The sequence below is a fragment of the Hibiscus syriacus genome, unplaced genomic scaffold (assembly GCF_006381635.1).
Source record: "Hibiscus syriacus cultivar Baekdansim isolate YM2019G1 unplaced genomic scaffold, ASM638163v2 tig00110114_pilon, whole genome shotgun sequence".
Lineage (NCBI taxonomy): Eukaryota > Viridiplantae > Streptophyta > Magnoliopsida > Malvales > Malvaceae > Hibiscus > Hibiscus syriacus.
This window is the reverse complement of record NW_024062594.1, coordinates 1,480,126-1,551,958: the sequence shown is the minus strand read 5'-3', so window position 1 is coordinate 1,551,958 and position 71,833 is coordinate 1,480,126. Positions and strand designations below refer to the sequence as shown.

General features: G+C 33.1%; 6 protein-coding genes and 1 pseudogene across 7 annotated transcripts; 3 read left to right on the top strand and 4 right to left on the bottom strand.

Annotated features, from left to right (window-relative positions):
* Positions 1-7,921: 7,921 nt before the first annotated feature.
* Positions 7,922-8,605, top strand: LOC120215073. The gene is made up of 2 exons (XM_039212856.1): positions 7,922-8,214; positions 8,299-8,605. The coding sequence occupies exons 1-2, from the start codon at positions 7,947-7,949 to the stop codon at positions 8,541-8,543; spliced, it is 513 nt and encodes a 170-aa protein (XP_039068787.1). The 5' UTR covers positions 7,922-7,946; the 3' UTR covers positions 8,544-8,605.
* A 5,337-nt stretch (positions 8,606-13,942) lies between these two features.
* LOC120215061 (cyclin-D1-1-like) lies at positions 13,943-16,547 on the bottom strand. The gene is made up of 6 exons (XM_039212849.1): positions 16,086-16,547; positions 15,779-15,865; positions 15,520-15,618; positions 15,193-15,394; positions 14,962-15,092; positions 13,943-14,866 (listed from the first exon to the last, which is right to left on the bottom strand). The coding sequence occupies exons 1-6, from the start codon at positions 16,335-16,337 to the stop codon at positions 14,663-14,665; spliced, it is 975 nt and encodes a 324-aa protein (XP_039068780.1). The 5' UTR covers positions 16,338-16,547; the 3' UTR covers positions 13,943-14,662.
* Positions 16,548-42,162: 25,615 nt separating this feature from the next.
* Positions 42,163-46,293, top strand: LOC120215252. Of its 2 annotated transcripts, XM_039212981.1 has the most exons (10): positions 42,163-42,556; positions 42,798-42,956; positions 43,324-43,395; positions 43,482-43,580; positions 43,802-43,894; positions 43,967-44,110; positions 44,784-44,891; positions 45,854-45,905; positions 45,992-46,051; positions 46,132-46,293. In XM_039212981.1, the coding sequence occupies exons 1-9, from the start codon at positions 42,281-42,283 to the stop codon at positions 46,018-46,020; spliced, it is 1,032 nt and encodes a 343-aa protein (XP_039068912.1). In that variant the 5' UTR covers positions 42,163-42,280; the 3' UTR covers positions 46,021-46,051; positions 46,132-46,293. The 2 variants fall into 2 exon arrangements, with proteins under 2 accessions (XP_039068912.1, XP_039068911.1); XM_039212980.1 differs by lacking the exon at positions 46,132-46,293 and having other exon boundaries at positions 45,992-46,121.
* A 1,506-nt stretch (positions 46,294-47,799) lies between these two features.
* Positions 47,800-49,473, bottom strand: LOC120215067 (protein PLASTID REDOX INSENSITIVE 2, chloroplastic-like). Its single transcript, XM_039212852.1, has 3 exons — positions 49,215-49,473; positions 48,992-49,090; positions 47,800-48,129 (listed from the first exon to the last, which is right to left on the bottom strand). Exons 1-3 carry the CDS (start codon positions 49,455-49,457, stop codon positions 47,941-47,943), a joined length of 531 nt encoding a protein of 176 aa, XP_039068783.1. The 5' UTR covers positions 49,458-49,473; the 3' UTR covers positions 47,800-47,940.
* A 370-nt stretch (positions 49,474-49,843) lies between these two features.
* On the top strand, positions 49,844-54,956 carry LOC120215075 (annotated as a pseudogene).
* A 3,894-nt stretch (positions 54,957-58,850) lies between these two features.
* On the bottom strand, positions 58,851-62,917 carry LOC120215121 (mediator of RNA polymerase II transcription subunit 12-like). Its single transcript, XM_039212886.1, has 4 exons — positions 62,887-62,917; positions 60,207-60,363; positions 59,245-59,488; positions 58,851-58,952 (listed from the first exon to the last, which is right to left on the bottom strand). The coding sequence occupies exons 1-4, from the start codon at positions 62,915-62,917 to the stop codon at positions 58,866-58,868; spliced, it is 519 nt and encodes a 172-aa protein (XP_039068817.1). The 3' UTR covers positions 58,851-58,865.
* A 457-nt stretch (positions 62,918-63,374) lies between these two features.
* On the bottom strand, positions 63,375-68,746 carry LOC120215251 (chaperone protein dnaJ 16-like). The gene is made up of 12 exons (XM_039212979.1): positions 68,421-68,746; positions 67,505-67,628; positions 66,983-67,065; positions 66,771-66,882; positions 66,583-66,687; positions 65,603-65,653; positions 64,789-64,878; positions 64,582-64,690; positions 64,328-64,476; positions 64,197-64,250; positions 63,870-64,092; positions 63,375-63,774 (listed from the first exon to the last, which is right to left on the bottom strand). Exons 1-11 carry the CDS (start codon positions 68,558-68,560, stop codon positions 63,874-63,876), a joined length of 1,236 nt encoding a protein of 411 aa, XP_039068910.1. The 5' UTR covers positions 68,561-68,746; the 3' UTR covers positions 63,375-63,774; positions 63,870-63,873.
* Between the last annotated feature and the right edge of the window lie 3,087 nt (positions 68,747-71,833).

The following is a 71,833-nucleotide window of genomic DNA, read 5'->3' as shown; positions in this document are numbered from 1 at the left end:
AAAAAATCCAATTTTTATTTATCATTTTTTTTCTATTTATTTTTTATTTTATTTTTAAGCTTATTTTATTTTTTTATTTATTATTTTCCTCTTTTTTTTCTTCTTTTGTATTTATTTTGATTTGTTTATTTTTATTTGTTTATTATTGAATTATCTTTTTAACATTTTTTATCTTTTTTCAGAGAAATTTTAATCAATCAAAGGTAAGTAATTTGAATCGAATATTTTAAATCTTAATTTAAATTTCAATTTTCGTAATTAAAGACAACCGGTGAATTAATTGGTACCGAAAGGGCGGTTCAAGGGTGCTAATCCTTCCTTGACCGTAACCGACTCCCAAACTCGATACGTTTCTGGTACAACGCAGATCAGGTAAGATGGTGCCCGGCCCGCCTAAATTCGTTTTAAAATGGTCGGTGGCGACTCCAATTCATTTAACCCAAGTCGAAGCCCAATTCTGGACCCAATCGAAAGACGGTTACGACACCGTATGAAGAAGAAGAGGTGAGAACGATGCGATTACTGTGGGGAAGCTGATCTGGGGTGGGTGAAGGGAAAGGGTGAAAGTAGAATCGAAAGAGAGCAATGGGGAAGAGAGCATAAATAACATAAGGCAAGAACTTGGTGGTGAAAGAACGAGAGTGAGTTTGGCCTTTGAGTGGACTCGTTACACCCATTTGAGAAAGTCAAAAATTGCTGTGTTTTCTGGTAATCTCAAGTTAGAACGTTATCCACCTGTTGATATGTATTTCTTTCTTGGTTTGTTTTGGTTTTGGTTTTGGCTGCCGAAGAACAGTGGAAAACTGGAAATTAAATTTGAGTTCTTGAAGGTAGCGGCAGAACAGAGAGACAGAGAAAGATGAAAGCTTTTTATGACTTTGTGGACTTGGGGCGGTGTTTGGACATAGGAAGAAACTCACAGGATTAATCTATATTATTTGAGTTGTCCAACAAAACAATTGCGTAGGTAAACTGTTTTTTAGTTTAACACGGTACTCGATAGGTTAAAATTTTATTCTAATATGTTATTTTAAAAAAATGTTTTAATCTGTATATTATATTTAAAACTTTATTTTATTTCTTTTACTATAAAAAACGTTTTAATTTATGAATATCAAATTATATTAAAATTATTATTAATTGCTTTAAACATTTCCAAGATCTCTTTTAATTTTGAATTATAATAAATTAATTTCTTCCAAAGCATTCTATACAAATTTCTATATATTTATAAAATTAAAATATAAAATTAATTTATATTTATATTTATATTTTAAATTTAAATTTAGTTGTTTTTAATTATAATATTATTAAATTATAAATTAAATATATGAAATATATTTAAAAATTTTAATTAAATATATATATATATTGAATTTTCTTAAATTTTTTATTTAGAGTGACAGTAAATATTTAATTGAAAAAAGATGATAAAAAGTAATAAAAAATAAAACTTTATTAAAATTTTCAAGATTATGAAAATATTATAAAATTATATAAAAAAATTATTTTTATTTTATTTAAAGTTTTATCTTTTTCTTTTTACAACATTTAGTATTTTATCATGGACATGACACAAAAAGTTAAAAATGTCATAAATCATCGGTACTAACTCATTTTCATACATAAAATAAATTACTTTTCTTAAAATGATTTGATTTGTTCATTTATAAAATTAACATACATTTAAAAGATATTTAAACTGAAATAAGTTATATCAATTAATTATAAATTATAAATTTAAATGTTTAATTTTATAATAAAAGGATTAAGTGAATGGTTAAATATAATATAAAGACTAAAATAATCTTTTAATTATAATATAGAACCTAAAAATTCAACATGTGTGTCACTGTGTCAACTTAAGTCCTTTTAAGATTCCAATCCTAAATAGTTTGATTATTCTAAAATACAGTCCTAACACTTTCCCTGTCTGTCTGTGTAAATTATGTATTTAGTCACATAAACTATTACATTGATTTTTTTTAGTTATTCAATTATTTTTTCAAAATTATCACTTATATTTTGGTTTCATTTTAGTCATCCACCATTAAAAAATTAACAATGATATTAACGTGTCATAAGATAATGTCACGTCATCACTGTTTTTTTTAAAAAATATAAAGCCATTAGTTCTTTTAAATTTTTAACCGTTACTAGCCAAAATGAAATCAAAATAGCAGTCCCTAAACCATAAATTTTATTATAAATTAGTTTATAAACTTTAAAATATCAGTCCTCAAACTATTAATATCATTCTATTTTGATCCTTTTATCAATGTGTCATTAACCTTATTTGTTAGAAAACATAATCTATTTTTGAAGGTCATAGGAATTGAACTTGTGATATTTTAAAAGAATTCTCAAGATCTTGAAAAAATATTACTTTTTCATAATGTCACGAATTTAATTCTCAAGACCTTCAAAAATAGATTAATTCTTTTTAATCAGTAGAATTAATGACACGTTAATGAAATGATTAAAACTGAATGATACGATGGTTTTACTGGATTGATGTAAAATATTTTAAAATTTATAAACTAATTTAAAATAAAAGTTATAATTTGAGAATTGATTCATACATAAGAATCAATTTAAAATAAGTGTCGTAGTTTAAGAATATCTTATACAACCATCTCTTTCACTAATATAAATGTCGTAATCACCATAAATTATTACATTTTATATATTATTAAACTATACAATCAATAAATCAGAATATATGATTTTCTTTTTTCAATTTAAAATTTTAATATCTTAAACAAGTTAAAAGAAAAAAGAGGAAGAAGGTGACAGATACAGAAGGGTGGTGTGTTCTTTGCCTCGTGATGAGAGTGAGAACTGCATCGTATCTTGTGTAAATGTAACTACTACCACTACTTGTCATGAATTTGGTTTTATATTCCATAAAATGATTAATTGATTATGGGATATAAAATCAATGAATTAAACAATATCCGATATGTTTTTTTTTATATTATCATGTCCATGCTGAACTGCTCTGATGAACTAACTACAAAGATCGATGAAGGGCTGACCATTTTCTTTCCCGAATCAAACATATGAAGCTGGACTAATTAATGTTGCTTATATACATGTAACAACTTTAGTTCAATAAATATTTATACACACAGACACGCATATTAAAAATTTCATTAATAATCTATTGATTTAGTAGAATGGAATATTATTTTTTTAAATAATATCAAAATTTTTAATTTTGATGTTTATAAATAAAATAAATTATATTTATTAGAACTAAATAGCTAGAGTTAGTTAAGAGCAGTTAGTGTTGTTAGCAGTCAGTTAAGGAAGTTACAGAGCTTCTAGAATTGTGCCAGTTAACTATTATAAAACCATTTACACGATCACTGGAATTAATAAGAAAAGCATTCAATGTTTGTTGAACATTAAAGCTTAATCTAGCTTTCCAACATGGTATCTTTCGCCAAAGTCCTGGGAATTTTGGTTTCACGCTTCTAAACTTTCTTCCCTAGCTCCTTGCGCATGGTACGCCCAGTGAGCATCGCTTCACCGACCTCCAGGCTCTTTAACAGCAACGCCATGCGTGAGTTCGATAGCGACAGTGACGAGAGTGAGTTCAGCGATGATCGCCGCCGCGTACGCTCACTTTCTCGGCGTAGTGATGGTTTCTTCTCAGATGTGTTTGATCCTTTCTCCCCAACGAGGAACCTGAGCCAAGTCCTGAACATGATGAATCAATTCATGGAGAATCCATTTGTGGCTGCATCGCGTGGCATGGGAGGGGTTTACGCCGAAGCTGGAAAATTGACATGCCTGGGCTCGGGAAAGAAGATGTCAAAGTGTCCTTGGAATAGAACACTCTGGTCATCGAAGGAGAGGCCAAAGAATCTAACGAGGGGGGAATCTAAAATCCTCAGACGTTTCAACGTCAATGGCCATAAGACGCCTAAGGAAAATGTTTCAATGATGTTGCTGGTGTTTGGTTTGTTTCACATTGTTGTTATAGAATAAGGTTTTTTTTTAGAATTTTTTTTGGTACATGTTCATTCACATCAAAAGTTTTTTTAAGAATTTTTTAGAATAGGCAAATGTCAAGAACCTTGTAAAAGAGGGTGAAGAAGAAAGAAATGAAGGTGAATAAGAAGAACGAAAGGAAGCATCAGCACTTTCGATTCAAAGTGAACGGAATGAAGCATCGGCAATTTCGATTCAAGAAGAACGAAAGGAAGCATCGGCACTTTCGATTCAAATGAACGGAAGGAAGCATCCGCACTTTCGATTCAATTGTTCATCTTTTCAATTGTTCAAGGCTAAGATGTGTATGTTACCTTGTTGAAGGAGGAAGAGAAAGTAGAGGGAATATTAGAACTAAATAGCTAGAGTTAGTTAAGAGCAGTTAGTGTTGTTAGCAGTCAGTTGAGGAAGTTACAGAGCTTCTAGAATTGTGCCAAGCTTCTGTTAGCTATTATAAAACCATTTACACGATCACTAGAATTAATAAGAAAAGCATTCAATGTTTGTTGAACATTAAAGCTTAATCTAGCTTTCCAACAATATTTATCTTTTATATCGAACTTATAGATTATTTAATTTGAATTGATTAAATAATATCGTGATTATAAAGCAAAATGTATGGATAGATGGTGGAGTGTGCAGGGCGACAGCTTTGAGTGGCCATTGTTGTTTCGTGTCATCTGTTTTCACCGACATCCATCAGTTTCTTGCTCAAAATTTTGGTAAATAAAAATTGGGTATTGAATAAAGATTTGTGGAACAGACAAGGGAGCAGAATCAAGGTTATATAATAAACAATTGGGGTCTCAATGTGTGGGATTGCAATCTATTTGTGGATCTAAATCTGGGGAAATCATAATGCCTGCTTCGGTAAGGACAAACAATTTCTGAATCCACTCTCTTTCATCTATATTTAACAGTTTACATTCGTTGTCTACTTGTATTCTTTTTTATGGAATGAACAACTCCGTTTATAAAAGAACCCATCAAAAGATGGGGGATCAAATCTCAAATGGTAACTAATACCGATCAGATGTCGCTAAACAGCGAATGTGTTGTATGTCAAAATTATTTTGTGATGATTTGAAAATATTATACTTTTTTAAAAAATAGTAAAAAAATAAATCATCAGCAATCATTTTAAATTATGATAAGCGTCTAACATCATGATTAAATTGAATTCAGGTGTGATGTTAGTATTTGTAGGTTTAAGGGCTGAGTGAGGTTGTTACTTGTCATGATGCTGGCAAAGAGATGAGGCTCGATCGTATCGGCATGGGCTGAGGCTCGATGGTGAAATGGCCAAGAGGTCACCCCTCCTCTCCCGTATGTTTTCCTTTTTTCTTTTTAATGTTTAAAGGTTTTTTTCCTGTAATAGACCAAATTTATTATTTTCGATCCTGCCGTATTTTCGCATCAATTTAACCTTTAAATCTTAAATCTTAATCTCTAACTTTAAACCCTCAATTTGGGATTTTAAGTGAGGGATAGGATAAAATGATTCAATTGAGCAACTTCAAGAGTTAAATTGATACGAAAATACAATAGGGACGAAAATGATAAATTGAATTTATTATATGTACAAAATTGACCCTTTTACCTTTTTTTAACCGTAATTAAACCTTCTGTTATATTTTTTTTTTGTGTGCGCGCACGCAAATGATAAGGCATAAGAAAATGATGTTTTGTGATGGTGGGATCGAGGGAGTAGTGTAGATTTGTAAGGAGTTTGAAGCTGTTAAGAGTTTCATAAATTTCGGGTATTTGTTCAAGAATCAAGAAATTTGATTAGTTAGATTTGAGTTTAAACATAAATATGAATTTGGGCTAACTTAAATTATTTAGTGGGCCTAAAGATCTAGTACTAAAACTGCTCTACAAGTTATTGTATAAGTAGGGATGTACGCATAATTTAATATTAAGGGATAAATTTATAAAATTTTAAAAAAATAAATTTTAAATTTTAAAATAGAATATCAATTAAAAATTTTGAAATTTTGAAATTTTGAAAGGACGACTACTCTTACTATTCCCCTAAGTCCATCTCTGTATATATTATTCGCTGTCCAAAATCCTATAATTATATTGAGTTTTACAATTTTGGATCAATTTTGTCTAATAAAAAGTGATTCTACTAACCACTAAGAGACAATATTGGGTTTTGGCGTAATATTGCAAGGTAAGTTAAGGCCTGAAGATTAGTTTATAGCTCCACTTGAACTGCTCTGCAAGTTTTCGTATATTAGACTTTCGTTTCTGATAATTATATTGAGTTATTATCATTTTTTAATTAATTTTGTTTAAAAAAAGTCACGTAAACTATTAGAATGATCATTTTCTTTTTTATATTTATGTATTTTTGTTTATCAATTTTAAAAAATATATTTCAAACATTTATATTATAGATTTATTAAATTTTAATCACTTACGTTATCAATTATTACATTTTTCTCACTGAGCTGATAACTCATGTTAATTTAATTATGTGATATATTAGTAAATGGTTAATTTTTATTTTAATATCTAAACTTTGGATATAATATTAATTTGACCATTAAATTAGACCAAATTTCCCCGTCGTCTACTGTCACCCACCATCATCACCATTTATCACTAGCTACCGTTGGACAAATATGATGTTTATTTTATCAAAAACTAACTCATACTCAATAAATGTAATCTAAAGTAATTCGACTTCCTTTAAAATTAAATCAAAATAATAAATTTATCATTAATATTCCTTAAAAGAGAAACATCAAAAAGCTTAATTTATATCATAATCGAATTTATAAATTTTTTGTTTATAATATTTTTATGTTTGGTTTATAATAATAATACTTTTTTAATATTTATAAATATATTAATAATATAAGACTATGTATCCTTCAAATATTCTTATTTAATATTTTATTTAAATTTAAGGGTCAAATTAATATTTTATTTAAAGGTTAAAATTATATTATTTATAAAGTTAAGGGGTGAATTAATTTTATAAAAATTTAGGGATTAAATTAAAAATAAATTTATTTTACAACATGTCATATCATCATATAAACATAAATTAATAATCTAATGACTAAAATATAATTATCAATAACATACGTAACCAAAATCTAATAATTCAATAATATAAATGAACTAAATATATATTTTTTAAATTAATAAGTAAAAGTAAACCAATATGAAAGAAGAGAGTTTACCCTAAAAAGTCATTCCACTACTTACCACAAAATCCAACAAATTTAGAGTCAATATAGTTTTGTCTCTATCTGAACCCTAAAGTTCAACCGTTGACCCGCCTGAACCAAAGGACCTAAGCCTACTAGTACAAGTTCCCAGAGTTGCATCAAATCTCCACGTGGAGGTCGTGCCGCTTTCCTAGGGCCTAGTGGCTGTGTCCATTCGTCATGCCTTAGAAGTTGTCAATGATATGATATTATAAACATTGATTTAGTAGTAACAATCATAATCTAATTATTACACTTAAATCTTTATTTATTATATTAGGGTAAAATAAGTGTTGGATCACTCAATTATTAATTTGGTTCTGATTTGATTTTATTTTTGTCACTCACATTTAAAAAATTAACGGTGATGAGTTAATGATTATTAAAAAATAAAAAATATTAATGGTAGATGATCAAAATGAAACTAAAATATAATGTTGGTGATAATATAAAAAATTAATCGAGTGATCAAAACGAAATCAAAGTGATAGTTGAATGAGTAAATAAACAATTTACCCTTAGTATTATTATCAATAATAATGTGGCGTTTTTGAACAAGGAACGGCCTGTGTCAGCAACTCTCTTATTTGTGTATATCAGTAGGGTGCTAGTGGAGATGTACAGAAACAGTGCTGTTTCACCTTCTTCTCTTCCCCTTTATATATTTCAATCTTTGTCAGTTTCTCTTTCGTTTTGCATCTGAAGCACACAGAGTGAGAGATGGGGAATTGTCAGGCCATTGATGCTGCTGCGTTGTTGATACAACATCCGTGTGGGAAGATCGAGAGATTGTATTGGTCTGTTCCCGTGAGTGAAGTGATGAGGATGAATCCGGGTCATTATGTTTCGCTCATCATTCCATTGCCTGTTGCGTCTGATCGGAACCAGGATCGAGATGACGAGGCCGTACGTTTCACTCGTGCCAAGCTTCTTCGTCCTAGTGACACTCTCGCCCTCGGCCATGCTTATCGCCTCGTCGCTTCTCAAGGTCTTTGTTCCTCCACCCAGACTCCCATCTTTCCTTGTTTTGATTGTGAAACTAATGGTCTGTATGTTTCGGACGAGGTTGCAGAGGTCATGGAGGTTTTAAAGGCGAAGAAATATGCGAAAACGAAACCGCAACAGCACCTGGAAACAAGTGAATACATGCGGCATGAACAAGAACAAGGTAACCAAAGTTCAGAGACCTTGCAGTCTCAGGCGATGATGACAAAGCATGAAAGACGACGCCCGAAGATAGCACCTGCGAACTCTGCTGCAATGAGCTCAAAATCATGGCGGCCTTCATTACACAGCATCTCTGAGTCTGCAACCTAATACTGTTTGTAAAGATTGGATTGTGTTTTGGGAGTGCTGATCGCCTACAACTTCATTATGAACTCCCCAAAAGAAACATCTGTGTATATCTTCCCGTTATATTATATATATCATGATATTCTGATAATAACAACTCATTATGAGCGCAGTTGGTAAAAAGAAATGTTATTTTAGTAAAGTAACTACGTAGGTTTAAAGAAATCCCAATGCTCATCATTGAACAATACATTCACACAAATAAGAGTGACAAATATTTCCTTTTTGGGTCAATTCTTCAAAATTTTCAAGCAAAAACCACTAACTTGCACCAATAGCCCTATTTTGTTCAACACAACATAAAGTTTTAACCCATTTGTATTTGTAATACAACCTTTACCATAGTTGACACCCAACCCCAAACACTTGGCCCGTTTGTGATGCTTACTATCCCAACAAAAACCCTCTTTGAATTTCAAGCCCAAATCTAAAACATGCAATCATTTTTTTAGTAAATTATCCATTTATCTTACTTGTATCATTCCGCTCTCTTATATTCTTTTTTAAATAAAATTAAATACTTAAATTTTAAATCAAATAATCTAATTTTTTTAAATAACAAAAACTAAACCCTTAAGTTAACGAGGTAGACAAAAATTATAATGTGGGTGTAAGTTAATTGGTGATTTCAATGTAGTATTTGTTTAGAGTCTTTCTTAGTTATCGATAACGCACTCTATGAACGTAACTGCTCGAACATAAAACCTCTAAGTATAACGATACTCACTTTTTACTATTGGGGTCGCTTACTGTATTCAACGGTAAGTTATATCTTAAACATGAGCATTTTTTAAAATAATATGAGGTGACTATAATGTTATATATGTTCATAATCTTTCTTAACTATTTACAATGTATTCACACGTTCTACAGACGCATCTACTGAATCTATGACCTAAAAAAAACATTCTATTTAACCACTAAGACCGTTCAATGATTCTTAAATGTAAGTAAATTATAACATTATATATTGAAATCATGGAATGGGGAAGCTGATTAAAAGAAGTCAATTTAAAAACCAATGGAAGGCAGGAAGCCTTTAAATAAATTTCAGAAGGTGAGGGACCTTATAAATTAAAGCAATGTCATAATTAGTTTGTTCAAAATAACATATTCAAAGCCGTCATTCTTTTTCACCAAAAATATATAATAAATTAAGTTCAAAAGAAAAGTTTTGTATACGGCCCAACCTCATCAACTGTTTGTGCGCCACTGTCATCACGTTTCCATTTATTCAATCCTTATACATGCAAAATGACAAATTTTAAAGCATTTGTTATTATTAACCATATGCTTTTCCCTTTTCCTCAGAGCCACAGGAGAAACAAATAAAATGTGGAAAATGCTCTCTACAGACAAAAAGTTGTATATTTTTTTCAATTTTTATTGAACAACATTTTATAAAAGTTTATTATATGATAAATAATTTAATCTTCAAGATTTTTAAGTGGTTCTTACTAATTTGATAACAAATTATTTTTTCTTTCATTTTCTAAGTTAATTTATTGATTAGTTTATCAAAAAAATTAAGATTATGGTTTTGTATAAAGTAAGATTTTATTAATACTTTGTTATTAATTTGAATGGTTTTAAGTATTGATCTTGTATTCGATTCATATATATATATATGGATTAGGATCTATTTTCATAAAGTATAAAGTTTTTAGTTTAATATCGTTTTACGATCATTATATAGGTAGAAATAGACAACTAAATTATCTCCTTTTTTGTGAATATCTTTTAATTTGTTTAAATTAATCACTAATATTTGATCTATTGATCGATTAATCCAGATCAGATTTTGCAAATGTCCATTATAGGGGCTATCCTCCTAATCCAATTGCCCCATTTGTAAAGATCAAGGTTTAAACCCCTAAACTTGTTTAAGAAATCTAGTGTCTCGTCTAACTAGACTAACCGACTATTGATTCTTTTCATTTATTATTATTAAAAGTTGATCTTCTATTTTTTTTTCAATGAATAACTTTTATTTTTTATTTTCATTCATCTAATAATTCAATAAAAAAATAGATCATGTCCCATATATATATATATATATATATATCGATCAAAACTTGCAAATATCTTATTACCCATGCCCCTTCCTTTCCCTTGTCGTGGAGCCGGAAAATATTGTCTGAGGTGGGTTTTTGAGTTGGAATGGACTATAATAGATATTTTCACACGCTTTTACGATATTCTCATGTGCACCTCTCATTTTATATCAGCTGAGACTAGTCGGGACCAAAAGACTCGTGCATGCATGCATACATACATGCAGTATGTTTTCTAAGCCATCCACGTTTTCCTCTTACCAGAAAAGAAACAAATGATTAAAGAAAAGATTCAGTTTTGAAATATTACCCATGCATGCATTTTCCGATATCAGTCTAATCCGAACGTTTAATATTTGTACTTTGGAGAAAAAAAGCTTTCCAATTACCGTCGTTAGTTTTTTATTAATTTACCATTGAGGAAACAACAATCTTTCGGCTAAACAGCTGTTTGCTTTCTTACAGTGAGGTTTCACGTTGCTTTCTTAATATCACGTCGTCGTGGATCCACTCTTGGAAATGGGGGTGCAGGCACTATGACTAAAGTTAAATAAAGAGCAGTAAACAACGCTCCCTCGAGAGTATCCAAAGGCACCAAAATTCTTGACTTGGAAACCCCAACACATGCATAGATAGATAGAGAAAGATTAGTTGGGAGGATCTTTTCCTGAAATTTTTAAATTTTCATATAATTTAATTTTTTGTATTTCGTATTAATAATCTATTTTATATATTCACTCTTTACATAATATCCTACGCCTGTCTCTCTAAAATCATGGTCTAACCTATTTCTATGCAACTTTTGAACTCTTTACAGAGAACCCCACGACCTTGTTATTTTCTTAAAAAGGGATCTTTAAAAAACCCAACTTTAGGGGTCCTCCAAGTTTTTCATTGCCATGTTCTAAAGAAGAAAACAGCTCAACAAAAGAGGTAGATTGTGAACCCTACACACAGCTTCACTTTTCATACATAGGGGAGGTGAAAAGAATTTTTGGCTTTGGGCTTATACTTTGGATTCCTCACTTTAAACTTCATTTTCAGAGCATAAAAGAAAAGAATGCGTTGGCATGTTTTTCTCCTCTCTTTGTGCAAAGAAATGCATCAGTTGGCAACTTAGGCCACATATTTCTTCCCTGTAGATTATATCAATGTCAAAGATAGATATTCAAAAATTAATATTTACATTGACCGTACATATCAACCCAAATGCTATTTTAAATTGCAAAAGCTAAAGTAATTTGAATATTAAGAGAAGAGCAGTATTGTTGTCAAAGTCCACTCTAATTTTCGATGTATGAATTCTTAGAGAGATCATACTAGCTTTAATGAGTGTTCATCCATTATATCGATTATATGTATCAGGATAAATTTATTTTTAAGACAATAATTTATCACGACACGATTATTTATTTTATTATTTCAATCAATACTAACATCTCGTTTTACGATAACATTACCAACCATACTTCCTATCGGTATAAGCCCCACTTAAACAGAATCCTTTATTAGATATCCTCTTGTAACAGAAGAAGATGGCATTAAAGGGTGGAATCATGGTGACAAATGAAAACCCAAAGTCCATGTCATAAGGCATGATTTAGTATTGACGATAATGGCGGGAACCTGTTGCTCACAAAATCCAAATCCTCTTTCGTTAAAACCGCCCCCAAAACACCAAAATGTCTCGTCCTTATCAATGCCCCCACTTCGATAGTTACGTTTATACGCTCCTCCCCATCATCATCATGCATGCGTCGTTAACCCCCCACAAACTTAAATAAAACTGTTTAGGGTAAAAATACGGCCATTGCTATTTAGTATTTACACCCACTTCTAATTTTTTTTCTATATTTTTCTCATCTACGCTAATAAATAATAATTACGTCATTGCATTTCAACAGTTTGGCCTATTCTCTGTTTTATTTGTAGATTAATCCAAAATCTTCTTGTATAATAATATATTATGTTGTGGCAAAAACTTCATTGGATGGGCTGTTGGGGATTAATTATAGTTATCGAATTAATGTTGCATTTGGTTATAATAATGTGACCTTAGTGGGGAAGATGATGTCTTTTTAGGGTTGATAATACTCCCCAAATCTTCATGGCTCCCACCTTGCTGCTGTACTAATGAGAAAGCACCAATTCACACAGAATTTATAAAACGATTCTTGATAATAATATCATCCACGTGGATTCTGACACGTTTGATCATCCAAGTCACACTGTTGAAAAACAAGTAAATTTATGTAGGAAAAGCGCCCATTAATGTCGTGTATTTGCTTTCTAGTTCCAGAACAATTAAACAAAGACTCGGTCGTCAATTATTGTCAAAATAATCAACTTGAAATTGTTATATGAGAGTGGTCCTTGCATCCCTTAATCTATGGGGAAGAATATGCATGTCAGAAGCTGCATTAAGAACAAGTCCAAGAGAGTTAGATAAAATAGTACTGTTGAATAATTGTCACCTTGTGTCACCCTGGTCCATAGCCATATACATATGTCTACAGTAAGATGCCACGTGTTTTGAGTGGATTGGAGTGGGATGATAAGGTTGTAAAGCTACTTGCATGACGAATGGTCGAGTTGGCCTGAAATATGCATGTTTAAGTTTTTACTTTCCACTTTTTAAAAGGGACATTGTTGTAATCTTCACCCACATGCAAAAAATAAAATAGCCCTATGTCGGGGATCTAGGGAAAACTTTTCTCTTTCATATATGCAATGTTGCCATAAAACCTATTTGTATATGTATGTTGATGGTATAATTTGAGTTATGATGGTAGAAAGTAGTTTATAAATCTTCTTATTTGAATAGAGAATTTAGATTAGAAATCACTTGTGATTTTTAACACGTCATTTTATTTGAAACTATTGACTACAATTTTCATCTAAAAAAAAAAAAGTCATTTCACGTTGTCATAACCTAAATTGTAGCATCAATAATTGTTTACAGGAACGGAATCACGTTATGTTTAAAAAGAGATAAAAGACGACGTGACGATGCGGGAGCCGATAGGTGGAAAATTGGTAATTAAGGCCGGGAGCTGGGGGTCATGTTCGTGAATTGGGTCGACTTTATTGCCTGCGGGACCGAGTTCTATTCCTCTCACTCACTCACTCACTCACGAAATCGATGTCTCCACTAAGTTCTACTCACTCATTTAATTTTTCTTTAGAATTTATATACAATAACAGTATAAAACAACCCATGAGAAAGCTACAAATTATGTGGTGTCAATTAAGAACGGTACATAAGGAAAACAAAAGAAGGAAAAGATTGAATTGAAATGAAAGAAAATAGTATTATAATATGATTTTTATTTATTCACGGGTCGAATACAACAAGCTTAAAAAAGGCCCCAAAGACCTTCGTATATGAAACAGATTTTCCTCACCTCGGAAGGAATTTCAAAAAAAATAATAAAAAAATGCACACGTGTCACAATCACACGCACGTGGAGAAATTCCGATATGTGTTTAGGCCAACAATGTCAAGGCCATCTAGAAAAGAACAGAACACGAATGAAAAAGGAGGCATTTCCCGCCAAAAAAGCACACATACACACGTGCGTGTCACACATGCCAAACGTGAACACACAATCCACTCCAAATAAAAAAAAAAAGGCCAAATTTATTTGTTCCTTCTTCATATTTGTATCGGGGAAGGAGGAGCTTCAACGTTCAATGCCTAAATCCGCCTACCCAACTCACCAAAATTTTCTCTGCTTTCGGCTCTCCTCTGCCAAAGGTACCCGGCCATCTCCTTCAATTCCTGGCTTTCACACCCTCGCACTATGCAATATTTATGTAACAGATCCCTTTTCCTTGGGAATCTGCAAAGCCATCCCCGCCAACGAAAATATTTTATACATCTACATGCACTCTTGCAGGTCAATTTACTCTTCATAACCCTGACCCTTCACCAAAATTATTTATATATCTATTAAGGGTTCTAGACAACTTGGCCCACCACCATATTTCTTTTCTTTTGTTTATTATTCCACTTACTTGGAGTTTCTCTCATTGTCCAGTGTCCACCCAGAAGTAGTTATTTAATTTTCTCCTTTTGTAAGAAGTTAAGGAAGAAGACGAGGAAGATGAGTCACTGGGCCTCATTCTGCCTCGGACTGTTACTCGATGCTGTGGCAACACCTTTGGTTGTTTCCTCCTCGCATTGTCTTCAACAAGTTCTTGCATTAACCTGTAGCAGCTCCATATTTTCTCCTGCGAAAATCGGATTTTTTTTGTTGCAAATTCACATACATATTTCTAGTTTAACTGGGATTCGTTACTTATTTTTACACATTGGTTGAACTTACCTTGCTTAGTCCACCACACCATGACTCGGCATGTTCAGGATTGAAAAGAGATAAGTTTGGGATTTCATTTGCTGCACACAGTATCGCTGCTGCAGCGATGCTTGACGGCCGATACTTTAGAAAGCTCGCCTCTGTTCATAAACATCAAAACAAGTACGCATTTCAGCTCATACATGCACACAATTATATCAACCGACAGAAAGAGAATAGAATTGATGATGATGATAGTACCTTTGATATTGGATAAAATAATATCCGATGCCCTTGAAATCAAAAAGCCCAGAAAAGTTGCGGTTGGATCGAGCTTGCACGCAAAGAAATCAATGAAACTGAATGGGGTTACTGATCGCAGCCTCCAATCCAGAACCGTCAGCACAAGCAGTTCCATTCTTTGAATTGTTTTTGGTTCAAAAATGTATTTCGCTCCCTCTACCTGCATTTATATCATATATGCAAACATCATTTCGTTAAAAATAGCACTATTTCTAATCAATCCATAGAAGGAAATTACTGAAAATCACATAAAGATTGTGTATAGAAAAAGCAATATTAATTTACCTGGAGATCTATAAGAGATGGAACAAGAGGTTCCTCCATCTTCGCCGCTAACGACAAGCACGCAATAGCTAGAAGTTGCAGTGGCCACCCACTATTTTCCTGGATGGTAAAACAAATTTCATTGTTGTTGAAACTTCAAAAAGAGAAAAAAATTGCATCAAACAGTGGAAATTTAATCACTCAAATCCCGTAATCCACCTAATAAATCCTTCACTAATGTGTTTGAGTGAACTTAACAGAGACGGGAAAGAAATCTCACCGGCAAGCGGCGGGAATATAAGAATCGATCCAGATAGTTAACGGAAAGATAGGCCGTCAAAGGCTGCAAATTGTAGTATGCTTGTACCTGCAAACGAACAAACAAAAAGATATTATTAGCATTACTTGGGGAAAAAAGGAGAATGAAAAAGTAAATAAAATCGGAAAAGTTGAAAGTAACAGTCGTCCATCAAAAGGTTTGTATGTGCATTTTAGCAGAACCGTGAAATTTTCGAACTAAAGTGCACCCGTGGTATTGTTGTAATATCGAAGAACAGAGATTGTTTGGTACTCGGTGAACAGTTCACCTTTAGAATCCATGCAACAGATTCCTCTCGAGCCGATGCGTCGAGAGATTGGCACTGAAACCGAGCCAAGTAATCAAATCCGGGGATGAAGTTCGTTTCGCCTTCAATAAAGTCATCGATGGATGATTCCTCGATCGACGTCGCCGGATACTCCAATTCCGATGAACACGCCGGCAACTCGCCGGATAAAACCTCGTCGGAATCCTCAGCACAGAGTAAGCCCGTGAAGCGATGGGAACATGAAAACGACATGTTGAGAGTGGATTTGATGACAGAAACGATGACGGCAATCGTGGCCGCTGATTCCTTCTCATTATCTCTCCATACCCACCGGTGGATTGAGTAATATATCGATGTTGAAACAAAGCGACGGCGATGTTCTTCTAAAACGGGTGGATGAGTGAGGGATACAGAGGAGGAGAGAAAGAGAAATGGTTTGGGGTTTTAAGTGTTTTTCTGGTAGTTTTGGGGTTGGAGAGTTGAGATATAAAAGTGATGGATTTATCGTTTGGAGTTTTGTTTCTATTAAGTGTTGGGCATTATTAGGCTAAAAGGGGAAACAGTTATTTAAGTAACTAGTTTTTTTATTAATAATTCCTATCTAAGAAAGGAGATAAGAAATTTTACTCCGAGTGTTGACAATAATTAATTATTAGATTCTTGACAAATAAGCACGTGGTTCATTTTTTTATTGATCAATGTTGGCATTAATTTTTTTATTAATTATTAAGTTAATTGTTGGACGTCGGTATTTTTTTATTGTCTTTTTTTAATTTTATTTTTAATAAGTCTGCATGTATGACATTTTATTTTGTCTTTATGACATTTCTTATACCTTTGGACACGTTTTTCGGTTGTTTGATCGTTGTTTTCATTTATTTTTTTTAAGGGTTTGTTATATCGTTACGACTGTTCATGATGACACTTATCATATATTTTGATCTTCCTGCTTTGGATCTCATATTGGATTTGGACACCCGCTATGCGTTCGTAGATAGTTTTTCATGTCGCTTGAGTTTGATTCACGGTTTGTCGGTGGTCTTTTAGTAGTTTGATCCTCTTTTGTGGTTTTGACGATGCGATCAGAACTGTTTGTATTTATCTTTGTTCGAGTTTTCTTGGTTAGTTATATTAAGTTGCTAATTTTTTGTTTCAATGATTATAAGAAATTATCTTAGTTAAGTGTTTAATTTATAATTATAATTGTAAATATTTATTGTAATTTAGGATATTCCTATTTTAATAAAATCAGTGATTTATTTAAAAAAATGAAATAAGAAAATTATAATAATAAAATTAAAAGAATTTGTTAATTATTGAGTGTTGTTTATTTTTCCAATAAAATCAAAAACAAAATGCTTGTTAAATCGTGTCATTATTTTTTTAGAAATATTTTAATATTTTATAAAACCAGACTCAAACCGGAAGATGGTAGGTCATATGTTACTTTTTAAAATGAGACCCTTAAAATATAATAAGATTAATTTGTCAAATTTGTAATTATGAGGGATCTATGAGTATTTTACTAAAATTAATCATAGAAAACAATTAAAGATGCTGACAAAATTTTCGTTTGCAACTTTATCAGTCACTTTCCCAATAATCAAATAGAAAGTTTGTTTTACATTTGAACGAAAATATCGTTAGGGCATAAAGGTTGTACATGTTAGGGGTTGAACATCCAAAATTTTATAAGGAGACGAATTTATAAAATTTCAAGAGACGTAGATAAATTTTTAAATACAAAATTATAAAATATATGATGATTTTAAAATTTTATGAGACACTGTTTTCACCACCCTCTTTGATTCATATCTATATACATAGACAAACCTGGATTTTTCAAATTTAAAAACTATAATGTGTCACACAATAAATATGCAAATGGACATGCCTGTATAAAACACCAACTCCCCGTTAAAATATTTATGCATATTTGTAATAGATTGGCGAGTATGCAGTGTAGACCAAGAATGTCTATTTAATTCAAATTTAATCAATTTAGATTTTATTTAATTTTGTAGGTTTGATTTTGAAAAATAGATTGGGTTTAAGCTAAATTTTTTTAAAGGATAGTATCACATTGTATCAAATGAAATCAAATTTTTATCTTAAGAATTAAATTAAATTTAAAACGAAATGAAACTTCTCTAAATTTGAATCGATATAAATAATACATAGATAAGATATAACACTCGAATCAAATTCAAATATACTAAAAACTTTGATTTGTTGTCATTATTACTGAACCCAGTTATGATATAGTAGATATATATTTAGTGGCTCTATGCACAAATGTGCAGATCATGAAAAAACCACCTACTCCCCCTCACCCCCACTATTCAAGTTTCTAGGGCTCTCATTATATTTTTCTCTAATCAGAGGAAGAGGAAGAAGAAACCTTTGGATAAATGGTTGATTGAAAAAAAAAGGGATTTAATAATAAATGTATGATGACGTATTTCACTTTAATAGATTAAATGAAATTTTAAATACCAAAATTAACATTCCACATTGAAAGATGTCTTTCGAGGCATCATCCCTAAAATTTGAGGAAGATTGTCAATTAATATTATAAACTTTAACTTTAAATACGTGGGGTGCTATTTTTTAAAAGGTAAATATTGATGAGGGACGGATTCATGTTATAAGTGGGAGGGACAATAGCCCCCAAATTTTATTGTTTTAATTACTTCTTAAGTTACTAGTAGTTTTTGAAATTATTGTCATTAAGTTTTTATCTCTCTTAGAAATTTTTGGTATGATTATTTTTTAGGACATGTCAGTTTTAAAATTAACAGAATTAAGCCTTTATGCAAAATTTCTCTAGTTTAATTGCATTTTAAGACCTTTGGATTTTAAAATTAATAAAATTAAACTCATAATATCTTAATTTTTTGTTTGATTACTTTTTAGGATCTTATTTATTTGAAATTAAACAACTTTTCCCCTTATAATTCAATACTACTCTGTCTTGTAATCGATGATTGTAGAAATTAAATAATTAAACTCAAAATTTTAACATTGAACGAGTAAAAATATAAATAACTTTCGTAGTCATATCTACATATTTCATTTCGTGACGTTCATCTCTAAATCGACCATAATATTTTGAAATAAGGTTCATACGCCATGGATTTTTAACTTTTATCTTTTGATTGTATCTATGTGAATTGTATATACAACCAGACAAGAAATTCAAAATTGTTGAAATGTTGTATTTATTAGAATAAATGTAGCTGGGGACTATAAAATTTTATTCTTTCGGCTCCCAAACTGGGGTCGATCGATTTGGACTCCCAATATGTCGTATGAAATGTCTCATGTATACTATTTGCTTACCATAGAGATTATGACCTAAGGCTTAGGTCATTATTATGTCTTTATTTTATTAAAATTTTGAAATATATCCGTTTAAAATATTTCTTAGTTTATTGTTAAATTAATGAATATATTAATGCTAAAAATCTAAAAACTTAGTTTTCTCTCATTCTGTGTCGCTCATATCTTTTTTTTTATCTTTATTGATCGGCAATAACACCAACTTTAATGTTGTTGTCGACCGTCGATATTCTTTATTTTTTTTTCTTTTTTATATATTTTTTTTCAATAAGTTTGCATGTGTTGTACGTTTTCATCTGCCTTTACGGCACGTTTTCTTATTTTTTTGGCATTTTTCGGTTCTTTGGATGTTTTTATTATCTTTTTTTCTAAGGGTTGATTTGACATCACAACGACTAATTAAGATGAGATATATCGTGATCTTCCCTACTTTGGACCCTGGATTGGATTTGATACCCAATTTGCATTGTGATAGCTTTTCACATTGTTCGAATCTGATTTATAGTTTGTCGATGGCCTCCCAATAGTTTGATCCTTTTGTAGTTCGTTTTCCGATGCGATTAGATCTGTTTGTATCTATCTTTGTTCGAGTTTCTTGGTTAGATTTAATATTTCCTTGTATGGTCCTTATATGATCTTAAGTTACTAGTTTTGTTTCAATGATTATACGAAAATTTCCTAATTATGTGATTAATTAACGATTGTGATTGTAAATCTTTATTGTAATTTGAGATTTTTTCTATTTTGAATAAAATTAGTTAATTCTATAAAAAAAAATCTTAGTTTATTATAAAAATGACTATTTGAAGTTGATAATCTTTATCTAATCAATAATTTTTTCCTTTAAATTAATATTTCAACTTGAAAATAATTTTAAATTAATTATGTATTGGCATACAATTTAAACAACTAGTTAGATTATTGATACAATTAACATATTAACGTCATTAAATATTATATACAACCTCATTGGTTATTATAGAACCTGTTGGATGATCTCATTAGTTAAGGATAATATTATTTTCTCTTGAGGTTTTTGATTCGAGCAGTTGTATCTATAGGATGTGTGCGTTGTCAATGGTAGAAAGATTTTGAATAAATACTTTCTTGTAATCATCTCATACTAATAAAAGAAAATTTTAATTGATTATTGTAATATCATATCATAATTAATTAATAGCTTTTTTAAATTCAATAATTAACATAAGAAAACTATATATATATTTTTCATGCAGAAATTAATACTAAATACGTATAAACCGTAGAACTAGAAGCATTGAATAAGGTAGTTGACATATGTTGTTTTTAATAGTATGAAATACTTAATATCTGTAATTAACGTATGTTGTATACATATACATATATAGTGGGAGCATATTGTGTATTTATTAGAGACAATGGCTAATTGTCCTACTTCCTAGTTTCTAGTCCAAGTCCCCCAGAGCTGGCATCATCACATTTAGGTTTGTTTGTCAATATCTAATTATGAAGAAAACAAAATAGAAAGACTAAGGAAGATCCAAACCCTTGTCAACATGGCAGAAAAGTTATGAATTTGTTTTTTTGTTTAAATTTATTATTATTATTATCTTAATTATCTAACTTAAAATAAATTCATACTACATAAAAATATAAGATGCAATTTAAAATTTAATCAATATTTAAAAGAATATTTTATACATGTGGGGGTAAATTGGAAGAAAAATTGATCCCTAACAAAGATATTGTCTGTGTGTTTTGAAGTAGGGGTGTAAACGAGCCGAGTCGAGTTCGAGTATTGCTGAGCTCGACTCGACTTGAAAAACTCGCGAGTTTAAAATTTTTAAGCTCGACTCGAACTCGAAATCCTGAACTGAAGCTCGTGAGCAGCTCGAAAAGGCTCGAAATGAAGAATTTTTTTTCTTAAACTTAACTCGATTGAAGCCTCAAACTCAAACTCGAACCTGAACCTTAAATGCATAAAAATCTTAATGTATTCTCTTTAAAAAAATCAATACATAAATATTAATATTTTTTTAAAAAAATGTAATCTTATATATTATATTTTCGATCTGCTCACGAGCTTTTCGAGTCGAGTATCAAGTAGCTCGTTTCGGCTCATTAAGAATTCGAGTCGAGCTCGAGTCGAGTCCATTCGATCTGAGAATTTATCGAACTTTGATCGAGTCGATCTCGAGTAACTCACGATCTGTCTCGTCTCATTTACAGTTCTATTTTAAAGAGCTATATCTCTGAACCGTTTGTCTGCTTAGAGAGACTTTCCCCCCTTGCCATGCGGGGAAGTGCCCCCGCAAACTAAACAAATCCTTCACTCTGCTGAGCAACGTTTTTTACATGTAGACTTTATTATTTCGTTAAATGTAATTTTCCAAAAACTAATTTTATTGAATTTTTTATAATGAATAATATTATTTTTTGTATTTAATATCGTTATAATATTATATTGTTATTTCATAAAAATGTTAATTATTAAAACATATTTATAAATATTTTATAATAATATAATATTCTGTTTTAATGAGTATTTAATATAAGTAATAATATTTATTCTTTTAAAAAATATATATTAGTCTTAATAAGTAACGAAAATTAGAGAAATAGCTTTATATTTTCTTTATGGGTAAACTACATGTTTAGTACTCCGACTATCACTTTTATTTTGTTTTGATAATGCAGCTGTTTTTTTTTCTTTCAAAATCATATCATCTTGGTCATCTGTTGTTAGAAAACTAACGGTGATACTGACGTATCATCATAAGGTGATGTCAGATCAACATCGAAAAAATAAAAAAAAATCACATCAATAATTCTGTTAATTTTTTTAATGAAAGAAAAATTAAATGATCAAAACGGAAAAAAAAATTGAGTACTAAACATGAACTTACTATTTCTTTTTCATTCCCCTATACGAAATAAAAATCGGACCCTTGATGGTGATAGAAAATCAAATATAAGCCTTCGGATTCTGGTATCTGTTCCTATCCGAGACTATTTTAGCACTCTCAAAAATAAAATCAATGTTCATATAGGACCCCATAAAAGTGCCTTTGGGACTTTGGTCGGTCCAATTGGGATGCTTGAAGCTCTAACCACGTTGAACAACAGTTTTGAATTTCTGTTGACAACACCTTCTGTGTTATTTACTCTTTTAAGTATATTATGAGAATGTATCTGTCTTCTTTTGAAAGTGGCTAATTAATTTATCATCTTCGATGTAACCTCCTTCAGATTCCAACTAAGATGTTCATATTTCACTGTATGGGGACAAAGCAATTTCACCTTGGCTCATCATGCCCAATTATTGGGGGTATATGTGAATACATACTTTATCCACCAATTTTCAACCCCCAACACCTATTTCATATAGAATAAAATACATATCGCGTGTCACTCTTACGTGTAGGGATGGGCATAAGACCTAAACCCGACCCGATCGGATCGGGTCGGATCAAGTTCGGGTTTAGGGTAAAAAATATTCGATTCAATCCGAAAAAATATATAATTTTACCTTATATGTTTAAGAATAATTACAATAATACCTGTAATACCCTAATTTTGTCCGGGCCTTTTAATTTCATTTTGAAGATGGTCAAGAGTTAATTTGAAGATGTTAGTGCTCGATGAAGAATTAATTCAAATAATGAAGCGTGGAATTTCATGTTTGAAAGCTTTAGGTGCTCGATTGGAATTGGAATCGTATATGGAAATCGGGGCACAAACTGAAATCCAAATTCTAAAATTAAAGTCCATTTACAAGCCCAAGTTCAAATAATTGACTCAACAATTACAAGACCCGAGTTGACCATTGCTTCCCACGTGAGACCACTGGTGGCTGTCATCCATGCCCTCCATGTGCAGCACAGCTCCTTAGCAACTGTCTCCCACGTGAAATGCTAGAACCGAGCAGCTTCCCATGCCAGCACCAAACCCGAGCAGAACATCTCGATTCTCGACTCCACTCCCAACAGCAGCTGGTGCCTCCCGAGGCCTTGTCCCATGTTCCCATGTCACCTATGCCCATACTGCTGAAGCTCCACTGCCCATGCCAACACCAAACCTGAGCAGAACAGCTCGGTTCCCCATCACCCACCAACGGCAACAGCTCGTGCGTGCCCTGCAAACAGCAAATCCAAGGTGATGAAGCAGTGCATTAATATAGAAAACAACATAACAGGGGGGTCACGGGCAGCAGTGAACAAGGAGAAATCAACCACGAGACAGAACGAAAAAGAGGAATCAATATAGAATCACGGGATATCAATTAATGGAGGGGGAGATTAAAGGCAACAGGGATTCATGGACAGCAAAGGGGGGCCATCGGGGGAGAGGTTTTTTTTCATCAGTAACAACAAAGGGGGTTATGGAAGAAAGAGCAGGTAACTGGAGAAGGATTCCCCCCGTATTCGAAAGCAATGTGAACGGGGGATCTTTCCATGATTTTTACAGATGAATGAAAGGCTAGAAATCATTTTTTTTAAAGTTTGTTTTCCCGATTTCTTCATAAGTCTTTTTTTTCGTTTTTTTTTACAATCATCCTAAAAAATGAAGAGCTCTAAAAACTAGTGAAATGCCATCCAAACGAAGATCAGAAAGCAACCCTCAGCAAAAATAGAAATAGTTTCGAACAGAAATTAGCAACTAGAAGACCCAAAAGTCAGAGAACCCTTACCTTTCCGGAACCGAGAGTATCATCGCCATTCATCGGAGTCAAATCATCCCCAGATAGAAGGTAACTCTTTAGTTCCTTAGCCTTTAGCTTCCGTTTTCGGGGTAAGGTTGGCCGTCGGGGGTTTGGGTATGAGTTTAACTCCTCATCAGAGTTTGTTGGCTATGGTGGTTAGTAGTGGGTTTCGTGGTTGAGGTATTTAGGTCTTGGGTGTTCTAAGAGTGAAGAGTTAAGGCTTGGGCGTTCCTTATCGGAGCCATTAGGAGGCGGAGGCTGCTACGGCGAGGAGCGGTGGCCTTTGTCTCGTTTAGAAGAGGGAGAGTTTGAGAGAAGCGACGAAGGGGCTGTCTGGGTTAGGCTGAGATGAAATGAAATTAGGGTAAAATGCTTACCCTGATACCCCGTATATTATCACGCCAAAACGGCGTAGTTTCACGGAGGCGTGAAACGGCAGCGTCTTGAGGCTGGTAGAGGTGAACCGGGTTTTAGGAATGGGCTAACAGCAGTTTAGTTCCTTTTTTTTCTTTTCATTCCAGTGTGGTCCTTAAGTCGAGCTTTATGGGAATTTTGGTTTTGTCTCCTAATTTTCGGATGTTGCATCTTGGTCCATAAATCATTGTTTGCATGTTTGTAATTTTGTTTCCATATTTTACCCGTATTTAATTTCAGTCCCAAATGTTGTGTCATTTAGCTTTTGTTACTTTAGACATTTAACTTCTGAATTGTTGCATGTTCGTTTTAGTCCATAAATCAACATTTGCATGTTTATAATTTTGTCTCTTTATTTTACCCGCATTTAATTTTAGTCCTAAGTAGTGTTTTAGTTGAATCTTTACTGTTTTAAACATTTGACCCTCATGTTCTGCATGTTGCATTTTAGTCCTGAGTGGTAATATACTTAGTTTCTGTTTTCTTAGACTTTTGACTTTGAATGTTTTGCATGTTTCTTTTAGTCCTATGTATGTTTAGGGTTTATTATAATTTTAGTCCATTATGGTGATGATTTGTTTTATTCTGGTTTCATTGTTTACTATGTGTACTACTCGTATGTTCATTTCAACGATTATTTTGTTTATATTTTGGATATTAAAATTCGGTTTAATGTGATTTGGTTTTCAGTGTAATGTGTATAGTTTGGTATGTTATGTTTTTATTTTTTCGTATTTAAGTCCCATTAGTATGTTACATATTAATATGTTAAGTAATGTTAGTGCATGTTAGTTTTTCATATATTATTTATTAATTAGATAATTTTTAATATCGTGTGTTAACCTCGTGTGCATAACTCGATGTATTTACATAATTTGATTAAGGGTAATATCTTTTTAATTTAAAATTGTTTTAAGTGGTTGTCTTAACTGATTAGATATCCGCTTTGACGATTTTAAATTAAAAGTATATCCCACCAGTAACGCCTAATTAAATTTGGATTAATAACTTTAAAATTTGGGAATGAAAGAAAAAGAAATATTCGACTATTTAAATTATTTGAGAAAAGATCGTTAGAACTCACCTAAAGATCTGGTCTCAATATTTGTAAATAATCGAATATCCTTTATCTTTCTAATGGCTTGGTAATTTTAATTTAACCTATTTTGTTGCTTTTTGAATGTTGCAAATTTGCATTTTTGTTGTTTAAAGGGGATCATTAATCAAATTAAATTTGAACTTGTGAAATTCGTTGCAAAGACATTAATTAATCGACTAGGTACCGATTTAGGGCGTTGTGGGGGTGCTAATCCTTCCCCACACGTAACCGACTCCCGAACTCGGATTTTGGTAACGTAGACCGTAAATTTGTCGTTTTAATTAAAATTAATTTTTATTTAAAATGACAACGTTTTTGGGTGCCCAATCACACCCTAATCAAAGATTGGTGGCGACTCCTCGAACCATATGTTTTTATCGTAAAAGGAGTTCCAAATTTTCGAAACGAGAGGTTTTCTAAAATTGCATTGTTTTTAATTAAAATTCAATCGTAAAGAGAACAATTAAAAATGACGCGGTTTTCAAAAATCTCGCCCCCGCTCCCGTAAAAAAAAAAAATCGTTTCGACAGCTTGGCGACTCCACTGGGAACGTTTTTAGAGAGTCAGGCCTATAGTCGATTAATTAATTGTCTTTGCAAACGAAAGTTGTAAGTTCACTTTAATTTGATTTTTGATCCCTGATTTGTTTTAAATTGTTGTTTGCATTTTAATTTGCGTTTTAATTAACAAATAAATAGTTGTACTAACGTGTGATTTACATGTTTCAGTTTTTTGACCTTCACTTTAGTTTGTTGTGTTTCTTGGATCGAGGGAAAGGATTATAGGTTTCTCCTTTACAGTCGCAACAACCATTTTGATATTTAGAGCCTTCTAACTGTGCTCTGTCCCGTTAGGTAGGGGTGAACGCTACGCTTACGTGAGAAAAATTACTTGTCTCCGCATGGGCTTTAGCAAGTAACCTCTGGGGTACATGCCTTATGTTTACGAGTGAAACATTGAGTTTCCTCGCATGGACATAGGGAAATGTATCCTCTCGAAATTGAACTTGATCCGTTTTAAGCCTATAATGGGCGAGGATCGAGGGTCTGGCAAGCCCAAGGGGGCACCAGCAAAGGACAATTCAAGGACCCTTTTAGTGATACCCAAACTCTGCCTGTCTTATGCTGAATCTCTGTCCGCGGACATGAAGGGGAAACTCATTCTAACATTTTCCTCGAATTTATTTTTGCCATAAGTATGAGAACTAGAAAAGCATGCGGTTAGGTTTTATATTTTCGCACAAAACATGTGAATTAGATACCATGCGGTTAGGATCTTTTATGAATGACAAAACATGTGGGTAGATATCATGTCGGGTAGGATTTACTAAAGCATGATTGGGTAGCCAGCATGTGAGGGTAGGTTTTATGTGATGTTTACGGTATCTACTATCTTGTTGTTTATCTTGCGCGTACTAACCCGTTTTTGTTCTATGTCTGTTTTATTTTGATTTTATTACATTTGCATCCTCATGTCATCAAGGGGTGTTAATTCACAAGTGATTGACAAAGAAGAAGGCTGAACATATTGAGGTAAGAAATTCTCCACTATGTAGTCAAAACCGGGAGATCCAGAGATGTTCAAACGATCCATGAAGGAGGACATCCGATGAACGAAGAGATCTGAAGCTGATTGAAGAATTCCTTTAAAGCTGCAAAGGGCAAGATGTTGACTCAAGGGATAGATACAGTCATACCAAGGACGAGAAGACCCTTCATAACGACATGAAGACCACTTCACATTGGAGGTGAGAATGGAGATTTCAAGATTCAATTTAAAGACATTCGACGTCATCAAAGGTGATGAAATACGCCAACAACTTTGGAGGTGCGATACCAGATCCCATGAAGAGTACGACTCAAGGAAACGAAGAGATGAAAAATCGCAGTTGTATTTTGACTACATGGTGTACTTACGAAATTCTTGTTGTCTAAGTGAACGGTTGTTCTTAAGCGGTCACTTTTGGGATTAACACCTCGTGCATTTGCATTTGCATTTTGCATTTTCGCATTGCATGTATTAATTTAAGCATTTTTACATGCATCAATCATGAAAATATGAGAGTAACTCGTGAATGATGATGTGGCAGAAGCTCTGAAAGCAAATTGAAGTTACCCCGAGACGTGTTTCTGGAAAGATAGAGAGCAATGAATGAGATATTAGCACGAGTTAGTAGGATCGAGAGAATTCAAGAACGGCTCGTAAAGACCCAACAAGAAATGATTGATGAAGTAAAGAAGTTCCAAGTTGAATCTAGGGAACAAATGTCCAAGTTGATGAGCATGATGATTATAGTGATATATGGGGAGAAATCATCAGATGACCCTGTTACACAAGAAAAGATGAAGACTTCGGGTGAGAATCTGAAGGTTAGCGCTGCAGCCAATGTGATGATAGCAAATGATCAAGAACCTGTTAGGGGATGTGGTAATTCAAGTCAACTCCAAAAATCAAGTAAGATTCCAGAAGATGCTACGGAGATCATACTGGGAAAAGCAGAAGTTAAGGGTGAAACTTCTAATACGAAAGTGGAGCCGGACTCAAAGAAGAGAGGCATAGAGGATGTTCAAATGCCAGTGAAGAAGGCCAAAAAGAATAGAAAGAAGAAGAAGGGGATGTCTCTGATTTCGATTCCGATCTCATATTCAGACTTGTTACCCTTTCTTTTTGAAAGTGGGCTCCTAAAGCCTTTTCCTCCGAGGTATAATACTTATTTGCGTCCAGACTGGCAAGGTGTCAAAAGATCATGTGGTTATCATTCTCAAGAGTTTAGTCACTCTACAGAAGATTGTACGATCCTGAGATATAAAGTTCAAAACTTCATCACGGAAGGGTTGTTATGCTTTGAAAATGGAAAACCTAAGCTCCCCGGAAGCTCAAAACTTGTCGATGAAGGGAGATATGCAAATCAATGTCTCTCCAAAGATGTTGGTCAAACGTTAAACCTTCAAAGTGAACGTTCCAGTGGTCAGTCACAGGGTCTTCAATATGATCATAATAACGGCAAGGAGAAAGTAGGGTCAAAAGAGCTTTCATATAGCCAGATATATCCCAAGTTGCTCCAAGCCCAGCTGATTGCTCCACGTCTGGCCAAGCCTTTGTTGCCCCCTTATCCGAGTTGGTATAATGAGAAAGTTTCCTGTGAATATCATGCGGGAGCCCGAGGACACTCCATTGATAATTGTAGCAACTTCAAACGACAAGTCCGAGATCTTTTGGCTCAAGGAGTTATAGAGGTGGATGCTAAACAGCTGAAAGTCAATCCCCAGAATAGAGTTGACGGGGTCAAAACAAGTGAAGTACATACGGAAGAGAGTGTTGAAAAAGAGAAGAGCAAAGTCAAGGAAATCGAGGTATGTGAAGCAGAGATAAATTACCCAACTCTTGAGACCTCTCTGACACTAAAAAAGAAGATAGAAGTGGGAAGTGACAAGATAAAAGTCAAAGGAGAGGTAGTCCGAGACTGGCCGCAGAAGATGTCTTGGGAAAATACGACCCTCAAGGTTTTTCAAGTGCCCATTTCTGACTTGCTATCCCCTTTAATCAAGAATCAATACCTCGCTCCAAGGCCATTAAGAATGAAGACTAGCCCATCCGCTTATGGCTATGACCCGAATAGTGCTTGCGATTTTCATCTAGGGGCATTGGGCCATCACACTGATAAGTGTATACCAGTGATGGAAGAGATAGAAAGGCTCGTTGACAAAGGAGTCCTGACAAGAGAAGTGATCGAGAAATGGGGAGTAAGTGAGGGTAAAAACCCTGATCCAACGGGGCACCCGCTATTCTAGGGAAAGTAGGGCCTTTTGGTTGAACAAAGTGAAGGTTGTGCTCCACCACAATCGCATTTTTCATTTGCGGCGTCTTGTTTGAACATGTTTTTTTTGTACTTTCTTATCTTTCTGTTTGTAAGGATATTTTAAATGAATTCATGTTACTTTAAGGATGGTGAGCATTGAATCGAATTTTCAACTTGAAATTCTTTGAATATCAATTGAATTAAAAGCTCTTTAATGATTAGAGTTATAAATCTTTGACAAAATGACAAGATTGAAACCCGATAAAACAAGGACCTTGACCTTACCCCCAGAAGCTACAATCGAACACCATACCCTTTTCTTGCAGGAACCGATATAGCCTTCTCCTATCATAAGGGAATGAACCATAGGCTTGGTATTCAGGTATGCATAGGAGCGGACAACATGGGGCATCTTTTGCGTATGACATTACAAAATTGACTAGACCATTTTTGTTGACGACGTTCGATGATGATTATGATCTTTACGGATGAAATAGTCGAGTAGGTGAATCTAGTTTAGGTCAGTTGCTTGGAAATTGAACTCTAACGATGAGATTTTCTGACATTCAACAACACCTAGACTATGACAGGTTCTTCTTGACAAGCTTAAGAAATTGAATCCACATACTCATCAAAATATATAATATACATGTATACAATAAAGCTGAGTTATTCCACTAAGGCAATTGGTTATAGAGGAAACTCGAAAACCCTGGCTTTATGAATAGATTATACTCAAACCATGACCTTGATCGGGTACCTGGCAATTCGGTGTATGCTCCACTGTGATTGTCAAGTCAAAGACTTTGTGATGAGATGAACCCTTCAGCTAGCCTGATAAAGGCAAATTACAATAAAGCCGATTTCAGCTAGCCCGATAATGGCAAATTAAATCAAGTTTATCTAAATAAGGAGTTGCGATAAAAATGGACTAAGGGAGTTAAGGAACACCTGTCATAGTCAATTTCACACGAGCACTCAGAAATTTTATTTTTAGATCGATATTTCTGCACTACCTTGGTTAGAGGAGTCTACGAAGCTTGAACAAATGGAAGATTTCAGAGAACTGAAATGGAAGTGTTCTGGAAAGTCTAGTAATGGAGTATACTATTTGCGTCATTTTGTCCGCATCCGATTAAAATACCAAGCCAAGAAAGAAGGGCATGTTGTGATGGTCACAACGATCAAGAAAGAGATGGTATTTTGGTGGTCGAAGCCTTAGAAAATAGGAAGCCAACCTAAAACCAACCCCTCAATTTTGACACTTGTCAAAGATTTATAACCCTGAAAACATTAAAGAGCTATTGATTCTTTTGATATTCTATGAATTCATGTTTATGATTTGATTTGATTGTGAGTCTGAATTAAGGGACAATGTTTTATAAGGTTCTTTCATTCTTTACTCCCTAAAATAAGAGAAAGAGAAAAGCATTTTCAAACAGGACAAGTCAAATGTAAAAGGTCCTTGAAGCGGGTGAGGCTCATTGTGCCTCTATTGGAGAAAAAGAATAAGCGGCGCCATAACATGAAGCATTTCGCGACCTTGAAGTAGAAGGTCCAAGAGATCAGAATAGATGAAAGACAGAACTGGCAACATTTCTTTGTGACATTGTCAGTAACCCAGTAAGAAGAAGATTATCTCATCATTCAGAAGGGGTACATATCTCAGCCCGAATGAAAATGAAAGACATTGTGTTAGAAGGGTTGATCACTTCTTAAGTAGCATGAAGAAAATCCCTCAAACTATTTGACAACACTACTGTGTAGTGACACCAGAATGAGAACATTCGTATATGTTAGGGCACGACTGAACCCACATCATGTTGAGATGATAAGATTTAAACCAAGGAGGCATTAAGAATGAGCCTTACAATTTGAGGTGTTGGGGCATTTTGAAGGCCCGTACCAGTATAAGATAATGTTGGGGAAAGACTGAACCCACATCATGTTGGGATGACAAGATTCAGACCAAGAAATTATTGAGAATGAGTCTCACAACTTAAAGTGTCAGGGGCAGACCGGGAATTTGAGCTGAGCTTACCTTGTAAAGCAAATCAACTGCATCGATCAATGACAGAGTCCTGAAAGAACAACTCTGAAAGCATAGTTGAGCTGAGGACGGAAATGGGGCAACACAGTCGTATTTCTGACTATAGCAAGATATTGAGAGAGAAAACACTTTCTCCGAAGTGAAGAAAGAAAACAAAGATGACAAGAAGATAGAAGAATATCAAAGGGCTCGTAAAAAATGCAAGTTGGAAACTATGAGTTGCTACACGAGTATAGAAAACAGACCCTGGAAAGAATGATCAAGTAGAAGAAGACTGAGTTCGCCAATTTGAAGACAAACAAAGATTGATTCAACATTTATGCATTCATGAGAACATCATCTGCATAAAAGAAAATGCATGACACAGATACATTTAATTGCATTAATGATTTATGCATAAACACATGATCTTGACAGGTCTTTCATTGAAGAGAGAAGATGCAGAATGTTGAAATCCCGATAATTGAAAGGGAGATTTCAAACCTCAAATACAAAGAGTTGCATTTAAAAAGGCATACCCTGAAGAACAGAGAGGTCTAATCCACAGAAGAAGCATTGCTTTGAAGTGAAGACCATCAGATGTAGAAGAAAAATGAAGATTTTCGTGTATGAAGAAAGACTTGTACACATGAGATTGGAGAAAAGTCAATCCTAAGCCTTCACCGGAGAATAGTGAAGCAAACCATCTGAAGCCTTCACCGGAGAATAGTGAAGCAATCAATCTGAAGCCTTCACCGGAGAATAGTGAAGCAAACCATCATAAGTCTTCACCAGAGAGTAGTGAAGCAAACCGTCTTAAGTCTTCACCAAAAAGTAGTGAAGCAGATCCATTTTAAGCCTTCTCAGAAGAGTGTTGGAACAAACCATCCGACCATCAGATGTAGGAGAAAAAGAAAAAGTTTTCGAGTACAAAGAAGCTGATCAAGTAATTAAAAGGAAACGCGCGCGAGGAGTCATTAACCGATTCAAGGTTCGACCTTTGAAGCAAATCAAACTCAAGCCTTCACAATAAAGTGGTGAAGCAAATGAAGATTATTTGAGTTCCATACTCCCTAGAGAGAGAGGGAGCGAACCCGTTTGAAGATGTTCGAGTTCCATACTCCTTAAAGAAAGAAGGAGCGAACCCGTTTGAAGAGATGTCTGAGTTCCATACTCCCTAGAGAAAGAGGGAGCGAACCCGTGTGAAGATATCCGAGTTCTATACTCCCTAAAGAAAGAGGGATCGAACCCGTTTGAAGATGTTCGAGTTCTATACTCCCTAGAGAAAGAGGGAGCGAACCCGTTTGAAAATTGTTCGAGTTCTATACTCCCTAGAGAAAGAGAGAGCGAACTCGTTTGCAGAAGATATTCGAGTTCCATAATCCCTAGAGAAAGAGGGAACGAACCCGATTGTTGAAGTTTGTTCGAGTCTTATACTCTCTGAAAAATAGGGAGCAGACACGATTGTTGAAGATTATTCGAGTCTCATACTCTCTGAAAGAATAGGGAGTAGACACGATTGTTGAAGATTGTTTGAGTCTCATACTCTCTGAAGGAATAGGGAGCATACACGTTTTCAAAAGATTTTCGAGTTCTATGCTCCCTGAAGAAAGTGGGAGCGAACCCGTTTGCAGAAGATTTTCAAGTTCTATACTCCCTGAAGAAAGAGGGAGCGAACCCGTAGACAAAAGATTGTACGAGTTTCTACTCCCTGAAGGAATAGGGAGTGAACATGTTTTCCAAGGATTTTTCAAGTCTCACCCCGGGGGAGGAGTGGAGCATATCCCTCATCAAATTTTGAAGCAAGAAGATGGAATTGGACAAAAACACCCAAGTACAATATGAGTCGTCCGAGCCATTTTAAGCTTTCTCAGAAGAGTGTTGGAGCAAACCATCAGATTAAAAAAAAAAAAAAAGTCGAATATTCTCGGGTTTGTGCAAGTGAGATGGAAGCAAAGGTAAAAAAGAAGACTGAAGAAAGGAAAAATGATGATACAATAAGACAAAATTAGGTCATTATTTTTGTCTTTGCCACGTTCTTGTGTTCACAACAACGAGCAAAGAGGGGCAGCTGTAATACCCTAATTTTGTCCGGGCCTTTTAATTTCATTTTGAAGATGGTCAAGAGTTAATTTGAAGATGTTAGTGCTCGATGAAGAATTAATTCAAATAATGAAGCGTGGAATTTCACGTTTGAAAGCTTTAGGTGCTCGATTGGAATTGGAATCGTATATGGAAATCGGGGCACAAACTGAAATCCAAATTCTAAAATTAAAGTCCATTTACAAGCCCAAGTTCAAATAATTGACTCAACAATTACAAGATCCGAGTTGACCATTGCTTCCCACGTGAGACCACTGGTGGCTGTCATCCATGCCCTCCATGTGCAGCACAGCTCTTTAGCAACTGTCTCCCACGTGAAATGCTAGAACCGAGCAGCTTCCCATGCCAGCACCAAACCCGAGCAGAACATCTCGATTCTCGACTCCACTCCCAACAGCAGCTGGTGCCTCCCGAGGCCTTGTCCCATGTTCCCATGTCACCTATGCCCATACTGCTGAAGCTCCACTGCCCATGCCAACACCAAACCTGAGCAGAACAGCTCGGTTCCCCATCACCCACCAACGGCAACAGCTCGTGCGTGCCCTGCAAACAGCAAATCCAAGGTGATGAAGCAGTGCATTAATATAGAAAACAACATAACAGGGGGGTCACGGGCAGCAGTGAACAAGGAGAAATCAACCACGAGACAGAACGAAAAAGAGGAATCAATATAGAATCACGGGATATCAATTAATGGAGGGGGAGATTAAAGGCAACAAAGATTCATGGACAGCAAAGGGGGGCCATCGGGGGAGAGGTTTTTTTTCATCAGTAACAACAAAGGGGGTTATGGAAGAAAGAGCAGGTAACTGGAGAAGGATTCCCCCCGTATTCGAAAGCAATGTGAACGGGGGATCCTTCTATGATTTTTACAGATGAATGAAAGGCTAGAAATCATTTTTTTTTAAAGTTTGTTTTCCCGATTTCTTCATAAGTCTTTTTTTCGTTTTTTTTTACAATCATCCTAAAAAATGAAGAGCTCTAAAAACTAGTGAAATGCCATCCAAACGAAGATCAGAAAGCAACCCTCAGCAAAAATAGAAATAGTTTCGAACAGAAATTAGCAACTAGAAGACCCAAAAGTCAGAGAACCCTTACCTTTCCGGAACCGAGAGTATCATCGCCATTCATCGGAGTCAAATCATCCCCAGATAGAAGGTAACTCTTTAGTTCCTTAGCCTTTAGCTTCCGTTTTCGGGGTAAGGTTGGCCGTCGGGGGTTTGGGTATGAGTTTAACTCCTCATCAGAGTTTGTTGGCTATGGTGGTTAGTAGTGGGTTTCGTGGTTGAGGTATTTAGGTCTTGGGTGTTCTAAGAGTGAAGAGTTAAGGCTTGGGCGTTCCTTATCGGAGCCATTAGGAGGCGGAGGCTGCTACGGCGAGGAGCGGTGGCCTTTGTCTCGTTTAGAAGAGGGAGAGTTTGAGAGAAGCGACGAAGGGGTTGTCTGGGTTAGGCTGAGATGAAATGAAATTAGGGTAAAATGCTTACCCTGATACCCCGTATATTATCACGCCAAAACGGCGTAGTTTCACGGAGGCGTGAAACGGCAGCGTCTTGAGGCTGGTAGAGGTGAACCGGGTTTTAGGAATGGGCTAACAGCAGTTTAGGTCCTTCTTTTTTCTTTTCATTCCAGTGTGGTCCTTAAGTCGAGCTTTATGGGAATTTTGGTTTTGTCTCCTAATTTTCAGATGTTGCATCTTGGTCCATAAATCATTGTTTGCATGTTTGTAATTTTGTTTCCATATTTTACCCGTATTTAATTTCAGTCCCAAATGTTGTGTCATTTAGCTTTTGTTACTTTAGGCATTTAACTTCTGAATTGTTGCATGTTCGTTTTAGTCCATAAATCAACATTTGCATGTTTATAATTTTGTCTCTTTATTTTACCCGCATTTAATTTTAGTCCTAAGTAGTGTTTTAGTTGAATCTTTACTGTTTTAAACATTTGACCCTCATGTTCTGCATGTTGCATTTTAGTCCTGAGTGGTAATATACTTAGTTTCTGTTTTCTTAGACTTTTGACTTTGAATGTTTTGCATGTTTCTTTTTAGTCCTATGTATGTTTAGGGTTTATTATAATTTTAGTCCATTATGGTGATGATTTGTTTTATTCTGGTTTCATTGTTTACTATGTGTACTACTCGTATGTTCATTTCAACGATTATTTTGTTTATATTTTGGATATTAAAATTCGGTTTAATGTGATTTGGTTTTCAGTGTAATGTGTATAGTTTGGTATGTTATGTTTTTATTTTTTCGTATTTAAGTCCCATTAGTATGTTACATATTAATATGTTAAGTAATGTTAGTGCATGTTAGTTTTTCATATTATTTATTAATTAGATAATTTTTAATATCGTGTGTTAACCTCGTGTGCATAACTCGATGTATTTACATAATTTGATTAAGGGTAATATCTTTTTAATTTAAAATTGTTTTAAGTGGTTGTCTTAACTGATTAGATATCCGCTTTGACGATTTTAAATTAAAAGTATATCCCACCAGTAACGCCTAATTAAATCTGGATTAATAACTTTAAAATTTGGGAATGAAAGAAAAAGAAATATTCGGCTATTTAAATTATTTGAGAAAAGATCGTTAGAACTCACCTAAAGATCTGGTCTCAATATTTGTAAATAATCGAATATCCTTTATCTTTCTAATGGCTTGGTAATTTTAATTTAACCTATTTTGTTGCTTTTTGAATGTTGCAAATTTGCATTTTTGTTGTTTAAAGGGGATCATTAATCAAATTAAATTTGAACTTGTGAAATTCGTTGCAAAGACATTAATTAATCGACTAGGTACCGATTTAGGGCGTTGTGGGGGTGCTAATCCTTCCCCACACGTAACCGACTCCCGAACTCGGATTTTGGTAACGTAGACCGTAAATTTGTCGTTTTAATTAAAATTAATTTTTATTTAAAATGACAACGTTTTTGGGTGCCCAATCACACCCTAATCAAAGATTGGTGGCGACTCCTCGAACCATATGTTTTTATCGTAAAAGGAGTTCCAAATTTTCGAAACGAGAGGTTTTCTAAAATTGCATTGTTTTTAATTAAAATTCAATCGTAAAGAGAACAATTAAAAATGACGCGGTTTTCAAAAATCTCGCCCCCGCTCTCGTAAAAAAAAAAATCGTTTCGACAATACCCCTCTATATATATTAATTTTTTTTAATTAAGTCACTATTTTCATTGAATAAAAATATTTTTTTATTATTTCGGGTCGGGTTTGATTTTTAAGTTATATATTGCGTCGGGTTCGGGTCGCGTGAAATCTTGTTTTGGTCGGGTCGGATCTCGGGTGGAGGATTTCATATTCTCGGGTCTGGTCGGGTGGACCAAAAACTCAACCCGACCCATGCCCATCCCTAATTACGTGTCTAATAATAATTAAATTATTATTATTTTTTAAAATGTATCACTTAATTAAAATATTGTAACAATTAAGTCACTAATAGTTAAATATTCGACGTAACAATGGCATGGCCTGATATAATAACAATTTTAGTCCACAATATTTATACATTGGTCATACATCGAAATAATTTAATAAATTTAACTATTCATATGACTTCCTTGGTATAATAACAATTTAGTGACAACTTATTATTTTATGACATAATATAATTATACAACCGTTGTTTTATTTCGATATGCTTGCTTGGTTTAAAGTGTCAAAAAAATTAAATTTATAATTTTTTAAATGAATAGTTAAATTTATTTAATTATTTTAAATTAGATAAAACTGATAGAATATATAACTTTTTGGGACAAAAATGTTACTTAACCAACCATATTAGATGTCCGATTCATTTATAACGACGAACAGATAAATTTATAATAATATTTTAATTAAAATACAATTTATAACTTTTAAAAAAGAGTGATTCGTTTGTTATTAAACATATAATCAAATGATCTAGAGTTTATTTTACCCTTTCTTATATGAATCCAAGAAAAAATACCATAAGAAATATTATAAAAAAACATTTATTTGTTGTATTCAAAGTACATCATATATACACATATAAATAAATAAAAGAGTAAGACATAGTACCTAAATTTTCATAGAAATTTTAAATAGCAAGTAGGAAGAAGAGCTGTTAATATGTGAATGAAGTTAAGGCAGGCAATTGACAAATCAGCTTGTCCATTACTGGAGCGGTTTCCTAGCAATTTTAGTAGTATTTACAACGACATTGATAGTATATTGCCTGATATTATAACACCCAACTTGGATAAGAGAGGCATAAATTCTGAGGAAGTGTTAAAAGAACCCCTTTTGAGCCAATTCTTTAATTTTTGTTAAATTTGGCTTAGGTGTGTAAAACGACCGGTCAACCACCTGATAGAGACATTCATAACCCGTATAATTATACATATACAGATTATAGATGTCACCCGAATATATAATTTGGTCACTAAATAAATCCATTTATGGAATAAAATTCTTTTTGGGAAAATTACCACTTAATTCCTTAAATTTTTGCCAAATTTTATACTTTGACCATCAAATTTTCTACTTTGACCATCAAATTTTTAAAACTTATATTTTGGTCATTATCTAAATTTTTGGGTATTACAAACCTGTCTCATTGTCCAATCTTGGAACCTGTCTAAATTGGATAAGGAATTGGGGGCGAATATTTGAACAATTACATATGTAAAAGTGTATGCATTATTAATTGATTAAGATTTTTTAAAAAAATATTATTTTATAATCCTCTGAATTATTAAGAAAAATGGTATAATTGTAATATTGTATTTACAAGAACATTGATAATATGTTATTCATCAATGGTCTTGTCTGCTCAAATATATATATATATAGAGAGAGAGAGAGATAAAATAGATTTTTCCACAATATGACCGATTGATGGGATTGTCTCATGAAAAGCAGATTAATATACCGTATTATCGGATACATTAAAAGATATTTAATAAATTTTGTTTAACGTTACCTATTATGTTGACATACTAATAATGTTTTAGGTAGAAAACATAAAAAACTGTTAAAAAATTTAGTAACTTGTAAACTTTGGTTATCGATAAATATCGATACATATATATAAGTGTCCATACTTATTTCACTATGAAAAACGTTAATTTAAGGTTTTCTTTTGAGGGAGTTTTAAGATATTAATTTAGTAATTATACGCGTCTAATGATTTATTTTTATGTTACGGTATATATTATTATTAAGTTAAAAATAATAAATATAAATATTACATATTTATTATTATCTTTGGTTAAAATTGTTAAATTTAAATTCTAAATAATATTTTATAAAATATATAAACAATCAAATAATTTTTGTGTAAATTAAATTATTAAATTAATATTGTAGGTAGAAAACATTAAGCACTATTAAAAAATTTTGAAACATAAATTACATAACTTTCAACAAAGTATCGATACATGTACAAAAAGTATCTATACTTTCAACATATCAGGTAGCTCTTTACCGGTTTTGTCATATTTTTACCCGTTATATTGTAAAGTATCGATACATTTTTATAAAAAGGATTGATACTTTCAACATATCAGGTAACACTTTATCGGTTTTATCATAATGAAACTGGTTTTGTCATATTTTTACATGTTATATTGTAAAGTATCGATACATTTTTATAAAAAGGATCGATACTTTCAACATATCATGTATCTCTTTATCGGTTTTGTTATAATGAAAATGGTTTTGTCATATTTTTACATATTATATTGTAAAGTATCGATACGTTTTTATAAAGTATCGATACGTTTTTATAAAGTATCGATACTTTCAACATATCAGGTAACTCTTTACCCGTTTTTTCATAATGAAACTGGTTTTGTCATATTTTACCTGTTATATTGTAAAGTATCGATATATTTTTATAAAGTATCGATACTTTATAGGCGCTATTACTGCTTTTCTTTTAAATTCCAAAAGTGTCGATACTTTTTTAAATAGAATCGATAATTTTAACATATCTAATAGGTAGTTTAATGTAATAGGTAGCGCCTATTTTTTTTTACCGTTTACATTATTAGTAACCTTAAAAAAACCGATAAGTATTTTAATGTAATAGGTAACACTATTTTTTTACCGTTTACATTATTAGTAATCTTCAAAAAAATCGGTAGGTATTTTAATGTAATAGGTAGCACTATTTTTTTTACCGTTTACATTATTAGCAACATTCAAAAAAATCGGTAGGTATTTTAATGTAATAGGTAGCGCCTATTTTTTTACAATTTACATTATTAACAACCTTCAAAAAAACTGGTAAGTATTTTAATGTAATAAGTAGTTTAAATTTTGTTAACATTTATTCCTAAGGTAAGTTTATAATAACTGATAACAAATTAAGTAAGTAATTACTTATTTTGTTATATCAGCGCTACCTAATATGTTATTATGCTTGATAATGTTTCCAATAATTAACCGGTTATGTTATCCTTGGTAACATTTTAAGCGTTTACCTAATATGCTGTAATAACAAATTAAGTAATTAACCTATTTTATTATATAAGCGCTATCTATTACGTTATATAAGCGTTACCTAATATGTTATTTTGCTTGATAATGTTTCCAGTAATTAACCGGTTATGTCATCCTTAGTAACATGTTAGGCGTTTACCTAATATGTTGTAATAACAAATTAAATAATTAATTTATTTTATTATATAAGCGCTACATATTACGTTATATAAGCGCTACCTAATATGTTATTGTGTTTAATAATGCTTCTAGTAATTAATCGGTTATGTTATCCTTGGTAACATTTTAGGCGGTTACCTAATATGTTGTAATAACAAATTAAATAATTAACATATTTTATTATATAAGCGCTACCTATTACGTTATATAAACGTTACCTAATATGTTATTGTGCTTGATAATGTTTCTAGTAATTAACCGGTTATGTTATCATTGGTAACATTTTAGGCGTTTACCTAATATGTTGTAATAACAAATTAAGTAATTAACATATTTTATTATATAATCGCTACCTATTACGTTATATAAGCACTACCTAATATGTTATTGTGATTAATAATATTTCTAGTAATTAACTGGTTATATTATCCTTGATAACATTTTAGGCGTTTACCTAATATATTGTAATAACAAATTAAGTAATTAACTTATTTTATTATATAAGCGTTACCTATTACATTATATAAACGCTACCTAATATTTTATTGTATTTGATAATATTTCCGATTAAATGATCTAACATAATTAATCTACATTTTAACTGATTATTTGTTTAACCAGTCACGCCATTTTTTAATATTCTTTAACCGCCGTGCACCAGAACTTCCTCCAATTGATTCATAATAGTTTTTCACTTCATTTGTTTAATAGTTTCTTTAACATCAAATCAATGAGAGAGGCAAGATATGCAGCGTATCCAGTAGGAATGGACATCAAGATGTGTCCCCTGGTATGTGTCCCCTGGTAGATGGGAATAACATTTCTGGCCATATGCTTCACTCTCGATCGTCCATCGTATTAGATAAAAGATTTTTCTTCCTGAAAAAATCATAAAAAATTAGAAAGATACACCAATAACCAAAGAATTAATCATTATTATCCACGATGGATATTTTGATTTCGATAAAAAGACAAAAAATATTTAGCCTATCTCTTAGGTTGTACAGTAATGTCATGAGCAGGCAGATGTAGAAAATGAGGCTTGCGCTGAGACAAAAGTGGGCTAGCCTTCCCTCATCTTGGGGTTTGTTAGGCCGATGTCCACACCACACCACACCACACCAACTACATGTGCCTCGTATCAATATCTACTCATGTTAGTTTAGCATAAACATCATTATATAAATTATCAGTGGACCTTGCGTTAAATGTAGGGTAATGCTTTGTAGAAGTATTGATAATTATTTGGTGTTGAATGTAGAATTATGAGTAATCTACTATATTAGGTTCCTTGAATAATATCAAGGATTTAAATATTAATAACATGAAAGAGTTAATTTGGATTGCGAGAATCACACCATAATGACTTTTTTATGAATAATTTAAATTAATTGATTAATAAATTACTAATAAATGATCTAGGAATGTTAAGACTGAAAGCGTGATCAATTTCAGAAGCCCGATGTAATTAGGGTTGATGAATAAATGGGCTTAAACTTTAAGGACCATTATATAATTTTCTATCTAAGCCTGTGAACATTTATTGTCCACTTTAACTTAGTTTTCGTAACCCAAAGCCCATCTCTCAAAGTCTTTAATAATGTGTCACTGTCGAGCGTGAAACTGAATATCAACAAGAGGCTCCCTCCCGTTCGTCTCGAGCTCCAGCTGCCGCACTGCTAATGGTACGTGTTAACAATATATGTATATATATGATTCCTTATGCCCTTTCGTTTTTGTATTTTGCTTTCCCTCTCAATTCCTATCTAGGGTTTATCACCTTTATTTAGCTGTTCCTATGAAAGTCTTACATTGCTTAAATAGCCGATGAAAAGAATCACAGTCTCTCTCTCTCTCTTTTTAATGATTTTCAATCACGTATATGTTTGGCTTATCAACAGAAACAATTAGTATGTCCAGTTATTTAATTGGGAAACTTATATTTGTTTTAATCCTATAAATTTAGGTATTGCGGAGAAGTTTTACTCTCTGATGAACTGCTTGTCTCACGTGCGTGCTTATGGTTCGGCTTTATTTAGAAAGGCTGGTAATTTCATTGCTACTACTACTTTAAACCAATGCCATTTCCCTTAGGGAGAAGAAATTTTCAAAACGCCGGTGTTAAGACTGCGGATTTAGAGTTTCTGTTGGCAAGATTTCGCACTCGGTGCTACTCTTCCCGCAGTAGTAATAGTGGCAGTAGTGGTAGGAAAAAAACATCTAGGACCAAAAAAGTCGACCCTGAGCAACCACTGATGGAAAACGAGAAAGATGCATTCTTCGTAGTGAGAAAGGGAGATGTTGTTGGTGTTTTCAAGAGCTTTGCTGAATGTCAGGCTCAAGTAGGTTCCTCGGTAATTTCTCTTACTTCCCCTTTCTCTAATGTCACCTAAAGTTGATAACTTGATATCTTTTTCAGCTACTTGTGTTGCTATACTATGTTATTGCAATATGGATTTTAACCTCCTTATATTGTAATGAATTGAGGTAATGATTGTAATGCAAATAACGTAGTAATCCTTCAAAGTTAGACATTGTCTTTCTTCTTTCTGCTTGGCTGTTAACTTTGACATGTTATTGTTCTATTTCAAGTAGATATGTGATCCTCCAGTCAGTGTTTACAAAGGCTCCTCCTTGACGAAGGAAACTGAGAAATATTTGTCTTCCCGTGGGCTCAAGAATGCTCTCTACACTATTAAAGCTGCAGATGTGAAAGAGGATCTTTTTGGAGAACTTATCCCCTGCCCTTTTCAAGTGAGACCTTAAGCATGAACCTATGCATACTGCAAAATTTCTGTTTCTTTGAAGAAGTCTGTTAAAAAAGAAAGAAAAGATTTCGAGGTTCTATTCATTTTCCTGCACCTCCGCCCATGTCTGTTTACTTGAATATATTCTTTTGACTGCAATTTCACCTAGAACCTGCGTCTCCCTAGTAATGTGGTTGCTTGCAATTTGTGGTTTTGAATAGGCCATCAATGATCAAACTCTTTGTAGTTTGATTAGTTTGTTTCTTACACATGCTAATTGTATCACAAAGGCCATTTTATACCATCCAGAAAAAGTGAAGATATTGTCTCTTATATATTTTAAAGTCGATATTCCCCCTTTTTTTTTGTCTAAGGAACCAGCTTCTTCTAAGGTTGAAACATCTCATAACGATGGAACCAAAAAGAGACCACAGTCAGAGTATGGGGTAGGTTAGCAGTTTTAATTTTTCCTGAGCACATCATGATTAAATGTGACATTATTTCTCAGAGTTATACTCTTAACCTTTTGCAGGGACTGGGATCACTTGATTCACCAGTTGTAGCTGATCCTGTGAGAAAGCATGCCAAGTTGGATCCGCACGCTGAGGTTCAAACAGCATCCTCTGGTTATGTAAGTAGGTTCCGGTATTAACAGCTGAGTATGCCAAGTAAATGGTTGAATATATTTCCTCAGACTGCAGAATTTATATTATATTATATTATATATAGTTTATCTAAGATCTGGCAATTAGGTCTTTTATTCACATTATAAGAGGGTTTCCTGAGAGAGAAAAGGGTTTCTGAATTAATTTACCAAGATTTTTATGACTGTACTTTATTTCTTGATGGCAGCTGTCTTGTATACTTGAGTTTGATGGTGCATCAAAAGGAAATCCTGGACCAGCTGGTGCAGCAGCTGTGTTGAAAACTGATACTGGAACTGTGGTATCAATTGATCATTTGGAATATGGACCTTTTTCGCACCTACATCTTTCCATAATATGATGTTTTGAACAGATTTGCAAATTACGTGAGGGTTTGGGCGTAGCAACCAATAATGCTGCTGAATATCGTGCTGTAATTTTAGGGTTGAAACATGCTCTTAGAAAAGGTTATACAAACATTCGTGTTCGAGGTGACTCAAAGCTCGTTTGTATGCAGGTAGACTATTTTATCCAATCATTGTTGCTTTGATGTTATTTTCTCTGGGAAAAAAATCTAGATGACAATCCTGGAGCTAGGTTCAATTCAGGGGACATATCTATTGCAGTAGTTTTTGCCATGCTAGTAGACTCCTTGTTTTAGGGCCCCATTTGTTTCTCTATTATATGTTTTGTGTTGTAAGCCTTTAGACAATTGTTTCCTTCATGACTTGGTTCTGCAGGGAAGAACAATCCATTCTCTCCCCCCACAGAAATTTCTAAAATAAGAAAGCATTGAAGTTTTCCCTCTTAACTTGGTCCTACAGGAAGAGTATTTAATATGTTCAATGGTCTTTCCTATTAGAACACACGCCTGACCTATTTATTTCTTCCTACACCCAATCTTTTTGCCTCAGAATAAGGAAATCTTTCTTCTTTTTTGGCGGGCCTGTCACCTGATGGAAAATCAAATTGTCTCTGGACAAACTTATAGCTCAACTGTTGCTATTCCTGGGCCTTCAATATAGGCCTAATTCTTGGATGACCAAAAACAAAATAATAATAAAATTTCTTTAATCTTAGAGCTATTTTTTGTTTAGTTTATTATTTTATTGAAGTATTGTCATTTCGAGTTAAGGAGCTTAGCTTCTGCTCTGTTGTAGTATTCTTATAGCTAGTATTTCCGTAAACAGCTGCAGGGTTTATGGAAAGTCAAACACGAGCACATGTCTGAGTTATATGAGCAGGCAATGAAACTGAAAGATAAGTTTCTTTCATTTCAGATCAATCATGTTTTAAGGGTATGAAAAGTTCTTATGCTTTGATTGCAAAATAATCGGCAGAAATTCTTTTTCTTGTGACCACTGTTGCCTCTTTGTTAATACTATCATGATTAGGTGTTTACAATGTTTTTAAAGCTTGGGTCATTGCTTGCATCTAAAACTTTTTGACTTCTATTTAAGCTCTTTTATGGCTTGCATGCTTTGGCTGGAAGCCAGTGAACTAGAAACTGATAGCTGATGTTTTCGATGCCATTTTAATTTCTCCTAGATAGTGCAGAATAAAGAATGACTGTTGTAGTCCCTTGTTCACGATCAAGTTACTGGGTGATTAGCCGGAACATTGGAAGCGATTGCCTTCCCTTAATTGTTATTCTTGGAGTGACCTATGGTGATTGATAACTTAGCTCGTCGAAGGGAGACTAAAACCTCACAACTCGTTAAAAGAGAGACCAAGATCTTTTTAGGGGTTTGATAAAATTTCTGCTATAACTTTCTTATTCCACAGCTCTCTTTAAATAGAGATTTCGACAATTGTAGAAAAAAAGTAAATAAAGTCCTAATAAATATTAAACTTCTTTCCTAAGGGGAGCAAATTGGATTGAGAGGGCCGCCCCCATAATGAGCCTTTCCATTATCCGATTCAGATTAGTTGACCAATTATTTAGATTTTAGTATTATACAAAACAAGGACTAATAAAATAAATAATATAATAGGACTCTCACGTCCCCAACAGAGACCATTTAAGTAATTTGCAGTGTCAAGACATCAGTTTTAGATCGTCTTACTGGTAGATGTCAATTCTCAAATCTAAAATATTTGATACAAGCATTTGCAATAATGTTATATTACTGTTGTTTCTGCCTTCAAATTAAGCCAATCAATTGCTCCAGAAGTGCATTCTTTAGAAATAAGATGTTTTGCTCCCCCTTTTGTCTTATTGCATCGCATGATTTAACCTTTTCTTGCTCACCTCTAAAAGGAACTGAATGGGGAGGCTGATGCTGAAGCCAACTTGGCTGTCAAACTTGCTGGTGAGGCTTGGTTTTAAGCCTTTTTTGCAATTTTATCTTAATCAATCAAAGACAGGATGTTTACGAGATATTTCTAACCGATGCAGAAGGTCAAATCCAGGAGGAGTTAGCCTAAGTTATTGATTGTGCAGGCTGGAGTATTTGTGGTTTGTTCTAGAATACATTTATAAAACACAAATGAGTCAAGGATTTTGTCACCCTTTGGCTAAAATTTGTTCTTGTGTAGGTGCAAATTATTTTAAATTTAAACCCCAGAAGACCATATGGTTGTTGGCCTTCAAACGCAGCTCTGCGAGTAACAATATATCATGTTTGTTTTTGTTTGTGGCAGAGACATGTTAATGGGGTAACAAATTCAAATGGCATACATTTTCAACATTGTTGTGGGAAGGGAGTGAGTTCATTTTGAGAAATCTATTAGGTATGTAGATCTGCCGTAAGATAATTGAGTATTATTTTGGATCTCTCGAGGTTTCCATTTTATCCCAATACAGAACGATTAGGCTGTAACTTGTTCAGGATTGTATCCATGGTCACATGCTTTAAATTTAAATGCACGTTCAGTAAATTTATGATTTTGGTCATTTTTGCCTCTGGCCTTTGCATGAATCGATTTGATAATTTAGGCAGCCAAGATTATGTCGCAAGAGTATGATGCCCATGGATCGGTTTGGGCATAAACATGATAACTTGAGTTTCAAGTTGTACTAATATCCTTTCATGTTTATAAATGAATATTTCCAACTCGTATACTAATTCTTTGAAAAAGGTGTTATTTAAGCCACATATATATATATATATTTCCAACTCGTTTACTAATTTATTAAAATAGATGATTGAGGTTAACAATGAGAAGGAAAAAATAAAGAGTTAATTTCAGTTATCTATTTTCACTTATTTAACAGTTTAAATATGTGTAAAACTAATTTTTTTTTTACATTTTATAAATGAATATTTAACCCTATATATATATATATATATATATATATATTATTGATCTAAAATTAGTTAAAAGTGTTATTTCTTATTTAGTTTCAAAATATAAACATCTTAACAATATTTGTTAATGTTATATATTTATGCTCGCTATAATATCAACTACAGGACATTTAGGAAATCTCATTTTAAATATATATTAAAGAGTAATTTACTTTTTAATTTTTTTTATTAATTTTATATTAAAATATTATATTTCTTAAAATATATGATTGATAAACAGCGTCATTGTTTTTACATTTTCGAGGTGGTATTAGTGCACCCCGCCAATCTCGTATAACCCAACTCTCTTTCCGGGTCGGATGCGGAACATGATAGTCTCATATCCCCCTAATCTGTTGAAGCCCTTATCACCCACTGTTACCTCATTGAGGTACTTGACATAAAATTAAACAGTCGACAGATTATTTAGATATCACTTATCATGAGGTGTAGGATTATTGTACTTTGTCATCTTTGGAGCCAAGGGCATCACATTTACATGATGCACTTAAACGTTATGCATTGAGATTAAACAATATTCCCATGGAAAAGCTACTAAAACTAAAATGTCCGCTGAAGTTAATTTCTTGATGGCATCGCTTGCTGTATCCCTATTTTCTGCCTTTTGAAAAGTTACATTTGGTTGTTCTGCGGCTGCTATCATGCTTGCCACTTCCCTACTCTGCTTCAACCCCAATCTTGATAATTCCAACTCCATTGATGGATGCAGTTTACGTTTTCGTTGTCAAGCGGCGTTATGACTGGTTCGGAAAGAGTGAAGACTGCTTAGTTTTGCAAGGGAATGAACTGTTGGAGCGCTTCATAGATAGGAAAGAATTGTCTATGGATCATATTCTGAATTCTGATCAAGAATGTCTGATACAAAAACTACTCATCCTAATAAAAACTCCGCTCGAAATTGAATCACGATGACTTCCTAATCTCAAAAGGAAGCAGAGGATGAACAAAAGCTTTCTCCGATACCTGAACTAGCTATTACAACATACATTAAAATGTTACTCGATTACATTTCCTATGGAGGGTTATAACATTTGCATCAATTGGTGCCGGTCCATTCTTTCCAGTCCTTGTCTACGTGATCCGTAGCCCATTTGACAGCAGCACGTGCAGCTTCAGGCCCTCCGGGCAATCCACGCTCATTTATAGTATCGGCCATGTCGATGAAAGGTATGACCAAGAGTGTTCCAGGACCACCATATTCACTATGCAAGAAAGTACTGAATATCTGTTTAGAATAAGCAGAAACAACATAATTGAGTGCTTGTATAACTACTAGATAGATCACCACAACAAAATGGCAATGGATGTTGTTTATTCCACTATTGCATACCGATTCAAAGTATTGGTTTAGTATATTGTCCTTTGCCGCTAAGAACAAAGGGCTTGTTTTTCCATTTTTCTTCCAACAATCCGTTTCAGACGAGGGCAGCAAAGACGAGCATGAGGCCTTTTCATTTAGGCATAATGGCCAAAAAAAATACCCCGATCGACTAAATAGTTATTTTAGTCTCTATTCTTTTTATAAGAGCATTTTGGCCCCACCATTTCATTTTAACGTAAAAAGTCCTCTAACGTTTGAATAAATTTAGTGTTTATTTATTCAAACGTTAGAGGACATTTTACGTTAAACTCCAAATAAAAGATAGGGACCAAAATAACTATTTACTTAAACGTTAGGTGTATTTTTGTCATTATACCATTCATTTATTCTTTATTCCTCCATGAACAAGCTATTCAAATTGTTTAAATTTTTTTATTACACTCCAGGTTTTCTAGTGAAGCAGATATCTATCTAAACAAATGACACAATTATCTCTATTTTAACTAATTATGCTCTGGAAAACCAAGCCTTTCACATTCATAATCATCTCATTTGAGAGTTTAAAGTTCAGACATTCCGATTAAAATCTTGCTTTTAGTTTTGTTTAACAAGTCGTCTTCATGGAAATTATGAATGGGGTATTCTATCCTGAAATTAGAGAAATCCAATCAACCGGTAATCCACAATTTCCACTCAAACAACAATCATAAGCTCCACCAACCATCAAATAAGAAGAAAATTTGCTTAAAATACAGAAAGACACTACCTCTTCGCAGATTCCTACAACTTCTTCAACCGAATCTCCATAAATATCCTCCTTCTTGGACAGTTTCTTGAGCAGATGAGACCTAAATTTATCCGTTTCCTGAAGTAACCCAAATAAAAAAAAAAAACAAACAAACCCAACAATTGAATTCTACCATAAAATAAGGCATACCCAATATAGTTGGAAGCATAAAGATGTGAGAGGTAAGAAAACGGGAACTTACAGCATCAGCGAATTCGGGAACGGGGTCAGGGAATTTGTACTCAACAGTTTTGCAGATGAAGTTGGCCGATGAGAAAGCGAGCAAAAAAGGTGGTCTTTTTTTGCTGGTTAAAGAGTAGGCGAAAGAGTTTTTGAAAGCAAAGGAAAGTGAAAATGGAGGAGGAGAAATAGGAGTTGGGGAAGAAGAAAAGGAGCGAAGTGAGAGAAGCGTGGAAGAGAGAAGAGCTTTGCTTAGTGAACCCATCTCCTTATCTACTTTTCTTCTAGCCTGTTGCGGTTTAACGTTTTTATCTTAAAACCCCTATAAGAGTAAATTACAGTCATGGTCACCGAACTAAAAATGACATCTGAAAATTTTCATTTTAATTCTTTAATTATTGAATGCCAATACAGATTCAAACTTGAATTGAAACCTCAAAATTTGCTTTAAAACTGTTTATTCTCTGTTTTCATTTTATAGTGTGAGTAATGTTTATACTTTATAGTTTATATTGCCCAGAAATCAGGGCTAAATTGATAAGGCTGTAAACAATGAGTGTCAGATTTAACAATATGCAAAAAACCATATGACCATCTAAAGGATTGTATCGCCTTGCAGATTGCTGCGTTATAGTATGGTTAAACCCTAAACCCTCATCTCCTCCTTCAGCCACTTTGAAAGTTTTTAAGCCTCAGAAAATAGAAGGGGAAAAAAAAGCTTATTTCAACAGAGGCAGTAATGATTTTACGTGCCTCAACTTTGCTCCATTTATACAGTTTATCAGCCACCACCCCAACGCTCCTCTCTCGTTTCAGCCACTCTTTTCTCTCTACTTCCGCGCCATCTCCTCCAATACGTTTAATTTGGCTCAATCAATCCTACAGGTGTCGAACCAGGGCCTTAAGCAGCGCATCCGTTTCTGTCTCTTCTCCAAAGCAAACCGGGGGAGATATTTTCTTTGCTGAAGAGACTGTTTCCTGGAAGTCTCTAGGCTTATCTGATCGGATCTCTCAAGCTCTATTTAATGCCGGTTTCGATAGACCCTCCCTCGTTCAGGTGCTTTACCTTGTTCTTTTGATGAGTTCATATCCATTCCTTGTAATTTAAGCTCCGTTTAGCATTAATTTTGCTGCTCGACCTTTTTTGATTCGGTGATGGAAGGAAAATTTCAGATTGGGACTTGGATACATATTACGATATTGAATAGATTTCTAATAATTAATAATTGAAATTGTATTATTAAAACTTCTTAAAGAGCAAAATAATTTATATTTGCTTTAGAATTGGCGTGGCTCTTTACTTATTTGATTGTGTTTAATCGATTACGAATATGTTATCAGATTTGATGCTACCAATAAACAAGGAAAAAAATCTAAAGATGGAACAAATTTTTAGTTATTCAAAACATATTAGCTAAAACAACAATCAAATGCATTTATCATTTAATACCCGTTGGTTTGAATTCGATATCGAGTTTTAGTTGATTGAGACCAATATTTAGTTTATTACCCTTGAATCCCTTTGTCTTCAATCATGTGAGCTCACCATTAATGGGTGGTTTTGGGTGTTTATTGAAAAAAATCCTTTTTGAATTATAAAGGCTGCCTGCATGCTCTCTATACTCTCTGGAAAAGATGTTGTAATTGCTGCGGAAACTGGTAGTGGTAAAACATATGGTTATCTGGTTCCCCTAATTGATAAGCTCTGTAGTGCTCAGCATGATGGGGATAATGATTCGGAGAAACCTACTGCTTCTTCCCGTAGTTTTTCTGTTGTTCTTTGCCCAAATGTATTGCTCTGTGAACAAGTGGTTCGAATGGCTAATGATCTTTCAGGTGATGATGGCAAACCACTTCTCAGAGTCGCAGCGGTGTGTGGTCGACAGGTATTTTTGTGAACGGCAACATACATCTCTTTGGCATTGTTAGAATTCATGGTTTCTATGTTATTGAAACTTGGAGGGTCTTTTAATTTTTTTTAAGATGCATGAATATATTTGGCATTGTTCCCTTTGTATTGGTAAAATCTGGTTGTCATAAATATGACGCTTGACTACAGGGGTGGCCAGTTAATGAACCAGATATTATTGTGTCGACACCAGTTGCTCTTTTGAACAATATAGACCCAAAAAAACAACATCGTTCGGATTTCGTTCGTGCTGTAAAGTATGTGATATGTTTTCTGACTCATAACTTTGTATTCATTTTTCTTATTTAGGAAACTACAAGGCTCTTTTTTAAGAAAAAAAATATTTACAATACTTGGCAGGTTTTTGATGAAGCAGATATGCTTCTTCGTGGAGGCTTTGAGAATCATGTTATCCGTCTTATACACATGCTCCGTTTTGATGAAAAGCTGTTGTCTCGGATGAATAAATCTGCATCTTGAGAATCCCATAGAACTGAATTCTGGTTCTGTATCACACTTCGACTTCGAGGGTGACAAAGATATACAAAATGAATCCATCTCTGATGCTGAGGACTTGACATAAGGAATTCAAACTTCATCCGTCAAGAAAAAGGACTGGAGGAGAGTGAGAAAATATTATGAACGAAGTAAGCAGTACATATTTGTTGCTGCAACCCTTCCAGTTAATGGAAAGAAAACTGCTGATGCTGTGTTGAAAAGATGTTTCCAGATGCCAACTGGGTTAGTGGAAGCTACCTCCATCAACACAATCCTAGGTGCCAAATTCTTACACTCTTGTTTTTTTGCTCATCTTCCATTGATAAACAGTGCTGCTTTTAGTTATGGTTATTAGCCTGTTTAGAGGCCAAAACATTTATCTCTTTCTCATATTTTATTGTTTTTAGCTTATCACTGCTCATGGTGATTTGTTTTGATAAAAAATGTCTTTGCTTGTTATCACCAAGGAAAATAGATCTTAGAGATTTGTGATACCATTTTTCTTAAGCATGGAGATTTAGGCTAGAATTGGTAATTTGTGTACCCGTTTTGTGTTCCTGTATTTTGTCAAGCCATAATGATATTTAAGGTCTTTTATACTTTTATAAATTTTGACAATAACTTGAATTATATAGATTCTAAAACATTCATGCATTCATTATCATAATCACGTCGTGGTTTACTGTTTTTTTCCCTGTATTGTGTTTAGTATTGTCTAGTCTAACTTAGAACATTTCGCCAACTACCATATTAAAACTGCTGTTGTTACTAACCATGGTGTATAAATATTAAAGACGATAACCATTTTAAAAATAGCATTTATTTTCCTTCTGTTTGCTCATGTCTTTAAACTTTAAAGGCTTCTGATGCTTGGATTTTGGTTGCCAACAAGGTGCATTTAATTAGTTTTGTACTCCGGAAATGTTGATAATCAAAATAATTGACATATAGGTGAAACGTACTCCTACATCATATGTTTCTTTGATTAGTTGAACTGTTCTAGTCGTTAGAGTTGGACATCGATGGCACTAACTCTCAGATGGTTATCATATGCTTGGAAGCGTAAGAACTCTGAGGAATCTATGCCGGAACAGTCAAGTTATACTGAATTTATTAGATTAGATGTGTGCTTGCTAGTGTTTCTCGTAATAAAGATTCAAGACAGAACTTGTTAATCTGTCTGGTTTGAGGGGTGAAATGCTGAGCACAATTAATTTTTGTGGATCCAATATCGTAATAGTTTTATTTGTGGCATAACAGCTAGCCCTACAGAATCCAACCTTTTCATGGTTTGTTTGTCTGTGGACTGTGGCATGGTTTTCAGTTCCTCCACACTTTTGAGCCATCATGTATTTGCCCTATGTCTATAATAATCATTTCAATCCCTTAAGTTCTGTTATTTGCAATGTCAATATTTAGCTTATTGGTGATTTGTGTTTGTTTTCCAATTTCAGATTGAAGGAGAAATGGATTGATGCCACAACTGACACTCAGGTTGATGTACTAATAGAGGCATTAAAGCAATTTGACTCGAAATCATTGGATCATGGTGCTGGTGTTAGCCGAACCATGGTGTTTGGTAACACTGTTGAGGCTGTTGAAGCAGTGGCTAATATACTGCAGAGGGCTGAAATTGAGTGTTACCGTTACCATAAGGACCTCTCCCTGGAAGAACGTGCTGAGTCCTTAGATGGTTTCCGAGAGAAAGGCGGAATTTTTGTGTGCACAGATGCTGCTGCTCGTGGTGTTGACATTCCAAATGTTTCACATATCATCCAGGTGATTCATTTTACTAAACCAATTTTACTGCTCATGATAAATGGATAATCTTGCAACATATGGCTCTTTCTATGTAAGAGAACCAAATAAACTGTTTAAGTCACAGGAGAATAAACTCGCCAAGGCTTATTTTGTTAGGGAGGATGGAAAATAGATGGAAAATCTTTTAACAGTAGTTGGGATTCATAACCACTTGTGCTATTTCATATCTGACCTTTTGGATTAAAGTTTCCTCTTCTTTCTCCTTTCCACCATTGTACCAAACTGATAATGTTTTTAATAAAAATTGACAGAAATGTTGTAAATTTATTGCCATTTCTCTGTAAAAAAGGAATTTATAGATGATAACACTGTTATTAAGTTATGCTTTACAAAAGCAGGATCATGTTAGAGTAATCTGCCTGCATCCCGGCTCTGGCAACTTTCTTTTTCCAAGTCCTTTCTCAGTGTGCTGACAAACAAATTCCTGGTTAGAGTTGCTGAACCAGAAAATGCAACAAAAATCTAATTGTAAATAGACATACATACGTGTCACATGAACATGACCAATGCAAGAAAAATAAATTTTGAAGTAGTCTGGTACATGTTATACGAGGAAGAATAGGCATTTATATTTCTTTATACTTCTGTGCAATCACATCTGAGAAATAATATATAAACAACCAGAAGGTCATGCCTATTATAAGAGAAGTATTTATATAAATATTGATAGGGAGCTTAGATATTGTCATAAGTTTATGACTAGCAAATTATCTAACTTATTTAGGGCAGTTAATCATCTGAAATATTTGATTCTTTCAGGCAGACTTTGCAACTTCTGCGGTAGATTTCTTGCATAGGGTTGGTCGAACTGCACAGGCTGGTCAATTTGGAGTTGTTACTATCCTCTATAATGACTCTAACTGAGACCTTGTTAATGCAATACGTGCAGCTGGGAAGCTGGGGCAGCCTGTGGTAATTGAAAAAACTTTCAGTTCCTGTTTAGTTGAATCGACAGTTCAACACTCAAAGTCATATGAAGGAGATAATACTAGTACACACACAAACACACATGTTTTCTCCTGATCTTGAATAAATGCATAAGACAGTGATTCTATGATTAGGAAGTCTTGTTATACAAATTAAATTCCTTATGCTTGTGTATGAGTTGCATTTTCTTGTGCAGTGACTAAAAAATGTTATTTGTTGGCTACAGGAACCGGCATTTAGCCGGAAAAGGAGTTTCTGGAACAAACTTAAGAAGAGAGGTAGAGTTTGTGTTTGGATTTTACTTGCCAGAGTTTTCTGGTTTCTTTTCCTTGTATAAAACTTGCCGAAGATTCCACTTATATAATTCGTACTACATTTGATGTTGTAGTCTCATTTTAGCAGGTTCAAACAAAGCCAGAGACGCACCAACTGCTGAATTGATGGTGTAAGAAACATGGTACATAAAGGGACCAATGAGTATATCATCTTTTAAGAATTCATTTTTGTTTTTGGCATTGAATTCTCATCTACCATGGGTTACAGTGGTATGTATTGAAGCCTCCAACTGTTACCTTGGAATGTAAATTGCAGTGTGACAAGGTTATAGGAACCCACATCCAACTCTTTACCATTTTTGTATGGGTGCTATACTTTTCAATTTGATCAGGTTATGGTTGTATTTGATGTAGGAACTCATGTCATGGACAGGTGGGTTTTTAACTCGAACCCTCTTATTTTTTTTTTCTTTTTCCTCTTTTCTTGTATCATGCATTAATATAATTCTAGAAAAATGAAGTTTGATGCTATATATTTTTTTACTTAAATATTAATGAACTTTAAAAGGCACGTAATGTAATGTAGACCATGATTTCAGGTTATAAAAATGGATATAAAGGCTATTGACCAAGTATTTCTGGGTGTTTAAAAAAATCCATTTTTAGGAATAAAAAATCATGAACTGAAAAGTTGACAAATTCATATCCCGTAAAGTTAAGGATAAGCTACATGTTTAATATTTCAATTATCTTTTTTTTTATTTTATTTTGGTCATTTAACTATTTTTTGTTTCATAATCATATATAATATTACGTTTTGATCACTCACCATTAAAAAATTAATGGTGATACTGATGTGTCATCATAAGATAATGTCATATCATCATTAAAAAAATTAAAAATTGATATGTTAGCAGTTCTATTACTTTTTTAATGACGGATGATCAAGATGAAACTAAAACGTAAGGTTAGGTATAGTTTTGAAACAAAAAATAGTTAGGTGACTAAAATGGAACAAAAATGATAGTTGAAGTACTGAACTTGTAGTTTACCCTAAATGTAAAGCTCGTACAACAGCAAGCAAACGACAGTACAATTCTGACTTCTTGCCATTACGAATATGTCGCCCAGTCTTCATAGTTTATAATAAATTCATTTAAATATTAAAGTCAAATCCAGAAGTAATCAACTAAGTTACATATCTATTTAAATAAAATACATAGTCTCTTGAGGCCTTGCAATTGAAAAAATGGCTTCTACAGTTAAAACAGCCATCTTTGCTGCATGTTTGGGCTTGTTGGTAAGGGTGTAAAAGGCTGATCCGACCTGTAAAATTGATTAAACCGATTTAAGTTAAAATTGTTTTTGACCTGTGCTGTGCTGATCCGAAATCGACTCGAGTCGGAACTGGTGTTGACCTGAACCCGAGTTAGATCTGGAAATTGTGGATCTAAACCCGATCTGCATCATACCTGAGAATGACCTGAACCCGAATTGAACCAAAAATATGATACCCGTACCCGAACTATATCCGACTTATATGAACCCAAACCCGAGATTAACCTGGTAAATAACTGGTATTACCCGACCTGTTTTCAACATGACCTGTTATGAACCTGACATGTAATTGACTCAACCTGTAAATGATCTGACATATTGTTAAAGTGATATGATATTATCATGACTTATAAGTAAAGTTACAATTAATATAATTATGTTATTTTAAATTTATAATAAACTTATGATAATTAAATTAATATGATTACTTTTTGAAATTTAGTTTTTATATTAATTATAATTTGTATATTATAAATTTGGTTTTTATGTTAATTCTAATTCATAATATTCTTTATATTTCTTATATTATAAATTTTATTTATAATCACTAAATTAAATTTAAATATTATCTTATTGAAGTTGATTTTATTAAATTATATTAATTGAGTTAAAATATTCAAAAATCTAATTTTCTTTTAATGTGAAAATTGATTAATATTTTAAGTAAACTTAACTTAAAATTTTAAAATCAAAATATATTAGTTGAAATGGACTTATTAAAGATTAAAAATTTGAATAACATTACAAATACTAAAAAAAAATTATAAATGAAGGTAATTTTATTACACTTAAAAACACTAAAATTACAATAAAATAAACTAAACAAAATAAATTTATGTTGAAATAAATACTCTCAGATCTTATAGCTAATGCTTACAAGGCTAAAAAACCTAACTATACTACCAGAAAGATCATCATCAAGCTTTTATACTTGAATGATGCCAATATGTTTAATTATGGGCAACTTTATAGTTTTAAAAGCTAAAATGCCACCAACATAATTCCACATGAGTAACTATTTAGATAAGAATTTATAATGTTCAAAAATTAATTTAAGTCAAACAAACAACAATAATTTACAAGGCATCAGTGAATAATAGACAACAACAACCGGCAAGTATCAATGTACCAATTCAACAAGCTTCGTTACATCGATTCAGCAAGCATCCTGCATTAAGAAAGCATACAATCAATGTGTGTTTGGTTGGGGGAATGTGAGATTCTCATAAGAATGAAATCCATATTCCTCCATTTGGTTGGCCGATAATATCATTCCCGGTAATCTTACATTACCAATAGTGGATTTTTTAGGGTATATTACCGAAAATGTCATTACCTCCCTTTCTTTAAGTATTGTTGGATTACTGACGTTTTAGATTAAAATGCCCTTAATTTTTTTCTTTAAAAATATCATTATTTTGTTATTGAATAATAAAAATTCTACGAATGTTAAATTATAAATTTATTCTTAAACTATTTTAGATTTACAAAAAAAAATTTATAATTAAAATTTTATATGAAGTTCAGAATTAAAATAAAATTTTACCCTTTCATTAAACCTTTTTATATTTTCTATTTTGTAAAAAATATTATATAAATTTTATGAATTTAAAATTTTTAAAGAAAATATATAAATATTTTCCAACTTGTTAAAAAAATATATATAATAAGGACAATTTGTTTAAATATACATTCTAATAATATTTTATTCCTTTAACCAAACACTGTAATCTTACATTTCTGTTAAACCAACCAAACACAAAATACAACATTCCCAGTAATTCTATTCTCTGATAATCTTTTATTCCCACAGGTAATCTTACATTCCGTGAAACAAGCACACCCTCAGTGATAAAGCCAAAGGAATTCGATGGCCAACAATGTCAAATATTTCCAACTTTATCAAACCCTTACAAATATAAAGTAGAAGCAAGCAATATCTGAATCTAATATATCTGAATCTCCCATTAGATGCAGGCAGAAAGTATGGCCGGAAACGGTGCATGGAATTTAATATATCTGAATCTGCAACAGAAAGATGATCAAGTTGAGAAGAAACTAAAAGAAAACAACGAAGTCCTTATGTTTTTATGTACCTCTGTGTGTGTTTGTGTGTGCGTGAGAGAGAGAGAGATACGAGGCCAGCATTTTAAATTGGACAATCAATGTTTAATTCACAAGACCAGAAGCAACCACACAAAATTGTGTTGAAAAACAAAAAGGGAAGTCTAATATTTTATCAATTCATACACATTTCAGAGACATGTGCAACGATGACTGCAGAAGATGATGGACAGAGCACCATTCTTCTTCAAGCTTTGGCAGCAATAATGTTGCAGGTTCCATTTCTTCAAACTCCAGCACTCGTTTCAAATGTTCAAGACGGTGCTTATCCTACAAAAAGAGGGAACACTTTGCGTTAGACAGCGTTTATCAGCAACAAATTGACCCAATTCATCTCTATAAATAAAACAATAATCAAAGTAAATCAGAAACACTTACTCTGCCATTTATGCAGCAGGAAATAAAACACTTTACGTTCTTATGACAACATGGAGTTCTAGACCAATAAATCCAAAAAAGGGTATACACAACTTTACAAAATTTTCATCTTTACAATAACATCTCAAATTAAAGGTAAGAAAAAGGTTAACCAGGACCGATCAACTAGATATGTCTATGCATTTCACCTTAACTTACCTTTCAGTCACTCAAACCTTCCAATTACTTTAGCGGTCAAAATACCGGTCAGTTTCAATCAATGAGCTACATATCTAAACCATTTCCGAGCACCAACAATCAAACAATAACAACAGTAGTAACAAAGTTTATTAATTGAACAACTAGACATACTATTTTAAAGATCTAATGATAAGGGGGAAAGAATAGAAAACTAAACCCAAATTTAACAAAGAGAATGAAATAATATTGGCATTGCTGCTTGGATTCGCCATCTAATCCTCTCTGGCAATTGCATAGAATCTAATTCGTTCTGCATCCACAGGAAAAGAAAGGAATCACTTCTGAGAGGCAAAATCAATTGAAGTCCATAAACCAACAAAAACATTTGGCCAAATTTGAGTGCCTATGACGATGCACATCTTTAGCATATGCAGCATGCACCCTTTATTTATATTTCTCATTAACACCTCATAACCTCGTTTCTGCACATTATTATGACAACTTTCTTTACCTCCAGAACTACCAAAAGCTCTAATAATTTATTATTTTTTTACCAAAACAAGCAGCAATAGATTCAACCAGCAAAATGATAAAGATCAAACCTGCAAGCCCTCCACCGACTCACGGTCAAGTCCAGAAAAATCCTTAGCATCCTTGGACTTTAGCCAACTTGGTCTGCAACTGCTCAGCAACCCATGTAGAACCAACAATAAGCGATCAAAAAGACTATCTCCAGACATTTCTGAGGATACAACAGATGGCATCAGTACCACATCCTCGTGTACAACCCTACTTCCAAGCAATCGAAGTATTACAGAGTCAAGCATGTTTCGTGCTGATGGTTCCCTGAATAATCCAACAAAAGAATCTCGGTAACTAGTTTATCACATTATTGAAATAATAAAATTAAAGATTCCGTGACATTGTTGCACCTGGACTACCAAATACCATTTATATCAATTAAGATGAAAAAATCCATTACCAGAGGATGGCTAAAAGTAAATGAATCCCCCAAAAAATATCATAAACAAAGCAAAAAAATCCCTATCAAGTTTCAAAAGACTTTCAATTTAAGAATTTTATGAACTATAGATTAAAAAAATCAAGTGGTTAAAACTGACAAATCACTGAAATAAAAGGTTTTTACCCTAAAAACAATGGCTTGCAATTACAAAGTAATACAAAAATGAGTCAGTATTATGGATAGATAACACACAGAATGAAAGCTAATTTCTGAGATTCCTTTCAACAGAATAAATGGAACTAGAAAGGCTTCAGAGGTAAGATAAAAACAATTAACAATGGGGACTTCGTAAGAAAATAAGAAGGAAACTAGTACCTATTCATTTCCAGCAGAAATATGCATGTACTAATAGAAAATCAAAACAAGACACTAAACAAACAAATTTACAGAAACCCATGAAATCTTTTCATAGCAACAAGAAAAGCTGCTTAGTAAATTCGAAAACAAAAAAAATGTCTAACAAAGCAGTAAGGATAGAAACTGATCATGTTTATTTAAAGTGGAATAAATGAAACAAGGGGAAAAATATATCATATTTACCCATCTGCACATATTATTGGCAACAATCTCAATGACATAGAGGCTTGCAAAGCTGCTGGGGAAGGAGGTGAAGACTCCACAGGTGCCTGTGTTCGCCTAGCCAATCCAGGACTACCACCTCTTGTACCTTTGCGATTATTAATTTTATTAGTAGAACCTTCAATTCCAGAAACAACAATGAAAGAGGGAAAACGAGAGAAAAGGGAGAGATTTTGGATGCTCAGCGGGGAAGAAGAGAGAACGAAAATAAAGGAGGGAGGGTTTGGCAGGGAGGGGCGGGAGAAAATGGTTACTTTTGGTGCCTGTTTTTAATTTCATCCCTATTAAATTTATATTAATAAACTATTTATAATTAATATTAATATTAACTTATATTAATATAATATAGTTTATAATTTGTAATTAATATTAATATAAAATATAGTCTATAAAATTAATATTAATATACACTATTGTTATAAATTATATAGTATAATTTATAAACTATAATTAATATAATTAATATTAATATAGTATAGTTTATAAACTATATACTATATTAATATAAATTATAGTTAAGATAATTAACATTAATATAAACTATATAATACATTAATATAAACTATAGTTTATAAATTATATACTATAGGTTATAAGGTATAAACTATATAGTACACTAATATAAACTATTGTTTATAAACTATAGGTTACATATATAGTTTATATAACATATAAATAGATTGTATATATACATATACTATAGGTTATATATATATAGTTTATATATACTATACATAGTTTATACATACATATACTATAAGTTACATATATAGTTTACATATACTATACATAGTTTATACATACATATACTATAAGTTACATATATAGTTTACATATATATATATATATATACTATAGGTTACATATATTAACTATTGTTTATGCATAGTATTTAGGGTTTATAGTTTATAGTTTAGGAGTTAGGGTTTAGGATTTAGAGTTTAGGAGTTAAGGTTTAGGGTTTTTATAAATTATATACTTTATTACTTTACATAGTTTATGCATATAGATTACTTATATTAGTTATACATACATATATATACTATATTAATATAAATTATAATTTATAAACTATATATTTTATATAGTTTATACATATATATATATATATTAATATAAATTATAGTTTATAAAACTATATATATATATTTTTTATAGTTTATACATATATATATATATATAGTTTATATACATAGTTTATATATATAGTTCATATAAACATAATTTATATATATAGCTTATAATAATTATATAGTTTATAATATAAATATAGTTTATATATAAACTTATATTATATATATATATATAAATTATATTTTTTCAATTTTTTAAATGAATATAATTTACTATATTTTTCATTATTTCTTCACATTTTGCATTTATTTCGATTTCATCCTTTTGTGTTGTTTAATTTATTTTAATTTTAATTTGTAGTTTCATATTTGTTCAATTTAGTCCTTAAAATTATATTTGCATATGAAATTGACCCATACTTATTACTTATTTCTATTTTAATTGGCCCATAACTTTTTAAATGGGTATAATTTAGTACTTTTTTGTATTAATTTAAACCTCACACTTTAAAATTATTTCGATTTGATCCCTCATCAATGTGTATTGTTTAATTTATTTAAATTTTAATTTGTAATTTCATATTTGTTCAATTTAATCCTTAAAAATATATTTGCAGCTGAAATTGACAAATACTTATTACTTATTTATATTTTTTAATTGGCCCACAGCTTTTTAAGTGGGTATAATTTAGTACTTTTTGTATTAATTTCAACCTTACAATTTAAAATTATTTCGATTTGATCCCTTTGTGTTGTTTAATTTATTTAAATTTTTATTTGTAATTTCATATTTGTTTAATTTAGTCCTCCAAATTATATTTGCATCTGAAATTGACTCATACTTATTATTTATTTATATTCTTTAATTGACCCATAACTTTTTAAATGGGTATAATTTAGTACTTTTTTGTATTAATTTCAACCTCACAATTTAAAATTATTTTGATTTGATCATTCATCAATGTATGTTGTTTAATTTATTTAAATTTAATTTGTAATTTCATATTTGTTCAATTTAATTCTTAAATTTGTATTTTTCATAAAATTGAACCATGATTATATATTATTAGTAATTTACTCTAAATCATATACAATTACAAATTGCAATTCAACGTTCGTGAAAGACAAAAATAATTAATCCAAAAATAAAAATTAACCCGATTTGAACTCAATCAGTATCTGATAGAGATCCGACCTGAATTTAATTTGCCAATGATGTGACCCGATCTGAACGAGATACGCCTGAAGTCCATCCGAACCTGAATTAACCTGCTTTTTAACTGCTTCAGAACTGAACCGTTTTGACCTGAATTGACATCGATCCGAACTGAAAGTAATCCGACCTGAACCCGACTGTACCTGGTGTCAAATCAACCTGAAAATGACCCGACCTTATTTGACTTAGACCCGACCTGATCCGAGTCAAAGCATCAAATTTACCTGACTTGACCTGTATCCGATTTTACCCAACCTGACAGGATCCGACTGAAACCTGAACGATTACCCGATTTTACATCCCTACTTGCTGGTCATGGTTGTTTCCGCCCATGAGGGGCACGACCACACACCTGGCATGGCCATGTCGCCTGGCACAGACATGTCGCCGAAACCAGCAGCGAGTATGGGAAATTTCGTGGTTCCGACCACGGTGATGGGGGGATTCCTCGCTTTGGTTGTTGCAATTTTTGTTGCGGGGGAGAGAGAGCCTGATCGTCCTATAACACAATAATCTGATTGCCAGAATTTCCCTCGGGTTTCCTTCACCGATGTTTTGTCTGAATAATGTTGTTTGTATTTTGCTTCTCATTTTAGTTTCTCTTTTATTCCATTCGTCCGTGTCCTTCGTATGCTTAATTTATGAAGATTTCCATGTGTCGAATATTTTCTTTTAGGAGTTAAATGACACGAATAAAAATTTAAGACATGAAAGAGATGATAATAAAGTTAACTGAATTTGTGATGTGATGATAAAAGATATCACTTTATTCGTTGTTAATATCAAATTTTGAGTTTCATCTCAAATAATCTCTTCTTTCTCTCCTTCACGAACAAATTGACTTTCAATACTTTTTGAACTAGAGAGAAAAATTAGCACCAGTTAGGGATGCCAATACGAGGAGTTGGGCGGGAAGTGTCTTCTACCTCCTCGGTCCGGACCCTGACCAGTGCATACTGTTTATCAAAGGGGTATCTTACAAGAACACTTGTTGAGAATACAACGGAAAAATTACAAATACAACCCAAGAGAAGGGGGGGAAAAGAAAGAATTTTACAATAACAATGAGTTGTTGTCATCCTTGACACGGTGGTTAAATTATATCTTAACCATATTTTCACATCATGATCAACAACATACGGTGCAGTGTGGTGCTCACCTGCACAAATGTTGAACCGATGCAATAAATTATGGACTGATTTGTAATTTGTTCGGCCCCAAAGTTGCAGACTTCTTTAACCTGATACAACAATTGGTATGGTTTAATCAAATCATAACTTTCCGTCCAAAAAGGGGAGGCAAGATTTTTGCAGAAAACAAAATTCCATATTTTACCTGTTCAGCATGGCTGCTTTCTCTTGTCAATTTTTTGGTGGATGTTATACCATTTCTTCTTTGTTCTATCCCTCGTAGAATGTTTCCTTTCTCTCACTTCACCATCTTCTTTGGCCTCCTTGGAGGCACCCTTACTCCTGCTCCTACTCGAACTTCTCTTACTTGGAGGAACAGTTGTGTAGGAGGCATGAATCTCGTTCCTTTGTTTGAGAAGCCCATCAATCTGCAAAACCAACATATAGGATTTGCTCGAGAAATTTATCCATTGACCTATAAATTTCAGTTCTCATGGAGCTTAGAATCATAACTCCCACAAGTTAATCTCACCTCTTGCATTTCCTTTGTGTATCTGCTTGTCATCTCGGTAAAATGTGCCAGGACCTGTAGCACTCTACATGAATATCAACAAATACAAAGTTCATTACCGGCATACACAATGGATTTCAGAAAGTACATACCTCTCTGTATTCAGTTTCAAACTTTGACAATTCCACTCGTTTGGACAGAATCTCAGCTTCCACGGCTCTAAGGTTCTCCTTTTCCTCTACGAAAGGGGCAGTACAGATAGCTTCTATAGTGTAGCTTACACTTCTGAAAAAGTTGTCACCTAGGAAAAAGGGTTTGAGAATATTAAAAAGGTGGTGAGTTTCATCCATGCATGTAAACCAACAAACAGAAGAGATTTGAGGGGCAGAGAAATAAAGGAGCGAACCATAAACAGCGAAAAAATGTGTGCCCGGTTTTAATTCAGTTACTTCACATGGTTGAAATCCATCCAGCTTTTTGAAAAAAGCTGCGTCTGGATCCTTTGAGGCAGCAACCTGCAGTGAATCATTTTTGAAATTGAAACCGCATAAAGGATGACAAGATTAAATTTCAGCTTGAAGCTCAAATGTCATATTTAGATAAAGTCACTCACTGAGTTGACTGTTTGATCCAAGCGATAGACGGGGAAGCCAAGAAAATACATTCCAGCAGATGTAACTTTTCCTGTTTTTGCACTGTCCTCCTACACCAAAAAGAAACAAATATTTTCAACACAGTCAAGTAACATACCCGAGAACTTGAGTCTTAAAACAAATGCACTAATAAGGCTTCATTTAGAAGAAAAAAAGGAAAGGATTTTCTTATCAGAAGCCGCATAACTGGTCAAGATGAAGCCATGTCCTAGACAAACCGAGTATGTTGACATTTTGCATCCAACAGTGATAAGAAAGAAAAAGAAGGCAAGAGCAAAAGAACAGACACTTGAAGTGAGAAAAAGACAGGATAGGATTGCAAGTTTCTGAAGATAAATATGGTATGACAATCTGTTACATACAGTGGCCAAAACCCAAGAAAAAAGTTCTACCCAATTATACTCATGCCTCAACAATATTCTGAAAGGGAATAGGTGGCTAAAAGGCCTAAAGTTCTATTAGTTGTGAGCTTGCTTTGCGCCAATCTGCTCTCTGTAAACATGTCCTATTAATTATCAACTGTTGTTGTCTAGAGATGCTTTTTCTTTACTCAATATTGTCAAGGGAGAAAACTTAAATTGTTCTACAATAAATGATACATAGCAGTTTATGAATCTGAAAATCTACATGTTACACATAAACAGAACGGAAGAACTTTTACTTTGGAGAGTATAAGACTTGATGATAGTTTATCAGAAGAAACTTCTATGCAGCCCAAACAGTGCACAATTTAAAAACTTTAAAATGTGAAAGGGGAAGGAAGGACCTCATTACCTTCAGTGCAAGGCTTAATCCACCATTCTCTTCTAGATAAAAATACAATATCTACATAAAACCAATCAATTAAACAATGTGTAATTATTGACTCACAGAAAAGGATAAAAATATCATACTTCATTTTTTCGTGCCTCCTGGTAATCCAGACAACTATCAGTAATGTTTATATAGTATTTTTTTTTTCAAATCTTTTGAAAGAACAAGCCCAATATGATTGTCCATTGGATCTCAAGAGTATCTCTTAGCAATTCATGCAACAAAAGTTCAAAAGAAAAAAATGATACAAGGATCCTGAATGCATAAATTATTTTAATACAAGGGTCAATAGAATTCAAGTCAAACAATACCAGATCTAATTCAAACTAAACTGAAGCAATGACAGTTATAAATCAATATCAACAGTAAAACTACACAAAAGCTTTACCCTTGCCCTCAAACTAAAACTATCTACACATGTCTCAGTATCACAAACAAAGTTGCATACATCTATTCCTTGGTAACTAACAAAAGACCGTCAAATGTCAATTGACCATAAAAGAGATTAAAACCATCTCTAATATCAATCCTCACCGACTTAGAGTAAGGGCTTCAATTTTTCCCAATTCAATCAATTCTTATATCCTAAATCATCGAAGTACTCCCAGGGCATGGTTTTTTTCCTTTTTCTTTTATGGTGGGAGGACGGGGAACCTTTCTTACATCATTTGGCGTAAATATCTCACCATTTAAATTCCTTTACTCATAAAACATTGTGGTTACTTCTTATAAAAAAAAACATTGTGGTTACTTAATTCCTAATATTACACACGTATTGCAAAAGGCTCAAAATGGAAACAGTTCAAATTTTGTTCATTGGTATTGGTACAGAGAAAATGAAATCAATCTTAGTTTCTATCATTGTTAAAAAAAGAGGAAAAACTAGCTTGCATGTACAGATAATGTTGAATCAACCAGTTCCTAACTCATTTTATATCTACCTTGAACTTGCTTTTATCAGGTGATTGTACTCGGCAAACAAGCCCATCCCTTGCTTCCTCTTCTGTTATTTTGACAGAGTAGAAATGAGCACATTGTTTTTCAACCTGTTAAAGGTGGAGCAAGTTTTGGTTACTGAATTAAAAACAGTATAAAGAATTAGCAAAGAACAGAAATATAATCATCCCACCTTCCTAGAAACAGGTTGCCCCAGCAGAAGCGGCTCAATATTAACCACACCATTAAGTGCCTCCTCCAGAACAGTTGCAGATACAGTGGTCTTAATTGGCACACCAAGTTTACTATTTACAGGAATTAGTTAAACGTATACCTATAGAATAGCATTCACAATGGCACAAAAGAGTGGAAAATGTCAAATAATATAAAAGGACAATGAGTTACCTAAAAAGTGCAGCAAACATGGTGTTTACAGCCCCCAAACTTGAAAGATCTAGCTCCAATTCTTGGTTATCTGCTTCAACAGCCTATTCAAATGAAAGAATATTGTAATCAACAAAATTCATGATTCATCAACAAAATCTAGTTTAGTGGTGCATGATGGTTTTAAGGAGTGGAAGCATGTAACGACTGAATTTTTTGCGGCCTCCCTATACAACCTGAAAGAGTGTAACAGTGAGAAAGTTGCAGTATACCCTTGTTCGAGACATATTCAAACATAGGTATTGGGTTATAGTCCTCCAAAAATATTAAGGAAAAAACTTCATTTTTAAAAAAATTGATCATACCTATGTCAGACAGATAAGTGTGACTTTCACCCTTTATTTGTACTTCAGAAATGAAGAATCTGTCTGACATAGGTATGATCAATTTTTTTAAGGTATTATCCTCCAAAAACATTCTTTATTAAGGTAACCATCAGAGTAAAAGTACTTCAGAAATTAACTGCATGCACGCATATCTTACCTCAAAACCAGCTATATCATACTGGCGCCTTTTATCTGGATCGGACAAGATATTGTAAGAAAATGTGACCTCCTTGAACATATCAGCTGCAACAGGATCATTTGCATTCTTATCAGGATGGTACCTGAAATAGCACAAGATTAGCATCTACCTACCCAACGAAACTGAATAAAGCTATAGTATAATAGGTACTTTATTTGTACAATAACAAAATACAAACAACATGCAAATAAAGAATGAGTCCAACTATCTCAGAAGTAGTCAAAGCCCCAAACTGCATGTCCCCAATCAGATTTTTCATTTCTAACAACTGTTCGCCTGAAAGAAACCATTGAGGCAAGTAATCAATTCTTTCGATTCATGTTGGAAATAAGCTCCTTCCAAGGTGCTAGGTTATCTTCGTCCTCAGAATACTCTAGGCAATAATTTATCTGTTTGTTTGACCACTCTTCAAGATAACTAAAACTAGTTATCACAACCATTTCTATTGTCCCATCCTTGCATTCGTTACAATATAGAACTCCAACGCTGAATCTATCGAAATGACAATTACCCACTTTAAAAATCTGAAGTCTGGTCAAGTCATAGACAGCTACTTGCTCTTTGATGATATAAAGACTCTCCTACACGCTATCAATAGGAGGCAAAAACCACCAAACCAAATCCCTGTCACTCATAAAGCTCCAATTGTCGATCACAAATTGACTTCTAAATTCAAGACCCCAATACTTATTCCATCAGTGTGCTCCATGTATGCGTGCGCGTTTACGCCGTACTTAACTAATAATTATCACTATTCTCAGCTTAGTAAATCCTCATCTACTATATAATAGCCACTAAAAACTTCAATAAAAAAGAGCGATAGTTTGAGACATTTCAACACTTTTCAACTTAAGAAATGGAAAATTAAACATACTTGAGAGCCATTTTCCGGTACGCGCTCTTAATTTCCTGATCCGTAGAGTTCCTCGAGACTCCAAGTACTTCGTAGGGATCTCGGCGAAGCTGCTTCGCCATTCCGTCGTTTTTCTCCGACTTGGATCGATGTGGCGGCATTTGTGAAAAACAGCACAAAACAAAAAATACGATAACGGAATTTTCTTCTCGCTTTAGTTTTGCCCACTCGGGAACCCTAAAAATCCAAAAAAAATGGAACTAAATTCCAAAACCAAATGAAAACTATTTTCCCTTGGATTTCCACCTCGTTTCAACGAAATACAACATTTTCGGGGTTAAGAAAGGACAGTGGAAAAGAAGAATAAAATGATTCAGAGACATTGAGAATAGACGAGAGAGAGAGAAAACTCCATTGGACCTCCTAGCCGAAGCATTATGGAGAGAGAGAGAGAGATAAAACAAAGAGGGCGAAAAAATGGAGGGTAACTTAGGTGAATGGTAATATTCTCTTCTTTTTCGCTTTGTAATTACGAGATAATTATTTAGAAATCATATCCCGCGTAAATTACAAATCACACCAATTATACTTAAAGTACACAAACAGTCCCTTGATTATAGGGTAATATTTTATTTATTCCCTTAACTATTAAAAGTTATAAAATGATTCCATGACTATTGGGCACTATTTTGTTGAGTCCCCTGACTTTTAAAAGTTATAAAATGATCATTTGACTATTCATATATATCAAACTCATCTTTTCCCGTTAAAGAATTAACGATCGTTTGATTTGAGATTAACATGTTGACCAATATATAATAAAATTTAATCTCATAACCGTTTGAGCTATTTTTGTGGATCGACTCTCCTTTTACATCATGTTGTTGAGTCAGTGCTTGAAACATTATGACATCGAGTTAATGGTTGAAACTAACGACAATTTTGGTAGATATCTTTAAAATATGATTTTAGTATATCATAAGTCAACATGTTAACGCCCAACTCAAACAGTTGTCAGTTTTTTAACACAAAAAGACGAGTTTGGAATATATGAATAGTCGAGTGACCATTTTGTTACTTTTAATAGTCGAGGGACTCAATAAGATAGTGCCATGTAGTTAGGGGACCATTTTATAATATTTAACAATCAAAAAGCTCAACAAAATAACATCTATAACCAGATGACCATTTGTGTACTTTACCCTAGTCTAAATATATTCTTACAATGCCCGAATAAAACGGGCAAAGTGTCAAAATAATGATGTGGGATTTTTTTATTCCCAAACTAAAGCACTAATCTGATTAATTTCTGATATATGGTGTTTTTACAGGAATTTGGGATCTTTCGGCGTCTTTAGGTGGTGTTGGATTATTTTTTTAATCTCTAGGCGTCTTTAATATAAATACAGAAAAAATTGATATTTTTACACAAATATCACCTTAACATAAATTAATTATTTATTAGGCACTGTTTAAAAATATTTTACGAATCTAGCAAATTTTTAAATACTTTCTATAAAATTATTTATGCATTAAATTACACAATACAATCATGTCTACCAATTACCACTTGACACTTTTTGATGCGTTTTTTACCCTTTCAAAATCATATACGTATAGTATATTATAGGAAAACTTAGAGGGTAAGTAATTTAAATATTTTATTTTTTGCAGTTATAAAATGGAAAGCGATCTGCTATGTTATATTTAATATTTTGTTAGTATTTTATTTAATTATTGTATTATCTGATTTTTTAATTATTTTATTTAAATATTTTATTTTTTTGCAGTTATAAAATGGAAAGCGGTCTGCTTCGTTTGGATGTAAATCTGTATAAGTTAACGGAAACAATGATATTAGATATCTGTACTGAAGCGACAACATTCTCCTAGTTGAGAGGATTGCTGTGAATGTTTACGGGTTGAGAGCATATTTATAGCCGAGAGAAAAGTTTAAAAGTCGAGAAATACAAATATAATTATTCAAGGCGCGACCCATTCACCGTAAACATCATTGTTTCCGTTAACTTATATAAATTTCCATCCAAACGAAGCAGATCGCTTTTCATTTTATAACTGCAAAAAAAAATATTTAAATAAAATAATTAAAAAATCAAATAATACAATAATTTGCTAGATTCGTAAAATATTCTTAAACAGTGCCTAACAAGTAATTAATTTATGTTAAGGTGATATTTGTGTAAAAATGCCAATTTTTTTCCTACATTTCTATTAAATACGCCTAGAGATCCAAGAAACAATTCAACACCCTCTAAAGACGCCAAGAGATCCCAAATTCCTGTAGAAAACACCCTATATCAGGAATAAATCAGATGAGTGCTTTAGTTTAGGAATTAAAAAATCCCACATCATTATTTTGACACTTTTGCCCGAATAAAACTTGAGTTAATTTATATATGATTTTTAAATGATGGAAGTCAAATTTATATATTTAAAATTTTATATCTTAATTCTTATCAACCCAATCAAAGTTTAATTGAAAGGATTATTTTTTAAAAATTGAAGTTATAAGTACAATTATATTATAAATGCAAATGATATGCATTCAAGTAATTGTTATAAAAAATATTATAAAATAATTAATAATTAAAATATATTTAAACGAAATTCATATATGATAGAATATAAATTAAAATAAAATATAAGTTTATATATACACACGATCTATAAATTATTTGAACAAACCTTTATTATTGAAGGATCGTGTAGGGAAAAAAATCTTTAACGTGGAATACGAAGCCTTGCATGCAATTTGTTTTCAATGTGGAATGGTATGCCACAGAGCTTCGGGTTGTCCGATAAGGTCTCCAGAAGATACTCAAACGAGGGAAGAAAGGGAGGATCCCCCCCCCCAACAGGAGGAACAACAAAATCAGGAGGAGGTTAAGGAACCAGAAAACATTCCGGCTAAAAAAGAATAGAACAAAGATCTCAATAAAGAAAGATTTGATCCATGGATGTTGGTGCAAAGGAAACAAAGGGGGACACGGGGAAATAGCAAGAATCAAGGGACCTCACAACAAGATAACCGGCACGGGAATAGATTTGCAGCACTGAATAACGCCGATATAGAGGAAATCAATACTGAGATAGAGATAATGGACCACGAACAAGAGAAAAATAGGGACACGTCATACACAAGATAAAACCAAGAGCTAGTAAGAATGAAGGAGGTAAGACCACAAACCAACCGGCTAAAACAGACCAGAGTGAAAGAAACGTGAAAAACACATGCAATGAGGCGAGAAGAAGATGGGGAAAGTAATGGCTATCCATCCAGAGAATGGAACTTTTAGACAAGAAGTAGATATACAAAGCAGTCACACAAATCCAAATCAGAGGGACATGAATATGGATATCCAATCGTTGGAAATCCAAACAGATGCAGAGCCCGTCTTACAGGAAATTCAAGT

Bases quoted from the DNA above. Each gene is read 5' to 3' on its own strand.
- LOC120215073 (XM_039212856.1), top strand. From the start codon at position 7,947: ATGGGGAATTGTCAGGCCATTGATGCTGCTGCGTTGTTGATACAACAT. The intron at 8,215-8,298 runs GTCTTTGTTCCT...ACGAGGTTGCAG, and splicing joins TCGCCTCGTCGCTTCTCAAG to AGGTCATGGAGGTTTTAAAG.
- LOC120215061 (XM_039212849.1), bottom strand. From the start codon at position 16,337: ATGTCGTTTTCATGTTCCCATCGCTTCACGGGCTTACTCTGTGCTGAG. The intron at 15,619-15,778 runs GTGAGATTTCTT...TTTACCATCCAG, and splicing joins TATATTCCCGCCGCTTGCCG to GAAAATAGTGGGTGGCCACT. The intron at 15,395-15,519 runs GTAAATTAATAT...ATATAAATGCAG, and splicing joins CATCTCTTATAGATCTCCAG to GTAGAGGGAGCGAAATACAT.
- LOC120215252 (XM_039212981.1), top strand. From the start codon at position 42,281: ATGCCATTTCCCTTAGGGAGAAGAAATTTTCAAAACGCCGGTGTTAAG. The intron at 42,957-43,323 runs GTGAGACCTTAA...TTTTTGTCTAAG, and splicing joins TTATCCCCTGCCCTTTTCAA to GAACCAGCTTCTTCTAAGGT. The intron at 44,111-44,783 runs GTAGACTATTTT...TTCCGTAAACAG, and splicing joins CAAAGCTCGTTTGTATGCAG to CTGCAGGGTTTATGGAAAGT.
- LOC120215067 (XM_039212852.1), bottom strand. From the start codon at position 49,457: ATGGGTTCACTAAGCAAAGCTCTTCTCTCTTCCACGCTTCTCTCACTT. The intron at 49,091-49,214 runs GTAAGTTCCCGT...GGGTTACTTCAG, and splicing joins TTCCCGAATTCGCTGATGCT to GAAACGGATAAATTTAGGTC. The intron at 48,130-48,991 runs GTAGTGTCTTTC...TATTCTAAACAG, and splicing joins TTGTAGGAATCTGCGAAGAG to ATATTCAGTACTTTCTTGCA.
- LOC120215121 (XM_039212886.1), bottom strand. From the start codon at position 62,917: ATGTCTGTGCCAGGCGACATGGCCATGCCAG. The intron at 59,489-60,206 runs GTAAATATGATA...TGGATTATTCAG, and splicing joins CCAATAATATGTGCAGATGG to GGAACCATCAGCACGAAACA. The intron at 58,953-59,244 runs GTTTGATCTTTA...CTGTGGATGCAG, and splicing joins AGTCGGTGGAGGGCTTGCAG to AACGAATTAGATTCTATGCA.
- LOC120215251 (XM_039212979.1), bottom strand. From the start codon at position 68,560: ATGCCGCCACATCGATCCAAGTCGGAGAAAAACGACGGAATGGCGAAG. The intron at 65,654-66,582 runs GTAGATATAAAA...GGTTTTATGTAG, and splicing joins CTGATAAAAGCAAGTTCAAG to ATATTGTATTTTTATCTAGA. The intron at 64,691-64,788 runs GTGAGTGACTTT...GATTCACTGCAG, and splicing joins TGGATCAAACAGTCAACTCA to GTTGCTGCCTCAAAGGATCC.